At 52.2% G+C, this 53,948-nt stretch overlaps 2 protein-coding genes across 3 annotated transcripts; one reads left to right on the forward strand and one right to left on the reverse strand.

Annotated features, from left to right (window-relative positions):
• Nucleotides 1–11,576: 11,576 nt before the first annotated feature.
• On the reverse strand, nucleotides 11,577–41,744 carry CLSTN3 (calsyntenin 3). The gene is made up of 18 exons (XM_068970535.1): nucleotides 41,537–41,744; nucleotides 39,029–39,151; nucleotides 38,383–38,578; nucleotides 36,736–36,944; nucleotides 36,330–36,479; nucleotides 35,676–35,861; nucleotides 34,257–34,538; nucleotides 33,348–33,460; nucleotides 30,115–30,277; nucleotides 28,831–28,887; nucleotides 27,987–28,144; nucleotides 27,713–27,861; nucleotides 20,659–20,885; nucleotides 20,204–20,374; nucleotides 19,043–19,188; nucleotides 18,612–18,747; nucleotides 12,333–12,535; nucleotides 11,577–12,239 (listed from the first exon to the last, which is right to left on the reverse strand). The coding sequence occupies exons 1-18, from the start codon at nucleotides 41,598–41,600 to the stop codon at nucleotides 12,099–12,101; spliced, it is 2,874 nt and encodes a 957-aa protein (XP_068826636.1). The 5' UTR covers nucleotides 41,601–41,744; the 3' UTR covers nucleotides 11,577–12,098.
• A 1,166-nt stretch (nucleotides 41,745–42,910) lies between these two features.
• On the forward strand, nucleotides 42,911–48,515 carry RBP5 (retinol binding protein 5). 2 transcript variants are annotated; one of them, XM_068970459.1, is made up of 5 exons: nucleotides 42,911–43,113; nucleotides 43,621–43,701; nucleotides 44,006–44,184; nucleotides 47,292–47,393; nucleotides 47,845–48,509. In XM_068970459.1, exons 2-5 carry the CDS (start codon nucleotides 43,629–43,631, stop codon nucleotides 47,896–47,898), a joined length of 408 nt encoding a protein of 135 aa, XP_068826560.1. In that variant the 5' UTR covers nucleotides 42,911–43,113; nucleotides 43,621–43,628; the 3' UTR covers nucleotides 47,899–48,509. The 2 variants fall into 2 exon arrangements, with proteins under 2 accessions (XP_068826560.1, XP_068826561.1); XM_068970460.1 differs by lacking the exon at nucleotides 42,911–43,113 and having other exon boundaries at nucleotides 43,501–43,701; nucleotides 44,006–44,130; nucleotides 47,845–48,515.
• The last annotated feature ends 5,433 nt before the right edge of the window (nucleotides 48,516–53,948 follow it).

Consider the following 53,948-nt stretch of genomic DNA (forward strand, 5'->3'; position numbering starts at 1 on the left):
TGCTCTTTCCAGCTTGGTACAGCCAACCATACATGGTGACCTTGGAAATCCTGTGTTGGAAACGGCTGAGGCACAGATGGATACAGCCTGGGTATCTAATTCAAAATGACTGGACCAAGCAAAGCAGTGTTCCCAGAATCTGGAACAACACATAATACAATCCAGATATGTATATTTGCTCAGGTCCACATTCCTTCATCTTAAACTCTTGGGACCAGTTATGTTTCGGCACGGCTTCCCTGGTGGCTCAGAGGTTAAAGCGTCTGACTCTAATGCGGGAGACCCGGGTTCGATCCCTAGGTCGGGAAGATCCCCTGGAGAAGGAAACAGCAACCCACTCCAGTATTCATCTCATGGACAGAGGAGCCTGCTAGGCTACAGTCCATGGGGTCACAAAGAGTCGGACATGACTGAGCGACTTCACTTTCACTTTCCCTTTCCCTGGTGGCTCAGATGGTAAAGAATCTGCCTGCAATTCGGGAGACCTCGGTTCAGTTCCTGGGTTGCGAAGATCCCCTGGAGGAGGGAATGGCAACCCACTCCAATATCCTTGCCTGGAGAATCCCATGGACAGAGGAGCCTGGCGGGCTACAGTCCATGGGGTCGCAGAGTCAGCCATGACTAAGCACAGTACAGCACGTGTTTCAGTATCCCGATCTCCGGGGATTTTATTGAGGTAAACATAGGCTATGTATTATACACCAGTGTATGTGAATTCCATACCTTCCCCGGCCAGCTCTGGGGCAGCCCCTCAGAATCAAGCACATTAATATTTCCTCTGGGGACTTCCCTGGTGGTCCAGGGGCTAAGACTTCTCGCTCTCAATGCAGGGGGCCCAGGTTTGATCCCTTCAGGGAACTAGATCCCACATGCGGCAACTAAGAGTTTCTATGCCTCAACTGAAAAAAAAAAAAAGATCCCACATGCCAAAACTAAAGATCACATTTGCCACAACTAAGACCTGGCACAGTCAAATTAATTCAGCTCAGTTCAGCTGCTCAGCCATGTCCTCTTTGCGACTCCATGGACTGCAGCACGCCAGGCCTCCCTGTCCTTCACCGTCTCCCAGAGTTTGCTCAAACTCATGTCCATCGAGTTGGTGATGCCATCCAACCATCTCATCCTCTGTCATCCCCTGCTCCTCCTGGCTTCAATCTTTCTCAACATCAGGGTCTTTTTCCAATGAGTCAGTTCTTTGCATCAGGTGGCCCAAGTATTGGAGTTTCAGCTTCAGTATCAGTCCTTTCAATAAATACCCAGGACTGATCTCCTTTAGTATGGACTGGTTGGATCTCCTTACAGTCCAAGGGACTCTCAAGAGTCTTCTCCAACACCGCAGCTCAAAAGCATCAAATTAATTAATTAATTAAAATACTTCTTTGGAAAAATATGAATATTTACTTTGAAATGAAGTCTATAAATAGTTTCACCTGTTCAGGGCAGGATGAATTTTGGCATTAGACTACCTAAAAACACTTTTGGTTTTCAAAATTTTGTGGATTTCAGGATTGCAAGTGAGAGACTCTGTGGCTATGCAGCCAAATCCCATAGTAAAATAAAGGTTTAGAAGTAACTAGAGAAAATGAATAATGGGGGAAATTTTGGTTTCAGGGTCAGGCTATGCCAGTGACAATGAAATTAAACTTTGTTGAAGGGATTCTCCAATCAGGAGGCTGATGTGATATCAAGCCCACACTCCATTGGCTCAGCCTTTTGGCCACCTTAGTAGCAGAGGAGGCTGGGAAATATAATTTAGCTGAATGACTACAGCGGGCTGGACTAAGGTTTGGTGAGAAGCTGACGATCTCTACAATAGTCCACCCTTCTGGTTACCATTGTGAGGTTGTACCAGAGATGATGAAATTAAACTCCATTGAAAGGATTTTCCAACCAAGAGGTTGGTAGGGCTATTTCGATCATCTAGTTTTCAGTTGTTCCCTTGTGAACTGTACTGCAGATCTGAGGGACCCGCTCCTGGATGGGGAAAATCCCCTGGAGAAGGGCATGGCAACCCTCTCCAGTATTCTTGCCTGGAGAGTGCCATGGACAGAGGAGCCTGGTAGGCTACAGTCCATAAAGTTGCAGAGTCAGACACGACTAAAGCGACTTAGCACAGCACAGCACTCAGTTGTGTCCTGGATGGGAGCCTCTTTCTGGCACACCCTGTCTTGTCTGGGCCATGCCTTCTCCATCTCAGATTTCTTTGGGTTCATCAGTTTCTGACCCAATCACTGCTACCAACTCCACAAATACCCCATCATTGTGAATATTCGTGATGTCTGGTGTGCATAGAAAAATCTATTACCAGTTACCTCGGGTTTAAATTAATGTTTAATTTATTAAAATTGTAAGTATAAAACACAGTTTTGCTCAAACCTTGAAATTCAACTTACAAATCTTGAAATTCTATTTCTAAATGTACTAATTTTTTTTAATTGCTTCCACTTGTTCTTTGATTGATGTTTAAATCAACTTGAACAGATTTACATTTCTTTAGCAATTAGTCTCATCCACAAAGTTAGTAAAATTTCCATAACTGTTTTACACCATATTCATATGCTTGATATATCTGATTTTTTTCCCCTTGTGCACTTCAATTGCCTGACAAGGTAGACTGAAAAATACTCACAAAATCGTTCTTATAACATATGCAGCTCTTGTAAATCTAATTACTTAATTCACTATGTTCTGCTGTCTGATTTCTCTTAAATGTTCTAATACTTTGTTTATTTTTTTGTTTGTTTAAATTTGTTTATTCATTTATTTGTTTATAAACTTGAGCAGTGTCTTACACCTTTCAACTAAAACTCATAATTCTGAAATTAATAGATATTTCAAGTTGGAAACACAAAGCTTACCTTAACATCAAAATATTACGATTACTTCACCGTCTCTATACTAAATTCTACACCTCCTCAGGAGACCAGTTTGACCTTGTTGGAAAGGCTGAGGTTAGTAGGTCAAAAAATTAGTGCCGTAAACAGTTGGCTGTCAGATTGAAGAGCAGAGCAGGAGAGCTCGGGGGCTACAGGCAGTCACAGTAACCCCCTACCTCCACCACCGTGAACTTACTGAGACTTCTCCAGGTGGAGTTACCTCCGCTGACGGGCGAGCTTTCAGCTGGACTAGCTCACAGTTCACAGCAGCAGGGCATCTTTATCCCACCTTGGGCAGATGGACGGCTACCACGCTCCCATCTAGAGGTCAGCGAATTTCCTTCACTTAATAAGTCTGCTGTATTTTTCTTTGGGGGGCTTTCCCAGTCACTCAGCGATAAAGAATCTGCCTGCAATGCAGGAGACATGGGTTCAGTCTCTGGGTGGGGAAGATTCTTGCCTGGAAAATTCCATAGAAAGAGGAGCCTGGAAGGCTGAGGTCCATGAAGTTGCAAAGTCAGATGCAACTGAGCAGCCTTTTTTTTTAACCTGATCCTGTCAATGGCCTCTTTTCGAAGCCTCTAATTAAGGGTCATCAGACCCACCCGCATAAGCCTCCTATTCCTTTTCAAACCTGCCTGACCTCTAAGACCTCACACTCCTCCCATATGTGCCTAGCTTGTCTTTAAAGACCACAGACCTTTCTTCCAAAGAAATCGACATCTTCCTCCAGCTCAATCAGCCTTGCACTGCATTGGCCAAAGAGTTTCGTTCGAATTTTTTCTGTCACATCATACAAAAACTCTGAATGAACTTTTTGGCCAACCCAATATTTTTCCTTCAAAAGTTTCACCTTTCTTATTCCAGGAGAAAGGTCAAATCCTATTTTGCTGTTGTTGTTGTTGTTTTTAAGCAGTTCTTTTTTGACTCCTTGAGCAAGCATGCTTCTTAGAATATTCCAGACACTGCCCTCTTGAATTGCCTTCACAAGCCCTTGTATATAAGGGTAATAAGTTCAATTATCGTTCTATCTTCACATGAAAATGGCATATCCTCTATTAAATAAGCAATCTTCACTCTTTTGATATCTTCACTGGAAAAAAATATACCACCCTTGGTAGCTAAAATCACAGTCCAAAATTCAAATGCTTGGCCAAGGACTATATACTTGACCAAAGGATGATAAAGGTTACAATTCCAGAGCTACCTGGAGATAGTTGTGGGTATCTCTTGAGAGCTTGTGGATAAGCCTAATGACCTGAGATATTGAACTCTCCACATTTCATTCCCTTGTCCCTGACTGACACAGTTCACAAGGACAGGTATGGCCTACCTGGGCCTGCACAGGCTCACGGACACACAGTCAGGAGTGAAACATGAAACTCAGCTCCTTTTGCGGTCTGAGCTCAACCTAAAACTCTGACTGAAAACCACTACAGAAGAAAAAGCTATTCCATACCGGAGTCTTACCTGGAAAGCATTTATAGCTAAGATCCTGCCCATTTTGAGGAAAGACCATCTATTGGTGAACTAACCTCTATTTTTGCCTTATCTATAGTACCAGGTCACCTCTGACCATGAAGTCAGCACCTGAAAGCCAGTGAGCTCTTGCTTATAGAGACCTTAGCCACTCCTGTGGCCAAGATCCCCCACCTATTAAAAAAAAACAACCCTGTGCTTATTTAAATCAGCCTGAAAACTATGAAAATAGCCCCTCTCCTATGGGCATTGGCCACAGTAATCTTCTGTAAGCTGCCAAGTGAAGAAAAACCCAGGCATGTCTAGCTCCAAAGCATGTGTTCAAAACCACAAGCCCGGGGACTTCTCTGGCAGTCCAGTGGTTAGGACTCTGTGCTTCGAATGCAGGGGTTGTGAGTTCCATCCATACTCAGGGGAACTAAGATTCACATGCTGCATAGCACAGTCAAAATAAATAAATACATACACATTAGAAATAAATGCAATCACCGTTTTTGTTTTTTTTTTTTCTACAAGCCATACTGTCGGAGTCTGGGGTCGGTGGCGGAGGGGCAAGGAACTTCAGCGATCCTGCCATCCCCTAGAGGCCATGTTTTAAAGACCCCTTAATCACCTGCCCATCTCCCAATAATTAATGATAACGATAGCTCACGTATATTATGCCAATTTTGAGTTGTGTCAGAAAAAGTGATTTTTTTTAAACTAAATATTACAATTTATTCCATTTTCATGATTACAGGCATTACAGGGCAGGGTGAATAAACAAGGCAAATTAAGCAACCTCTTTTCCATCCCACCCCACCCCCATTTAATCATAGGCAGCATTTTGGCATTTTTACGATATACAGGTTGACTTAATTCATTGACTTAGGTTGGTAGCTGGCAGCAGCAAATCTTTGTAATTTAGGATCTTTCTCCATAGCCACTTCAAGAATTTTAATTCCTGAACTACACCATGAACTCTGAAATGCAGCATTCATGAAGCTTTTACATCTTAATATGAGCTCTGACACCTCTTATTAAGATAGGGAACTGTCTTAACAGGAAGACTGAAATCCATCTTCCTCTTGGCTAACCCAGTCTACTGGCAACCTTAACAGTTAAATTACTATATAAAAATAAAACTGTGCTCCCAAGCATTGACTGCAACTATTGTTCTGGGAACCCTTTCTGGAGCACTAGTTCCCTCAGAGAAAAGAGATCTTAACCAGTTACTTCCAAGAAAAAATAACCCCGGTAGAGTGTCTGTAAAGTTCTTCAAAGAATGACTCAAGGTCAGGCAATCTTAGACATCTTGACAAGGTTACAAGTGTTTTCATACAAGACATATTTAAAACTGACCCCAGACCAAGTATTACAACCATAATCCCCCAAAATCCCATTATTTAGAACACCGATAATCCTGCAGAGATGCCAAAGCCGGAAATCTCAAAGCAGAGTGACGGTTCACCATCTTTTACAAGTGAGAGGAAAATATCAAGGAAAAAGGAAACTCCTCCCTCCTGAATTAATCAGATCAATGCTATCTTCAGTTCTAACTGACAAGAACCAGAGTCCTCAATTTCCTGATTTGAGACATCCATTTTCAAGGTTGACTGTCAAGGTCAAGAAGAGCTTTCAGGCTTTTCTTTGCCATGACCCATGAACTCCAGTCCTTCACCAGGAATCTCCTTCTCCTTTGTTGCTTTCTGATCTGAACACACTGATGGTAGTGCTTGAAAAGGTCAATGCGTGGGACCCTGGAGCAGTGCCCCCTGAGGAATTTCTTGGCAAACCAGTGACTGAAGTACTCTGAAGCGCTGGTGGGTGCACGCGCTTCATGTCGGTGCAAGCCTCCCCTAGGCTGTTCATGGCGTGGGCCAGAAAAAGTGATCGTATTGAAGCCTCACTGAACCCTTGGAGTAAGCAGTTCTTTTGACAGCCAGTGAGCCATCGCTTAGAGAAGCTGAAGACCAAGGCTGAACACTAAGTTGCTGAGATGCGAACATAGGGGTGGGGGGTGGGGTCGGGGCTCCTCAGTCCCTCCTCCCTCCTCCTTTACGCCGCCTCCCCATACCATCCCTGGCAGGAGGTGCCCCCTGTGCTTTGAAATTTCCTCAAAACAGCAAGATGATGCAGGAAGAGCGGGGCCCCGAGGTGGAGGGTCATTGGCTGGGTGGTCTGTGGGGGGCTGCCGAACTTCCAGGGGGACTAGGCAGCTGAGTCGCCTGGGCCTGGTGCCCTGGGTCTTTGCCCTGCTGCCATCCGCAAGTGACATCACCGTCTCTCCACAGCTCCTGTGCCTTTTGGACTTCTCCCTGTCCGTGGCGCCCTGAGCCCAGGAAGACTCCTCTCCCTTCATTAGGCCGGGCTGAAACTCGGGGGTTTTCTCAACTTCTGCTTTTGCCCTTTAACAACCTCTCCCCAAAGAACCAGCCACGCAGAAGCCCGTGGAGAAATGGCAGCATAACCCCAACTCAGCTGTTTAAGGGAAAAGATCACTTCTGGTGAGGAGGTGGGCGGGACTGCAGACGTGGGGAGAGAACTTCGGATATTTAGGGCAGGTCTTCGAGACTGGACATTACATTCGGGCTGGACGTTCCCTTATCCTGTGGGTGAGAATCCTCAGGCAGGCATCACGGGCTTCCAATTCCTTCAATGACAAAGCCAGCCCCACCACCTCCCAGAGTCTGCATTCCCCCACCCCCTCACACCCACCGTTGCTAAATTTAAACCTCATCTGTCCTTTTCCTGTAGAACGAGGTTATTTTAGGGAGCGACAGCAGCGTGGTGCCGCGGAAGACGCAGCGACACCAGCGCGATGAAAATAAGCGTGCCAGTTCCTCCGTCTCTCAGATGCGCCTGCCTGCCGGCCTGGACTCACCCATCTCCCTCCGCACCGGCTCCCTTCCTGCCGCTCCTCGTCTTTCCAGGAGGGGGCGCCCCGGAGCGGGAGACCTCAGCAGGTCGCTGGGTGAGAAGAGGGCTTCCCGGGAGGCAGAGTGCAGGACGCCCAGAGCCCACAGTGCACCAAGGAGCACTGAGGATGCAAGCTCAGCTCATGCTACAGGCACCCTGGGAACGTCCTAGGGTCTGGGTGTGTGTGTGTTGGTCGTTCAGTCGTCTCCAACTCTTTGGAACCCCATGGACTGTAGCCCACCAGGCTCCTCTGTTCATGGGATTCTCCAAACAAGAATACTGGAGTGGGTTGCCATTCCCTCCTCCAGGGGGTCTTCCCAAGCCAGATATCCAACCCAGGTCTCCTGCATTGCAGGCAGATTCTTTACCATCTGAGCCACCAGGAAAGGCCAGGATCTAGGTGACTGGTCCAGAGGAACCCCAAGGGGAACCAGAGGACATATTTTGGGGGGACAACATGGAGATTAAAATGTGAAGGTAATATGAGCTCTTCCACGGGTGCTAGGAGACTGGGAGCAGACATGTCATGCCTGACCTGTCCCAGCAAAGCCCCCAAGGCAGGGGCTGGCAGCTGCTGAAATGCAGGTTTTAGGATCGTGGAAAGGTTGCAGAGTGGTGGAATCCTGACATGGTCAGAGCCCTGGTGTGTGTGCGTGCGTGCGTGTCCACTTCCCAGAAGACACAAAGGTGAGCGTTCAGGTCTCTGGTCTAGTAATAGGATGGAGACACTTGATTCTTGATCACTTGGTTACCCTCTCTGCCACTACAGCTTCTCTCAAGGATCTGGCTCTCCATCACGCACTTTCCAGGAAGCTCATCAATTTTCACTGCAGAGAATGGACTTAACAGGAAAACAGGCTTTCAGTGTGAAAGAGAAGATCTGAATGAGGCCAAAGGAGATGTTTACTGTATCAAATTACATGACGAGAGAAATGGGAAGCCCTGCCCAAATCCTGGTGTCCTGAGGCTTTGAGAGGTTCTGTGAGGGAGGTTGGGGAACTTTCCAGGAGATCTTGAGAAACAAAATAGAAACCCATTTGGACTCCTGCCTGCCGCCCCTTCTCTGCACAATGGGAGTCAGCATCTTGCCTCACTCCTGATTCCCATTTCCAGTGTGCATGTGTGAGAGAGAGAGAAAGACTGACTGAGAGAGGAGAATGAGTCCACAAGCAAGAGTGGTCACTTGGGGCAATGTGGGGGCACATGGGGTTCAAAGTCTTCTCCAGGCACCCACCCACCCCATGGTGACATGACCACCTGCCCCGCTGTCATGTCAGGAGGTTCTGGCAGCCATGGGCTGGCATCTGGGGTGTCAGCACTAGGGATGAACAGGAGGGACAGGAAAGGATGTACCTGTAAGACACAGTCAGTGGTCCATGACCCTGGAGAGTCCCCAGGAAACGAATGCAGAAAGGGTGCATTTCAGAAGAAACCTCAGTTGGTCCCAGAGATGGATGATCCACAGAGGCCGGGACTGGGCAGACGCTAAGAGATGGACTCTGTGCTGCCGATGTGTGTACTTGCCCCACCTGCTCCCAAGAGCTGGGGCTTGAATTTGAGTGAAGACCCCAGGTCCTGAGTCTTGGCCACACTGTGGGGGCTCCAGGGGCAAATGGGCTTCCCATTTGGTGGCGCTAATGGTAAAGAATCCACCTGCCAGTGCAGAAAACCTGGAGATGTGGGTTTGATCCCTGGGTCGGGAAGACCCCCTGGAGGAGGAAATGGCAACCCACTCCAGTATTCTTGCCTGGAGAATTCCATGCACAGAGGAGCCTGGCAGGCTACAGTCCATGGAGTCGCAGAGTCAGAAATGACTGAGTGACTGAGCAGGAGGGCAAACACTTGACTTCACTGCTCTGTGTAGGAAGCTGTGGACCCTGAGGCCAGGGATGTGTGAGGACTAGGAGGGACAGTAAGAGGAGAGGGGGTGAGCTCTCTGAAGTTTAAGACCAATGACTAAAATCTCACTCTCACACCTTGTTAGCACTGAGGCTTCGATATCTGAAGGCTCTGCCCATTGAGCCATTGCTCTGAGCAGCTCCAGGGAGAACGGGTAGGCTGCCTCCCACGTGTTATTGCCACAGACATGGAAACATTACCTTGGCATCCACAAGGGCCCCTCCAGGAGAGGGTTCTGCAGGCACTTGCTGGGTCACATCTGTCCTCTGTGCACTGACACCCCCAGGCCAGAGCAGGTCCCCCTCCCCTCCTATCAATTCATCTTTTCTCATAGAATCAATCTGAGAGCCACATGCATCTCATTCATCCTTCAGAGCCCCTACTGCGCACCAGACCCTGTGTGAGTTCTGAGGACACAGAGAGTCTGGTGGTGGACACAGATGTGAACCACCATGTAGCGAAGAGGGCTGTGATAGAGGTGTGATCAAGAGGTGCCAGAGCACAGAAGACTCCCTGGAAGAGGCAACGCTATGTCTTGAGTGATAAGGACAAGATGGCTAGGCACACAAAGGGGAAAGGGCACACTAGACAGAGTGAATGGTACATGCTGCAAGAAGCAGCAGGGCAGGTTTGGGGAAAGACCGGTGGTTTGTGTGATTGGTACTTAGATGTGCAGGGGTGGTGGCAGGGAGGGCCAGGGAGATGGGGGGTGGTGGGTTGAGGGGCCTCTCAAGGTGTCCAAACTTGACCCAGACAGTGATTTGGAAGTAGGGAAGGTTCCAGGAGGAGAACCCGCACTTTAGAAAAGTCACTCCGACCCAGAGGCAGGTGGAGTGGAGCAAAACACTGGAGGCAAGAAGAGGTAGGAGGCAGGTAGGTGACATGTAAGAGGCTCTTGCAACAGACCAGACATGTGCTAAAGACGAAATAAACCAAGGCAGCACCAGCAATGGGGTGCCAGGGAGAAAAAAGACACTGGAGAGATTTTAAGGGGTAAAAAGTAAAAACAAGAGGGTTAGTCACCATGTGGACATGAGGTTAAGAGAGAGGGAGAAATCCCAACCCACTCCCAGGTCTCTGGCTCAGGTAACTGGGAGAAAGGCAAAACGGACAGAGCAGAATCTGGGCCACGGTAGCATCTGGAGTACAGGATGCCCTAGTGGAGATGCCACTAGGTAGCTGGGCGGGAGGTCTGGGTGGACATCAACACATGGCCAGTAGCTGAAGCCAGGGGCCAGGATGGGTGCCTGGCAGAGGGAATACCAGGCATGGGTGGCAGAGCAGAGGGCCCGTAAGCTCCACCCCAACCCCCGTGAGTCCAAGAGGACCACAGAGAAGTAGGGATAACGTGTGTGTGTGTGCAAACACGTGTGTGCTCAGTCATGTCCAACTCTTTGTGACTCCACGGACTATAGCCTGTCAGGTTCCTCTGTCCATGAGATTTCCCAGGCAAGAATACTGGAGTAGGTTGCCATTTCCTTCTCCAAGGGATCTTCCCAACCCAGGGATCAAACCCGAGAGCATTGGCAGGCGGATTCCTTACCAACTGTGCCACCTGGGGTAACATGACTGATACTCTAAGCCCCTCATCTCACACACAGTAATTAAGACCTGGGTCCCTGGTCTTCCCTGGGGCCAGGACACCGTAGGAAGGATGCTCCGTCTACAGTGTACTCTTCTGAAATAACCCCATCTGGTTCCTGCCCCTTCTACCTGAGGGACACCTCTCAGAGCCCGTTCTCTCTTACAAACAGCAGCACTGGGACTTCTCTGCTGGTCCCACGGTGAAGACTCTGTGCTTCCGCTGCAGGAGGCAAAGGTTCAATCCCTGGTGGGGGAACTAAGAGCCCACAGTCCGCAAGGTGTGGCTGATAATTAATCAATTAATTAATTTTTAAAAGGGAAACCCCTTTTTAAAAAACAAATAGCAGGGTTGCCTGCCCTCTCCCCCTCGACTCCCCTGGGGCTGGGCACACAGGCACCCCAGGTGAAAATTTTCAAGAGATGGGGGTGGTGACAATGTCCTCCACAAAGCCCTGGCGTGTGCAGCATCCCCTCAACTGCTTGTACTCTTCCCGGGGTGCAGTGGGAGCCATCCGATCCTGGCCACAGCACCCAGAAAACCAGCCCTGCCCCGCACTTCAGCTCAGAGACCCCAGAGCGGCCACCCACAGAGCGCCCACCAGGCATCAAGCAGGCCAGAGGCAGCTGACCAGGCTTTTCTCCAGTTGTTTTATTTGAAAACCCTAGGGTGTGTCCCCTCCCTCACACACCCACCACCCAACCCCCATCCCACCCCAGGACGTGACGATGCCACACGCACACAAGGTTGTGAGCTGCACACGGAACACAGGGGCTGCGCTCACGACAACATGAAAAAATATACATTATATATAATCCAGCTGGGGCCCCCACCGTACTCCCACCCCTACAACCCGGCCAGAGCCAGGCCTCAGAAAGGGGGGGACAGGAGAGGAAGAGGAGGGAAGGGGGCCAGGAGAGGAGGGGATCCCCAGAGTGAAGTGGAAAGGGGGGGCTCATTAAGAGAAGCAGAGAATGCCCGGCCAGGGGGCCCCATGGACAGGAGAGAAGGTAAGGGCAGGGGACAAGGTTTCCTTCAGTCCCTCCCCCCATATAGCACATGGCCGGTGGGGGAAGAGACAGACGTGGATCAGCAAAGGGGGTGGCTGCCTGGCGACAGAGAAGGCAGCCAGAATCTCCCCCACCCGGGAGTAGGAGCCCAGAGGCACGGAGCGGGGGTGGGCTGGGAGCTGAGGGGGAGGGGGCGGGCTCTGGTGGGCCCCTGGATTCTGAGATTAGGAGAGGACTCCTAAGAGCTCTCTCCTCCACCCCACCTGGTCTCTCTCCTCTAAGAAGCTCCTCCTGTCTCTTGGGTGTGTCTGTCTCACCGGGACAGAATTCTCTGTCTGGGGAGGGGCAGAGTCCTCAGTAGCGGTGAGGGGGGGTCTCAATGATGCGTCTCTCATCGCTGCTGGGAGAGTCGGCTGCCTCCGAGTCGCTGCTGTCCTCGTCATCCGGCTGGCCACCCGCAGCGCCCGCCACGCAGACCTGCCGGCTCTGGTAGGACTGGGGAAGGGTGGAGGGGGGGTGCTCATTGGGAGTCTTCCTGCTGGGAGTGCGCCCCAGCTGCACCCTGACTCTGCCAGGCCCCCCACTCACCTCCATGGGGTTCACGATAATGGTGAGAGCTGAGTCATCCCAGAAGAGATCGGGGTCCTTGGGGTCGCTGGAGGCCCCGGGAGGCCCGCTGGCCCCCGAGACGCGGCGGTGCAGTGAGTGGATGCGCACGAGACCCAGGACGACCATGAGCACCAGGAAGCCCACGCACACCACGATGATGAGGGTCGCCGCACTGGGGACCACTGCAGAGAGAGCCAGGCACACCTGAGCCAACTCCGCTGGCGGGGGAGGGGGAGGGGATGGCAGGAGGGCGTCAGGGGCCTGGGGAGAGGGCATCTCTGAGCAAAAGAGAGGGTCCATGATGGCCCAGAAGAGAGGTCTCCACTGTAGAAGCTGGAAGAGAAGCAGAGTCCCACGGGTAGAGAATCTGCCTTCAATGCAGGAGACCAGGGTTCAGTCCCTGGGTCGGGAATATCCCCTGGAGGAGGAACTGGTAACCCACTCCAGTATTCTTACCTGGGAAATCCCATGGACAGAGGAGCCTGGCGGGCTACAGTCCAAGGGGTCGCAGAGAGTCAGACTCGACTAAGCGACCAGGGAAGGGCAGAGACGGGGAGGGAAGAGGGCGGCTAGAGGGACTGAGAGCCTGAGGGAGGGAGGAGGTTTGCACAGGAGGAAGGGCAAAGGGAGAAGGGCCCTCAGCCCAATGTTGCCCTGAGTGGTTCTGGGCTCGGCAGACAGGGCAAGGCCTGGACCCTGCCCAGGTCCTCTGCCTGCGCCTTCCCTGGGGACCATGCAGTCCAGGAAGGAGGTCCCAGGAGCCCAGAGGGGAAAGGAGAGAGGTGGCCACACAGAATTGATGATACAAGAGGAGAGAATGTTCTCCTTCATTTGAAGAGGAGAAGTGGGCTCCAAGCGTGGCCTGACACCCAAGGCTGGGGACAGGACCAAGAGGTAGAAAGCAGCCCGTTCAAGTACCCACCTGGACAGAGCTCACCCCTGCTCCGTGATGCCTCCCGTCTCCTTGTGGTCTCGAGCCTCCTGGACACCAGAGGCGTCCTGGACACTGGGGGCGTCCTGGACACCAGAGGCGTCCCAGACACTGGGGGTGTCCTGGACACTGGGGTCGTCCTGGACACCAGGGGGCTCTGCTCCCCTCGGGATGCACCCCCCGTCCCCTGGGCCCTGTCGTGCCTCTGGGCCTGCAGCCTCACTCTGAAGGCCAGGCTCAGGGGGGCATGGACCCTAAAGGGCAGGGAGACCCAGAGGGGGGCATGCACCCTCACTCGGACCTTGGAGCTGATGGCGGCAAAGCACACGTGCAGACACAGGTACACGCCCAGGAAGAGCGTGTGGGTGCACACCTGGACCAGGGTCGCCACGCCCCGCACCCGCGCCAGGCCTCTGCCGGCCAGCACGCCTGCCCGCACCAGCCACCTGACAGCCTGCTCACGTGGCAGGATGGAAAGGACGTGCCTGAGGGTCTCCATCAAGGCACAGCAGAGCCACACGTGCAGCGCCACCCAGCTCCCCACCAGCTGAGCAGTCCAGGCGAGCCCCTGCAGGACAATGTACCCTCCACAGACCTGGATCCAGACGGCCACAGAAGCAGCAGCCGTGAGCACAGCCTTGCCCAGCTCCTGCACACACATGGACAGCACGCGGAAAAGCAGGAGGAGGCAAAACAGAGGAGCCCACAGCCCCACGGACAGCAGGTGGAGGTAGAGACCCCACAGGCGTGCCCCCAGGCCCAGTGCCCTCACGGGCAGCTGGGTGACTAGACCCCACATGCGTGCCCACTCCTGCCAGCCACGTAGGAGCAGCGCCTCACTGACCAGAGAGGCTGTGTAGGACCCACACCCTGGGTGATCCGGTTGCTGAGGGGCTGTTAGTATATGCGTCTCACTCACACGCACACACACACACGAGTTTACCCACAGCCTCCGAGACTCACGTGGCCAGAGACGGAGCAGAGCACGGGGAAGCACACAGCGTGGGGCACACCCTGGTGCACACCTGTCCTCCAGCAGAGAGTGCACGCACACGTTGCCACATGCTCCAGAGCCAGCCCGGTGTGGAAACACAAGCAGGTGTGGGAGCAGTCGCACTGGCCTCACGCCTCCCTGAGGCCGCCCTGATGGGGCTCTGCCAAGTCGGTCCCCACTCTGACCCGACCCATAGCCCATTTGGGGCCGATGACAACTGACTCTGCAGAGCAAGGGAGGCAGGCTCCCTGGGCGCCGGCTCTGAGGAGAGATGAGCCTGGCTGAATGAGTGTTTCTCAACTGCCTGGGGGTGGAGGAGGAGGAGAGGGGAGGCCAAGCTGGCCTGTCAGCTCCTCTGCAGGAAAAAGCCCCTCTCGGGTGTCCAGGTCGGTGGGGCAGGATCCCAGAACAGTGACCCCCACCAGCAGAATGCCCCCGTAGCCAAGCCCAGGCTGTAGAAGTAGAAACGCCTCCTCGGGGTGGAGGCCACAGCGGGTGAACTGGCTCCACAGCCACAGTGACGAAGAGCCAGAGCTTCTGCTCTGTGCCCTAATCAAACGCATCTGTCCCTCCAAGCCCCTGGCCTGGTAAGGGAAGTGACAAGCTGACTGCCGGCCATCAGAAAGGACCACAGGAAAGACCAAGTGCAGACACTGCATGTGCAGGCAAACAAGCACAGTTAATTAGTTTAAACTGAGCCAGGAGGCCAGGGAGATGGGAGGATTTTTAAGTTAGCTACGGATGGAAACCAAGAGTCCAAGAAACATCATCAACCTTTCTTACTGCATTAGCTCCAAGTAGTTGACTCTGGCCTCGAGTGACCTCCAAGGCCAACAGGAAGGAGTGTTTGAGTTCTAGCCAGTAGCCCATGTGAAACCCCTGGCTCTGTGTGAGTGTAAGGCACCGTGGATGCCCTGTCCACAGCCCTGCGTGGAGCCCCCTTTCTGCAGAGCCTGGGGAGAAACCTCCAACCAGAAACACTGGTGGGTCCCATCATATGACGTTCCTATCTGCTCAGATTTTCTCCTGTTTCAGCTCCAAGGAAGCTCAGGTCCAAATTCTGGCCACTCCAGCAATTGTGCAGTATCTCACAGCATATGTTTTATGAACTGACTTATTCCCTGGCTTCATCTTCTTCCATCATTGTCCTTTCTGCCTCACGTCCAACTTCATTTTCTATTCTCATCCTAGTGCACTGTGGGTCTCTCCACAAAGTCTCAAATACTTGTAGGTAACAAAGCAAGGAAATAATTCCTAACTTGACTGCACATTGGAATCACCTGAGGATCTTTAAAAACCCACTGAAGCCTGGCTCCCCACCCTAGACCTTCTGATTGAACTGGTATGGGATGTGGCCGAGGCACTAAGTGTTTTTACTGCTCCCAGGCGATTCTGATGTGCATCAAAATATGGCAGGACTGGATAAATCTTGTCTTCATCGCTCATCTTACCCTTCTCAGGCAGCATCGTTCTCTCCAAACACAACCCCCCAAGCCACCTCCTCCCCCCCCCCGCCCCCAGTTCTCACACTCTTGTTCTCTCTCATGTCCATCCAGACTCCCTTCTACCCTCCAGGTTCAAGGTCAAGCTCTGAATGTGCCAGCAGACCTTCCTTGGCTGACTGTGCCAGTTCACACTGAGCTCTTTCCTGGTGCACTTAGGCGCTTCAGAGAAATGAACCACCCTTCCCATTGGAGAGAATTCTATCTCTTCCTCTTTTGCATGGTCAGAGTAGTTTGAAATCGCTAAACCACAATTCTGTAACTCCACTCTCAGGGCTGGAGGGAAGGGAGAGAAAGGGGACACTTTGAAGAGTCAGGAAAGGTACATGGACAAAATGGATCTCCTGATAAGTTCAGGAGCTGTCAATCACCAAGGCCCTCGGGTAAACTATGAACTCTGAACCCTACTCAGGCCAAAATCAGGAGAAAGGAAAAGCAGGCTGCCGCTCTCAAGTGGGATCTCAGAGCAAGCAGCGTAAACAAGGATGAGAGTTACTGAGCCCAACAGCAATGCCAACCAGGACCCACTTTGAACCTAATCTGAGTGGTAGACCCAGTATCCAACCCCAACAAGGCTGAGTGGGATGACTGCCAAGGAAAGAACTGGAAGAAGAGCTAGGGAGTCATGGCCCCAAAAGCCCATATAACAAAAGCAGGTCGAGTTCACTCACATGTCTCTCAAGATTGTGTGAAGCTTCCTAGAACCTTGCAGCTTGCTTATGCCTTACACTCCCTCCTCACCCCTACTTCCATCTGCTTTGCTGTAGGCATCACAGGAAAACAATTAAAAGGCGTCTGCAGTTGTTTTCAGGGAGAGCAAGGGTGAGGGGAGCCAGTCCCAGGGAGAAGCAAACACAAGAGACAGCACAGTGGGGGCCGCTGCCCAAGGAGAGGAAACCAGACTGAATTCTGAGGGGTGCCCAGGAGCCAGCCTCAGTCAGAGACATCCTGGGAAGCCCTCAAAGGCTCCCCCAAATTAGGTGCAACTATAAAGTGATGAGACTTTTTTTTTTAAGCATCTAACATGGAGAGGATATGAAGCGTGATGGCTAGGGCACAGGTTCTGGAATTCTGCTGGCTGGACTCGAATCCTGGCTCCACTATACTTTTGCTGTGTGATCTTGGATAAGGTACTTAACCTCTCTGGTCTCTGTTTCCTTGCCTTTAGGGGGGATCATTCTAGTGCCTATTTCATCTGTTGTCTGTAATGACTCATTGGGTTAATAGGTATAAAATTCACAGGCAAAGTGCTTGGCACACCAATGTGCTCACTATTCTTAATAATTACATGGTTGACAAGAGAGCTGTCCTTTCAGGGTAGGGCTCAGTGAGTGACCATGACCTTGTTCCAAAAAAGTGTGTTTGGAACTCCTCAGGGAATTGCCTTCAGAACCTGCAACTCGCCTTTTGACTTTTTGTTAATCTTTTTTATTTTGGCTATGCCTCTTAGTTCCCCGACCAGGGATCAAAACTGTGCCCCTTGCAGTGGAAGCACAGAGTCTTAACCACTGGACCGCCAGGGAAGTCCCTGACTTTTCCTAATATGTGACACATCTCTGCCTTTCCGGAGTGGGTTTTACATGTACAAATGCAAAATGCTATCCAGAGCCAACTCTGACAAAAGTGGATTCTGATGTTGGGTAACACTGAACTAGGCCAAAGGCAAGGTATGCCCAGAAAGTAACAAAAATAAATGCATCTCATGAACTGACTTTGAAAGCAATGCTAAAAAAGCGATTCCAAAAATCACTTCCAGCAACATCAGAATCATTGCAGTTTTTAACAATGTGAAGGCTCAATTTATAATATTAGGTATAAACATTAGGTTACAAAATAGTTTGATCTCATGTTTGTTAAAAGAAGAAAAGAAAACAGTCACATAGGCAAAAACTGGGTTGAGACCCTATTAACAATGAGTCAACTGTGGTGGAATTATGGATAACTTTTCTTCTTTACACTTATAGTTTCCAATTTTTCTATAATTAAGCATTTCAAATCATGAATTAAAAATTGCATCACTAGTAAGCAACCCTGGCCAAGGAACAAGATGGCTCTGAAGGGCATCAGTCCATTTGGATGTAACACTTCACATGTTTGCATATTTTGTTTCAGAAGTAGCCTTATGACTTTATGCTGCTGCTAATGCTGCTAAGTCACTTCAGTCATGTCTGACTCTGTGCAACCCCATAGATGGCAGCCCATCAGGCTCCGCCATCCCTGGGATTCTCCAGGCAAGACCACTGGAGTGGGGTGCCATTTCCTTCTCCAATGCATGAAAGTGAAAAGTGAAAGTGAAGTCGCTCAGTCGTGCCTGACTCTTAGCGACCCCATAGACTGCAGCCTACCAGGCTCCTTCGTCCATGGGATTTTCCAGGCAAGAGTACTGGAGTGGGTTGCCATGTAGCACATAATTTGACAAGCAATAGCACCAACCTTATTTAGAATAGAAACTGTATCTACCTTATAATTGTATTCTTAATGGTATTGTCGACAGCATTAGTATACAGTAGGTGCTTAATACGTGATAGCGTTACTACTGAAGATCCCGAATTCCGGGGCTGACTTGATATTGTTGGCAGCACCAACAACAAAGACTACACCCGCACTGACCATCGGCCCGGATATGAGTGACCCTGTGATGACCCAGGGCTCGCGCTCTCCACTAGGGAAAGTGAATGAGCCAGGGGTGAAGGGATTGGATCGGAACCATCAACCACGCCAGGTTTCACAGAATCCATGGCTCCATCCCTTCCTCCTCACCCACCACCCCCAGAGGTTGGGGGAGGATGCTTGTGCCCACCTGCCCCCTGACCCCACCCAGCCTTACGTACTGGAGTTGCGATGGGAGCTGGCCAGGCTGTGTCCAGCCATCTCAGGCGGTGGCTGGTGACCGCGGTGCAGAAACTGCTGGGAGCTGAGCATGTGGCTGGGGTGGGCCACCCGGTTCACGCTGTGCAGGACGCTGACCTGGGGCGAGCACGGGCTCAGTGGGTACGCTTCCTTCTCCTCAGTCTTCCTCTAGCCCTCGGAGGCCCATCTCTTCACCCCTGCCGCGCCCACGCACCCCCACCCCCACCCCCCGCTCCACCCTCACCCCCGCCTCAGCTTCCCCTCCTTCTCTACCCACAGCCCGGGTCCAGGAGTCCCCTGCCCGAGCTGCAGTTTTCATCCCCAACCACCAGGGGGCTCAGTCCGCACCCCCATCCCGGCAACTCGCCCGGGGACGGGGAGGAGGGGTTGGAAGGGAGGGGGCTCGGGTTACCTCCACGATGAATTCATTGCTGGAGTAACGCCCATTCATTTCTGAGCAGGAGAGCCGGAACTTCCGGGCGTAGAGGGCTGCTCCGTGTCGCAGGCGATAACGCGCCTGCCTCAGGATCTCTTCGTACACGGTGATGCTCTCCACCCCTGGGAACCGGAGGCGGCTCAGAGCAGGAGCCAGCCCAGGCCCGGGGTCTCTCTCCCAGACTCCCACCTGTTGACGCCCCTCAACTCAACAGGAGTCCTCAGAGGGAGAGAGGCTCCCCAGCACCCCGCCAGCTCTGCCTGACTGGGACAGAGAAACCGAGGCTCCATTTGCCCTCCTTTGCAAGCTGGAAGGAGGGATGGAGAGAAGGAAAACAGGGATGCATGCAGGACAGAGGGAGGAGGCAGCAGCGGGGAGACGGTGAGGAGCAAACACAGAAGCCCTCCATGAGGCTCTGGAAGGCAATGGAAACAGGAAGGGACCTGCCACCCCATCTTCTATTCTCCCCAACAGAGGGTCCTTTGGAGAGGAGCAGGCTTCCCTGGAAAGCTGCCAAGTCATTACCACCAAACATTAAGAGATGAGCACTTAGGAACTTCCTTGGGGGTCCAGTGGCTAAGGCTCCATGCTCCCAATGAAGGGGACCGGGTTCCATCCCTGGTCAGGGAACTAGGTCCCACATGCTGCAACTAAGAGTTCGCAGGCTGCAGCTAAAGAGTCTGCATGCCACAGCTAAAGACCCCGCATGCCGCAACTAAAAAAGACCCAGCGTGCCACTAACTAAGACCCAGCACAGCCACATAAATAAATATTAGAAGAAAAGAAAAGCTATGCTGAATCCAAGAGATCAGTGAGATGGAAGACAGAGAAGATGGTGAGGAGCAAATGGCCAGAGAATAAGACAGCTCAGGCAGAGCCTGAGCCAGAGAAGAGTGGAGCCCAGAGCAGAGGTGAGCCGGGCTGGACAGAGACGCTGGGAAAAAACCATCAGGATTCCTAACCCCGGCCCCACCTCTAGAGAGTCTGGAAGCCAGAGGACCTCCAGGTGGGGAAGGTGCAAGGAGACACTTGGTCACATTCCTGGGCCTGGAAGGAGGACCCTCTGGGCTCTCCAGAGACTCGGTCATGGACGGGGGTGTCCCAAGAAAAGAGGACCGCCTCTCGGGCCCCACTGACCGGCAATGGTGAGGTAGGCGGATGTGTTGGTGAGCTCCAGGCCTCGCTGCTGCAAGGATGCCATGTCCAGGAGCAGACTTTCCCGCTCGGGATCCAGGTCATCCCCCACGAGGGAGATCTCACAGCCATCCAGGTTGTGCACAATCTCGTCTGACATGCGAGTGTCTGTCACTGGACGGGAGGGAGTCAGGGTCGGGTCAGAGCTGAAGGGCCCACCTCCTGGCCGCTCTTCCTCCCCTTCCCAGGTCATCCCCTGAGAGCTGCCAGCATCACTGTCAAGAAGGTCACTACCTGACAACCTCCTTATACCTGGGGGCCTCCCACCAGCCCTCCTTCCCAGTAGCCAGGTGTTCTCGAAAAGCGAATGTGGGGCGACACTGTTCTCATGTCCAGCTCCAGATTTTCTCCTTCACGTTGGTTCCAGACACCGACCCCTCCCTGGGAGGCATGCTTACCTGTGCCTTGCCAACTCTCGTCCTTTTTGGCCTCCACCTGGTGTGAAATGGAGCAAGTGATCTGGAGGTCAGGGAACAAAGGAACCCCCTCCAGTCCCTCAAAGTCCACAGCTGGGCGGGCAAAGTGAGCAGTGCCGCTCAGCAGGATCTGGGGGGCATCCGGCTGTAGCACCACCACGTAGCCCTCCACTTCAGGGATGGAGACACAGGACTCCTCACTGAAGCACCTGCATCAGGAGAGGGGAGGGAGGCAGCCTGTGAGCCCAGCACCCGCTCCCTGATAATCTGTAATCTGGCCATCAGTCGGGATCCCCACCTCTGCAGAGAGCACCCCAAGTCAGAGAGGAAAAGGGGAGGAAAGGGGGACAGTGTCTCTGCAGACCACCCACACACACACACAGCAAAGCTGGAGGGGGAGATTCCCTTTCCCAGGAGGAGGCCGCTGCAGAGAAGGGGCAGCGGCAAAGGTCAGGCAACCCTGACCTATGACATCACCAATGCCCAATCCCAAGACCACAGAACTGTATTTTACAAACTGAACTTATGGAAATGTAAATACATACACAGCTCTTCATCTAAGAGCTTTTTTGTTGCTTTGATTTTTAAAAAGCATATTCAGTACAATTCCCTTCCTGGGTACCTATCTAAAGAAAATGAAATCACTGTCTCACGGAGAAGGAAACAGCAACCCACTTCAATAGTCTTGCCTGGACAATCCCATGGACAGAGGATCCTGGTGGGCTGTCGACCATGGGGTCACAAAGAGTCGGACGCGACGGAGTGATTGAGCACACATTCAGTGCAGTTCCCTTCCTGGGTGTGTGAGGGCTTCCCTCATAGCTCAGTTGGTAAAAAATCCTCCCGCCTCCCACAATGCAAGAGACCCCGGTTTGATTCCCAGGTCGGGAAGATCCACTGGAGAAAGGATAGGTTACCCACTCCAGTATTCTTGGGCTTCCCTTGTGACTCAGTTGGTAAAGAATCTGCCTGCAATGCAGGAGACCTGGGTTCAATCACTGGGTTGGGAAGATCCCCTGGAGAAGAGAAAGGCTACCCACTTTAGTATTCTGACCTGGAGAATTCCATGGACTGTATAGTCCATGGGGTCACAAAGAGTCAGTTATATATCTAAAGAAAACAAGTATGAGTATATATGGGTATATATCTAAAGATGAAATCACTATCTCAGAGCACTAGCTCCACCCTCATGTTCACCACAGCATTACTCACAGTTGCCAAGACACAGAGACCACCAGAGGGTCCGTCCATAAGTGAATGGACCAAGAAGATGTGACATGTAAACAGTGGAATACTATTCAGTCTGCCTTTTGTGATGATATGGAAGGGCCTTGAAGGTGTTATGCTAAGTGAAACAAACAAGATAAAGACAAATACCATACATATCACTTATATGGGGAATCTATCAGCTTCTTTTTTATATTTTTGGCCACACCAAGTCATGCAGGGATCCTGCTTCCTCAATATCCACGACCCCTGCAGTGGAAGCTCGGAGTCTTAACTACTGGACTGGTAGATATGTGTCAAAAAATATTCAACAACAAAGGTGGGGTGGGAGTGGGAAGTGTGTCAAAGGATGTCCACAAAACTGTAATTCAAAAGATACACACACCCCTGTGTTATAGCAGCACTATTCACAATAGCCAAGATGTGGAAACAATCTGAATGTCCACTGACAGACGAATGCATAAATCAGACGTGGTACGTTATACAACGGAGTACTACTCAGTCACCAAAATCCAAAACGATGCCATTTGCAGCAACACAGATGCAGCTAGAGAGTACCACACTAAGTGAAGTAAGTCAGAAAGGGAAAGACAAATACCATATGATATCACTTATATGTACAGGCTTCCCAGGTGGCACTAGTGGTAAAGAACCTGCCTGCCAATGCAGGAGAGCTAAGAGACCTGGGTTTGACTCCTGGGTCGGGAAGATCCCCTGGAGAAGGGAGTGGGAACCCACTCCAGTATTTTTGCCTGGAGAATCCCATGGACAGAGGAGCCTGGAGGCCTATAGGCCATAGGGTCATGCAGAGTTGGACACAACTGAAGCAACTGAGCATGCACGCATGCACATCACTTATAGGTGGAGTCTGAAATATGACCCAAATGAACCTATCTGTCAAACAGAAGCAGAATCATGGACACAGAGAACAGACTGATGGTTGCCAAGGGAGAGGGGGTTGGGGCAGGGATGGAGTGGGAGGCTGGGATTAGCAGATGTAAGCTTTTATATATACAATGGATAAAAAACAAGGGCCTACTGTATAGCACAGAGAACTAGGTTCAATATCCTATGATAAAGCATAATGGAAAGGAATATTAAAAAGGTATGTATATATACGTATAAATGAATTACATTGCTGTACAGCAGAAACTAACACAACACTGTAAATCAACTACAATTAAAAAAAAAAAGGACATCCTCCTCCCAGGTGTATCTTCCACTCATTTGGTCCAGCACCAGAGAAACACTCTTTGGTAGGCAAGCTAATCTGACCATCTCAGACCGCATCCACCATCCCATGAAGCCTCTCTGGCCTTGGTGCCAGACAAAGCCTCCCAAGAGCACTAAGTCCTGAGCAACCAACATCACAGCCACTCCAGAACACACTCCCAGGATCTCCTCCAGCCAATCTGAGGGTTATCCCCAGAGCACTTGCTGCACTGTGAAGCATTTTGCCCATATGTTTTCACTTAACCTTCTTTCACTGCTGTTGGAAGAAGGAGCAGAAGCCAAAGCTCCTGGGTCAAGCATCTTGGCCACATAAGAAATATGCATCCCAGTCCAGGCTTGAACCCATTCTTCTCATTCCAAGTACACACCTTTCCACTAACCCACAGCCACCATGTGAAACCTGGGTTTGCACAAATCGAATTTATTTATAAAGAAGTGTCTCCTTGGAATTCCCAGGCGATCCAGTGGTTAGGACTTGGCACTTTCACTGCCGTGGACCTGGGTTCAATCCCTGGTTGAGGAACTAAGATCCCACAAGCTGCATGGTGCAGAAAAAAAAAAAAAAAGTGCCCCCTTGAACATGCAGCTTTCACAGGGGAGGTGGCAATTCCAGAGCAGGGCTTGCGGTCCACCTGCCTCAGCTAAGGGAAATTATTTTTCTAAAAAGATTGTCATTTTTGTTACTGAGTGAATCCAGCTTGACTACTGGAGCCAAAAGGGAGAAGGCGTAACCTCAGCGGATACAATGAATGCAGAGCCCCTGAAGGAACCAAACCCACAACCTGCTGAGTTCCTAAGGAGCAGGGCCTGAGACAGTCCACACAGTCCCAGAGAGACCCCATCAACGCCTCCTGGGAAATAAGCCCAGCTGACTCCGGAAGCACAGCCTCCAGCAGATATTCCCACTGTGATGGGTGATCCAAAAGGGGGCCAAAGGGGACCAAGGGGCTGGCCTCCAGCAGACCTTCCCACTGGGATGGGTGTTCCAAAGGAGACCCAAAGGAGACCAGGGGGCTGGCCCTGGCACTGATGATCTGGTCGAGAAATTAGAATTTCTACACAAACCTTCAAACAAGAGCCAATGTGGTCACCATCACATAAATAGAGCACATGCATAACCCAGAGCGTTCAAAGTGGGAGAGGTTATTCTGGCTGAGATGGGAGTGGGGTATTTGGTCAGGGAGCATAAGAATACTGGGAAAAAGCAGCAAGCGACCCAGCCTTTGAAGGAAGTAGAAAGTTGACCCTCGAGTGGATGGTGCGGAGCACATGGAGGGGAGTAGAGGAACACGAAGCAGGAAAGGCTGGGACAGATGGTTCAGGGCTCCGAGCGCAATCTTGTGAGCGGCAGGAGGGAACCACAGATGTCTTCTTCAGCAGGGAAGTGTGAGGATGGACATTTGGATTTCGGATCACTAACCTAGCCTTTGGGTGGAGGTGGAACTGAAGTTAGAATACTAGACAGTCACCAGTTTGGAGGCTATCTCAAGAGGCCAGAGGAGTGGGCATGACAGCCTGCTGGAGCCATAACACAGACATGGGGAAAGAGGAAGCAGATACCAGACACGGGTGCAGAGGGGTCTGGGTGACCAGATGACTGACGGGGGTGGCGCATAAACATAGGGAGGCTCCATGGCAGGTCAGAGGCTGCAAGCCAGGGTGACTGCAAGGACAGAGACACCGCCACTGAGGCAGAGAATTCAGGGGCAGGGCTGGTTCAGGCACTGAAGTTCATTATTAAGCTTTAGCTCGTTTGTTTGAGGTGTGGACAGAACTTCCCAGACAGAGATTATAGCAAGCACATAGAAATTCAAGAGCTAGGGAGAGCGAACAGAGCTAGAAAAAAAGATGTGGTAGCCATCTGTTCAGTGGTCAATGCCATGAGGAGATGGGCTTTCCAAGAATTCCAGGAAGATAAAAAAAAAAAAAAACTTAGGGAAAACCTACATTGACTGAACAGTTGCATGTGAAAGTGCTCAGTCGTGTCTGACTCTGTGGACCCGTGGACTGTAGCCCACCAGGCTCCTCTGTCCATGGGATTCTCCAGGCAAGAATACTGGAGTGGGTTGCCATGTCCTCTTCCAGGGAATCTTCCCGACCCAGGGATCGAACCCAGGTCTCCCACATTGCAGGCAGAGTCTTTACCATCTGAGCCAAAAGGGAAGCCCAAGAATACTGGAGTGGGTAGCCTATCCCTTCTCCAGGGAATCTTCCCCACCCAGGATGGAGCCAGGGTTTCTTGCATTGCAAGAGGATTCTTTACCAGCTGAGCAACCAGGGAAGCCCCTCAGTGAGGTGTTAGTGTAGCACTAACCGCATGGAAACCCTGAAATGGAAAAATGAGACCTCCCTCCCTCTTAACCTCACAAAGGAAGAAGGCCCCACCCCTCTACTAAAGGAAGAGCTCAGGTTCCCAACCCTCAGATAAGCCTCTTCCCTGGTAATAGGTCAGAGTAATCCAGATTACCTGCCAAGGTAATGAGTGAGTGAAGTCGCTCAGTCGTGTCCAACTCTTTGCGACCGCATGGACTGTAGCTTACCAGGCTTCTCTGTCCATGGGATTCTCCAGGCAAGAATACTGGAGTGGGTTACCATTTCCTTCTCCAGGGGATCTTCCCGACCCAGGGATCGAACCTGGGTCTCCCACATTGGAGGCAGACACTTTAACCTCTGAGCCACCAGGGAAGCCCAATAGGTCAGAATAATCCAGATGAGCCAGTCAACAGACAGGGCATCAACTCCCGCCTTGTGGGGCTGCCCCTTGCAAAGCTCCATCCTAAGCCAGAAGACAGAGCCCTCCCTCTGACATGGCCCCTAAGCCTGTGAAAGAGATGAGATCAATTCTTCGTCTCTGAGGGATGAAGACCTTGGCACCTTCAGAGCTGGGTGAGAGCCCTTTAACAGTTAGAGTTCTCACTGGAACCTGGCGGGGCCCATCCTGAGCACTGATCGTTGTCCACGAGAACTCATCTGCCCATAGCCTTCAGCTCCACACCAGGACTATACCCTATTCCCCAAACCCGGCCCCGTCTTCCACAGCTTCAACTGGGAGGCTTGACAACCATGCCCATCACTCTCCGGGGCTCACAGCCTTCTCTCCAAACCTGTTCCTGCCAGGATAAGGGCAAGTCAGAGATGCTTCTCTTCAGACAGCTTTTGGACAAACTGAGGCAGAGCAGGGGAGAAGGGAACCCAGAAACCCTGACCCCTCCATTGTGTGATGCTCCCACTAGAGGGCAGTAGCTCTTAAAACTTCCCTACAAGCATAAAGGGTGAAAATGCCTTCAGGTAACACGTGTATACCCGTGGCGGATTCATGTTGATGTATGGCAAAACCAATACAATATTGTAAAGTAATTAGCCTCCAATTAAAATAAATAAATTTATATTAAAAAAATAAGTGGTGAAAATGCCTTCAGGTAATAATCTTCCCTGGTAGCTCAGACCGTAAAGCATCTGCCTACAATGTGGGAGACCCGGGTTCAATCCCTGGGTCGGGCAGATCTCCTGGAGAAGGAAATGGCAACCCACTCCAGTATTCTTGCCTGGAAAATCCCATGGACAGAGGAACTTGGTAGGCTACAGTCCATGGGGTCACAAAGAGTCAGACGTGACTGAGCAATTTCACTTTCACTTTCATTAAGTGTGCAGAACAGGCACTCTGCTGGCATTTGATCTGAACTCAGTATTGTTTACTCTCACAACAATTCCATGAGTTAGATTCTATTGTATCTCTGTTTGATGGCACTTTCTCAGTACTAAAAAAGCTAGTAAGTAAAAACTCTGTATCTATAACTCTTGTGTTTTCATGACCCCTCAATCAATCTGTATTCTTAAATAACTAATATACTTAAGGGCTTCCTGGGTGGGTCAGCGGTAAAGAATTGCCTGCCAATGCAGGAGACATGGGTTCAATCCTTGGGTCGGGAAGATCCCTAGAGAAGGAAATGCAACCCACTCCAGTATTCTTGCCTGGAAAATCCCATGGACAGAGGAGCCTGGCGGTTGAGTCCATGGTGTTGCAAAGGAGTCAGACACAACTGAGCAATCAAACCACCACTCCTGGCGCCCAGTCCAGGACCCTCCTCTGTCCCCTTTCACATGTCAGCACAGAGATACAGAGATTAAAACTCCTAAATGCTGGAAGTGTGCTTTGGTGGGAAGAGTATGTGTTAGCTGCTCAGTCATGTATGACTCTTTGTGACCCCATAGACTGTAGCCCGCCAGGATCCTCTGTCCATGGGATTTTCCAGGCAAGAATCCTGGAGTGAGTTGCCATTTTCTACTCCAGGTGATTTTCCCGACCCAGGGGTTGAATCCAAGTCTCCTGCATTGCAGGTGGATTCTTCACCATCTGAGCTAACAAGTGGAAAGAGTAATGAACTCATAGCTGAAAAATCTGAGTCTAGTCCAGACTCTTCTTGCTGCATTGCTGTGGCAACTGGACAGGTCAGTTTTCCATCCCTAAAACCAGAGGGGAGGGGATGCATTATGTGCCTAGCTGTCAATGGCATCTAAGGCCAAAGAGTTCTGACACTGTCTGGCTCTGTGACTTGCCCACCCACCAGACACTCACTTGACGGCAGTGGTGAGGCGCAGGGGCCTGACGCCAGGCGTGGCAAAGCGCAGAGTGTTCATGTAAGCCACATGCTGCAGGGCATGGTTGAAGGTCTCCACATCATCCCCCTCCAGGGTGAGCAGGGACTGCGAGGGGTTCACGTGGACCTGGGCCCCAGACACAGACAGGGCTGAGAGCAGGACGGAGAGGAAGGGAGCCGAGGGGGTGGGGTGGGGCGGGGTGGGGACAGGGAGCATGCCCAGAGGGAGGGGGCCAGAGGAAGGGCCGATACCTTCATGCCTTTGCCCAGGCTCTCGAAATCCCTATAGTCCAGCCCCTCCCGACATGCATAGAGGCACTCGATGACCTCACGGCTCTCCAGGCGGCCTGAGCGCACGCTGAAACCAGCCAGGTAGCCGTGGAAGTAGTGGTGGGTCGGCAAGGGGTCTCCTAGGGCAGGAACACAGGGGTGGACGGGAGGTGAGAGGTGACAGGGCAGGGCGGAGGAGGCCCCAGGTAGAGGAGGCTGAGGACAAGACAGAGAAAGAGCAGCAAGCTGGAGAAAGAAGACAGAAAGGAGCCAGGTAGGGCTAAAAGAAGGATGGATGAGAGGCAAGGGAGGCTAAGGGGGGACTGGGAGAGGGAGAAGACAAAATAAAAACCCGGGCAGAGGGGGACGGAAGGCGAAAAATAGAAGCCACAGAATGAGAAAGGCTTCCAGGATAAAGAGAAGGAGGAAAGCAGGACCAAAGGGAGGAAAGAGACCCAAGGAGAAAGAGGAGAGTAAGCGAAGGAGTCTCCGCGGTGCATGCGGGGGGCGCCGGCAGGGATGCGTGGGAGCTTCAGGGATGCCCAGCTCTCCCGGCTGCGTGGCCATCTCCTGCCCCCTGTGCTCTGCCACGCGGAAAGCCAGCGCGGGAACCCTGGATGTCATTCTGTGGACACAAGAGGACACCGGCTCCCAGCCGGCTCCATCCGGCTGCACTCTCTCCGCCTGGCCACGCTGCTCGGAGGCTGTAACCCCGGTGGCGCGCGAGGCGGTGAAGCGCAAGGCCGGGTTGGACCGTGCGGATGCGGAGCCCAGAGCGCCAGGCTGAGATGCGAGCTCTGCAGGCCTCCAGGTCTCACACAAGTACCTGCTGTGGCATCCGTACTGTTGTCAGCTCCCTTTGCCTTCTCTTTGTTCTTCTCCTCTGGGGGAGAAAGAGCACCAGTGAGCTCAGGGATGCCGGGGCCAGACCGACAGAGAGGTGGGGGAGGTCTTCCGGGGGCTGCCCCCGGCCATGTGGACTTGAACCTCTAACTGAGTCCCAACCCTTCTTTTGTCTTGTCTGAGGTTATCTCAGGCCTCTGTTGTAGACAAAACCCAGATATGCTGCTGAGGAAACACAAGGACTCTGGTACCCCCCCCAACACACACACACCATACAAACCACATGCATTACTTACATACATACACCACATATACAAATACACCACACACACACATACTAGATACATACACACTACATACACAAACATATGACAGACTATGCACAGATACACCACACACACAATATACACACAAACCACATGCACTACACACATACACACACCACCTGTACACATATACCACACACACAAGCATACCACATACACACAGTACATACACACCACTTAGACACACCACACACACAAACATACCACATACACACATACCACATACACACAGTACATACACACCACTTAGACACACCACACACACAAACATACCATATACACACATACCACATACACACAGTGCATACACACCTCTTAGACACATCACATACATGAACGTACCACATACTACATACAGACACACCCCACATACACTATACACACAAACCACATGCACTACACACATAAACATACCACGTGTACACATACACCACACACACAAACACACCACATACACACATACCACATACACACCACTTAGACATACCACATACACAAACATATGACATACGACACACACACACCACATTCACGTGCGCATACACACACACACACACACACACACACACCCCATCCCAGAAGGAAAAAATGAAAGGAACAGCTTAAAAGTTGGAAGGTTGCTGACTCTCTGCAGGGTTACTGTCCTCCAGCAGAGGAAAAGGCTGTGAAATCTTGATGGGGACAGATCAAAGTATGAAGCGGCTGCAGGCACAGAAAGTGAGATGCTGGTGATGGCCGAGTCAGAGGGGGTGACTAGTCCTGCCGGCAGGAGACCAGGGGGCGGTGGTCTCCTCCAGCGGAGAGCTTTCCCAGCCTCCCTGCCCAACTTCAGGGAGACGAGGTCATAAGGTCAAGCTGCCCTTGCTCCTTCACCAACCACTCGGCACCTCTACCATGAGCGCCTCCGTGGAGAAGCTCAGTGTTGAGGCGGGGGTACTTACCAGCCCAGCAAGCCCCAATCATCAGCGCGGGCTCCCTTCGAGGCGGGTGGATGAGACCATTGTCGTGGATGAGGGCAGGGTCGAAGGAGATGCCATCTGCATAGAGTGTGACCGTGGGGAACTCGAGATTCAAAGCATAGTGGTGCCACTCGTCATCACAGACCTGGGAACAGGGAAAGGAAGGAAGCCCTTGGGTACTGCATCCCCAGGAAGGAGCCCCAGGCACTGCCCCACCCCCTGGGGGGCAGGAGACAGCCCTTCATGTTCCCTGGTCTATCAACAGGGCTTGCTAGTGAATTGCTGCCAACCCAGCTCAAGGAATCCTTGCCCAGAATGGATCAGGCTCAACCTCATACGTAAACTACCTAAAATTCCACTCTTTCCATAAACCTTTAACTCCACCAACATTCCTAAGAGGAGCACCACTGTGTCCTTTGGCAGGTGCTGCACATCCCGAGTCCAGACAGAACTAACAGCTATAGGTTTCCGTGCAGTCTTCCTCCGTCTCCATTTCCACACATCATACCCATCCTCAGTCTTTCTTTTTTTTCCTTTTTAGACTGTTTTTTATGTAGATCATTTTTTAACTCTTTATTGAATTTTACAGCATTGTTTCTGTTTTATGTTTTGGTGTTTTGGCCCCAAGGCATGCGGGATCTTAGCTTCTCCACCAGGGATGGAACTTGCACCCTCTGTGCTGGAAGGCAAAGTCTTAACTACTCCACCACCAGGGGAGTCCTCCCAACCTTTTCCATGTGTACTGTTGCAACACCCTCATCTGAGCACTTGCACTCAGTTCTCTCTTATATCCTCCTCCCGTAGTTCCTAAAGGGATTGCCTTCCTTTTTCCAGTGTTTAAATCACTACCAAATTTAATGTTGTCAAACAGTATTCACTAACAAGTCATTATTCTTGAGAAGATTGGATTCTCCTCACTTCACAAACGTTCCCAGATATAAATGACAATTATTGAAAAATCATAGATTGCAAATTAAATACATTACTTGTAACCAATCTTTTCAGATGCATAATTAGAAAAATTATTAATATTTTTGCAACAGAAATTTATCTTTAATTGAGAAATACATCCTAAATTTGTGGAGCAACGCCTTCAAAATTTAGAACTCTTTTTTTTAATATGGAGAATAGTTGGTTTACAATGTTGCATTAGTTTCAGGTGGTGATGTTATTTAGTCCCTAAGTCGTGTCCAACTCTTTTGCAGACCCATGGACTGCAAAACTTCTCTGTCCATGGATTTTCCAGGCAATACTGGAGAGGGTTGCCATTTCCTCCTCCAGGGGTTCTTCCCTACCCAGGGATTGTACCCACGTCTCCTACACTGGCAGGCAGGTTCCTTATCACTGAACCACCAGGGAAGCCCCAGTTTCAGGTGTACAGCAAAATAAAGTAATTATACATATTCAAAAGGATCTTCTTAACATGTGAGTCTGATCAGGCCACATCCCAGCTATAAACCTTTCAAAAGACTTCCCATCTCTCATAGCACAAAATCCAAATGACTTTAGCTAACCAAGTCCACCTTACACCTGATCACTGCCCAACTCGCCAGCCTCAAATCCAGTGTCTGCCCTTTTCACTGTGCCCTAACTTCCTGGCCCTCTTTCCATGCTTGGACCATGCTGGACACTTTTCTGCCTCAGGACCTTTCCATCTGCTCTTCCGTCTGCCTGGATTCTTCAGGATGAGCTTACATTTCGCTTCCATCAGGCCTTCCCTGAACATCCAGTCTGAGATGACTTCCCCTCTCCTTGCCTCCTATTCTCTACCTTGGTTCCTTGCTTCTTCTTTCAGAGCATTAGCACAACTTATCTTTTTTATTATGTCTGAAAAGTAAAAGCGTTAGTTGCTCAGTCATGTCTGACTCTTTACGACCCCATGGACTGTAGCCCACCAGGCTTCCCTGTCCATAGAGTTTTCCAGGCCAGAATACTGGAGTGGGTAGCCATTCCCTTCTCCAAGGGGTCTTCCCAACCTAGGGATCGAACCTGGGTCTCCTGCATTGCAGGTGGATTCTTAACTGTCTAAGCCACCAGGGAAGCTCTTACTACATGTCTTCTTACTTTTAAAAATCTATCTCCCCAACTAAAATGTATACTCAATGAAGGCAGAGATTTCGTTCCATCTTAGATTGCGTTGTATCCCCATAACCTAGCAGAACGGCAGGGTACTTGTATTTACTAAATCTCTGTTGAATAAATAAGGATAAATAAAGCAAAAATAGGAAGAGGAATGTTACCAATATTAGCAATGCGGGGGAAAGATCAAGAAGCAGACAGCAGACTATCTCTTTAAAAGAGTGCCTCAGAAAACAGAAACTTTTGCAGGTAGCCCTCAGTTATTGAGTTTGTGGGTTTTCATTCCCCCTTCTCTCTCTTCCACATCCTGCCTTTTTTCAGCCATTTGCTTACTCAGCCAGTCCACCAGGGCTTACAAGAAAAACAGAAGGAGATGGAAACTCAATTAGTCCCTATGGTCCCTGTGGTCAGCTTGGAGATGAATAAAGAAGAGGCTGCAACTGTTAGCTCAAGAGATTTTTCTTTTTTCTTTTTTTGCTCATTTTATTTATCCTTTCATGAATAATAGTGAGGATTTATATACATATATGTGTTCAGTCGCTCAATTGTGTCTGACTCTTTGCAGTCCCATGGACTGTAGCCTGCCAGGCTCCTCTGCCCATGGAATTTTCCAGGCAAGAATATTGGAATGGGTAGCTGTTCCCTTCTCCAGGGGATCTTCCCAAACCAGGGATCAAACCCAGGTATCCTGCATTGCAGGCAGATTCTTTACTATCTGAGCCATCAGGGAAGCCAAAACCAATCTGTGTACCCTAGGTTACTTATTTCCTTGATTACAACATGCTAACTGCTTGAGAGTTCAGAATCCACACTGCTAAGTTTCCAGATAAGAAAGAGATGAAATAAAACAAGAGGAGATGGATGGTTGGTTGGTTTGGGGCTAGTAGTAATTTGTTCCCTACTTGCTCTTAACCCAGGAGTGCTTTCTGCAGGAGACAAGCCTTCAGAAAAGAGAACCAGAGAATGGAGCTGGGGTGGAAGGCAGGGGGATGTAAGAATAGTCAGGAACTGAAAGTGGAGATTGAAAAAAGGGACACAGGGCAACCCAGAAAATGCCCAGCCCTGCCCTAGGACCTCCTCCCCTGAAAGCAAGTTACACCCACCCAGCTTTCCCATGAGCCTGGCTCCAGCCTCACCTGCTCCAGCTTCCAGAGGAATTTGACTGGCCGGGCACTCTCAAGTAGAGGCCAGTAGAGGAAGGCAATTCTGCAGCCGTGGACAGTCAGTGAGTAGTGAGAGAAGCCATCCTCTGGGGGCAGAGGATGGGGACAGGAGTCAAACACAGCACTGGAGGCAAGAACAGATTCAAAGCGCCAGAAAGGAGGGCTCCCTGGATTCTCTTTATTCCTTTATTCCTTCAGGTTCTCTCTGTCTCTCTAATTCTTCAGGATCTGTCACTCTCTCTCCAGCTCTCTCTGAGACTCACACACATACACAGAGTTCAGTGTTGGGGTTTTCTCAGGCACTCTGATTGGCTGAGGGGAGACAGCGACCAGCCTGCTCCTACCCAGATCTTTACTGCTCCTTTGGTTAATACAAACTTCATGGGTAGTGATCCTTTTCAGATCAAGAGAAATGAGCTCCAAGAAGAGGCAGAAATGAAAGAGTAGGTCAAAGCTGAGCCCCCTGGAGAGGGACACCCTCCTGCCATAGAGGGAAGGGGGTCCTCGAGGCTGGAGTTCACAAGCCCTTATAGGAGGAGGCCAGGGTGGTGGTGGAAGGGAAAGAACGGGGCACAGCATTACTCAGCCTCTTCCATTCTGATAGGGGGCTTTACAGGGAGCAGACTGGGGAGGTAGTCTACTACACAGGGGATGCAAGGCGATCGGGCAGCTACAAATGAGAAGGGCGGTGAGCAGTCCCATCACGCAGAGAGCAGTAGGATCTCAGCTCGTCCTGCTTGGACTGTGAAACCCAGCACTGCTATCTTACATACGAAGGGAGAGAGAAATGACCCACCCATGGCCACCGACTGGACAGTGACAGAGGCCGGACACGAAGCCAGTCCTCTCCACACTTAGACAGGTGCCCCGAGCAAGGCTCACCGTTCTGGACGGTGTTACACACGATGGTTTCCTCTTCCTTCTTGCCCTTGTTGGGAGTGACACCATGCTTCATCCAGAAGGACAGGGTAAAGTGGTCACTGAGGCTGTCCGGGGGCCCGGAGCCCAGCCCTGCAGCGCCCCCCAGGGGCACCTGCACCGCCTGGGTGCCGTTGAACCAGTAGATGAGGCTGCTGTCCTGGCTGTAGTGCACCGAGAGGCCCGCCGTCCAGTTGGCATTGGGGCCGGGCATGGGCAGCAGATCCACCTCCCCGGGGGCCGCGCCTGCAGGAGCCCCAGAGGCACAGGTGTTGGAGCCGAGAGGCGGCAGATGGGGGACGGGATGCAGGCAGGAAAAGACCCCCTAGAGCTACTGTCACCACCTCCTCTGGCCTCTCAGAGATGAGAAAGGAAGGGCTAGGAACAGCTCTCCAGTGACCTCAGCTCCTCCAGCTCTTCATAGCTCCCTGCCATTGTTCTGTATTTTATCTGGTGATTTTCTTGGGCCATAATCATGCATCTTTGCCAACCACATGTTTATGTGCTCTTTGGGCCACAAGAGACAACCACATGCCACAACCCCCATAGATACAGTGTGTGGTATGCTAAGTCGCTTCAGTCGTATCCAACTCTTTGCAACCCCATGGACTGCAGCCCACCAGGCTCCTCTGTGCATGGGATTCTCCAGGCAAGAATACTAGAGTGGGTTGCCATGCCCTCCTCCAGGGGATCTTCCCCACCCAGGGATCGAACCTGAGTCTGTTTTATGTCTCCTGCTTCGGCAGGTGGGCTCTTTACCACTAGTGCTCCCTGGGAAGCTCTGATATATATACATCTATGGATGGGCTTCCCTAATAGCTCAGTTGGTAAAGAATCCGCCTGCAGTGCAGGAGACCCCAGTTTGATTTCTGGGTCAGGAAGATCTACTGGAGAAGGGATAGGCTACCCACTTCCAGTATTCGTGGGCCTCCCTTGCGGCTCAGCTGGTAAAGAATCCGCCTGCCATGCAGGAGACCTGGGTTCAATCCCTGGGTTGGGAAGATCCCTGGAGAAGGGAAAGGTTACCCACTCCAGTATTCTGGCCTGGAGAATTCCATGGACTGTAAAGTCCATGGGGTCGCACAGAGCTGGACACAACTGAGCAACTTTCACTCCACTTATGGATGGGCAAAAGAAGATGTAAAACAGATTCTTTTTGTTTTTGGTGGCACGGCATGGCTTGCAAGATCTTAGTTCCCCAACCAGGGATTGAACCTGCGCCCTCTGCAACGAAAAGCATGTAGTCGTAACCACGGCACTGCTAGGGAAATCCCAAGACAGATTCCTAAGAGAGGTAGAGGAGGGTCAGGAAAAGGCTGGGGGAATGGGCGATGGGCACAGGCAGGGAGGATGGGGGGAGGGCCACAAAGGGATCACACCCACCGCAGAGTTTCCGCAGTGCACGCTCTGAGTAGTTGTCACGGTCACAGCCCTTGGCCACATGGCTGGTCTGCAGTTCTATGGTGGCCTGAATGTTCCAGAGAGGTTCATCACAGGTCTCCAGGCGGATACCAGGGAACAGAGCCAAGCTCCCGGCGCCTGGTGCATATTCAATCCTTTTGTTCCAGCCTGCAGGGGTGAGAGGGAGCAGGCAGTGGAGCAGAGCCGGTTAAGGCAGCCCCTCCTACCCATTCTGCTGATGGCCTTGGGTTCCTAAGAAAATGGCCAGCCAGGGGAGACAGCTACAAGTCCACCCCCCCAAATGCTGTCGTTCAGTTGCTTAGTCATGTCCACCCCCATGGACTGTATAGCACACCAAGCTTCCCTGTCCCTCACCGTCCCCCGGAGTTTGCCCAAGTTCATATCCATTGAATGAATGATGCCATCCAACTGTCTCATCCTCTGTCGTCCCCTCCTCCTCCTGCCCTCAATCTTTCCCAGCATCAGGGTCTTTTCCAATAAGTCAACTCTTCACATCAGGTGGCCCCCCAAATATCCCTCCCCAGCTCCTAGCCTGGCCCCTGTGGTTGTCAGAAGGGAGGAAGAAGGAGACCAAGGTGAAGGATGGATCATGGGCCCCAAAGCATAGCTCCTCACCTTGCCAGCTGGGTTTACAGGTGGGCTTCACCTGGATCTCCACCTCAGCATCGTCCACCGCCCGCTTCTTCCCGCAGTCATAAGCCGTCACCGTGAACTTGTAGAGTTTCTCACCACTGTACTGTAGCTTCTCTGTGTTCTCAATGTTCCCTGGGGTGGGGGACAGAGAGGGTCAAGGGCACTAGCGGAAGTCCGGGGGAGGACTCAGGAGCTAACTTTAGGGCACGTGAATTAGGCAGCCTGAAGCAGGCAGGAAGGAATCTGGGGAAAGGAGTTCCATACCTGGGAAGCAGGGTGAGGAATAAGGAGGTGAGGGGCAGAACAAGTGGAGGGCACAGCCCCGGGGCATCACGAGGGATGTGGGCACCCAGGGTTGAGCAGCTGGGGCGGCAGGGGCTGGACTCACCGTCATTGTCAATGAGGAAGGGGGTGTTGGGCGTGAGGATCTCGTAATAGCAGATCTGGCTGTACTGAGGGGAGCAGTCGCCGTCGATGGCCTCCACCCGAAGGATGCGGTCATACAGCTTCCCCTCGGTCACTGCCGCCCGGTACAGCCGCTCCACAAACACCGGGGCAAACTCGTTCACGTCATTGACCCGCACATGTACAGTGGCCCTGCAGGCACCAGAGCAGGAAGAGAAGAAGGAAGAGTCAGCCCCCGATGGGAATCCACACCGGAAGCCAAGGAGATGGAACCAGGGTGACCCAGAGCCTGGTCACGTTCATCCGTCCCCCATTCAGGGGTACGAGGTACCACAAAGGGAGAGGAACCTCAGGAGAAAGGGTGACTGATGTACAGGGTAAGAATGACCCTGGGGGCCATCAGTGGCTGGTTTTGATGACTTCTGTACAGAATATTAAAGGATAGGATGGCAAGATGCATGAGACAGGATTCTGAATCTGGCAGGTTGTTTTTTCACAAAGTCAGGTCCAATCAAGGCAGATACAGAGTAAATGCCAAAATAAAACCAACCATATTCAGGGAAGTGGCTTCCCCAGTGGCTAAGCGGTAAAGAATCTGCCTGCAATGCAGGAGAAGCAGGAGACACAGATTCAGTCCCTAGGTCTGGAAGATCCCCTGGAGAAGGGCATGGCAACCCACTCCAGTATTCTTGCCTGGAGAACCCCACGGACAGAGGAGCCTGGGGGGCTACAGTCCATGAGGCTGCAGAGTCGGACACAACTGAGCAACTAAACACACATACATATTCAGGGAAGTGGTTTTGTACCAGAGTCTCAAGTCATCTGATGTGTGCAGTGAGCTGTGGCCACTCCCCACTCCGGCCCCCATCGGGCAAGCAGAGAAGGTGGGGATGGGGCTAAACCCTTCATGCTGAGCCTTGCCCCCAGCCCAGATCCAAGCACCCAAAGCCCAGAGGCAAAGGTCCTATCTCCAAATGGGAAATTGAGTCATCAAGCAAAGCAGTTTATATCCAGCGCCTCACAGTGGCCCCGGTGTCCTGACCACCCACCTTCCCACCATTCTCAAGTGAGATGTGAGCTGGGGGCAGACAGAGGTAGGAGTCCCGGGTCCCAGCCTCCTTCCTGCCCACTCTCACCCACTGCTGTGCACGTGCACAGTGCACGTTCTGTGTGTGAGTGTGGTGCACACAGCGCTGGGCAGTGGGAAGGAATCTGGGGCTGTACTGAGGTGCCATCCTCCTCCTCACTCTCTTAGCATCCTATCTCTGTGCACTGAATCCTTTCCCAACTGGCAGGCACCACGGTGCCTGCTTTTGACACAAACCATCTCCTTTCATCTTCACAGTGACCTGAAGAAGCAGGCATCATCATTGCTCCATTTTACAGACAAGGAAAAGCAAATCCAGAAAGTCTGAGAAGTTGTCCACGGTCAAAAGAGACGGAGCCCAGACTGGTCCCACTGAGCTTCACCACATGCTCCTGTCCCCCTTGGCTGAAGGCTCCTAAACCCCATGAACAGAGAGGGGAGGGGATAGATCGTCAAGATGGTGAGGACAGAGGGAAGTGAGGGGCCTGGTCGTGGTGGGGGGACCTGCAGCAGAGGGCAAGGGCAGGGGCAGGGTGTCCTCACTTGTGGGACTTCTTGGTGTTGGCCCCGTCCGGGCCTTCTCCACAGTCGTAGGCCTGGATGGTGAAGGTGTGCTCCTTCTGGGCCTCGCAGTCCACCGGCTCCTTGGCCCGAATCAGCCCTTCGCCGGTCGCCTTGTCCAGGATCACGGCCTCAAAGGGCACCCCGGACCCATGGAGCCGGAAGCCACAGATCTCACCTGGCCGGGGGGCAGGGGGGTGTGGGGGGGCAAGGATGAGGTTCCTGCTCCACTTCCAGGGTCTCCTTCCATCACTCGCTGACCTCCCCTCAGGCCCCCACTTCACCTCTCCTCCCAGACCCAGTCCTTTTCTTGCACGTGGAAAAGCATTAATTATCGAACATTCACTCCAACCCCAGGTTCCCTGAGCAACAACCTCTGAGCCACCAGCTCTGAGAGCTGGCAAAATCTGGATGTGTTAACCCCTGCCTGCCCACATCCTCCTCTGACTCCCTTCACTGTGCCACTGCTCTTCACCATCACCCGGTTCCCTCCTGGAGCCTCCTTCTTCCACTTTGCCCAAGTCCTCACTGCTCTCCCTCCCAGGACCTACCCCTTCCTCCCTTGCCCCTGCCCTCCCGCCCACTTCTCTCTGTCCCACCCACCCTGCCCTGCCCCAGCCCCACTGACCTGCATAGCGCAAGGGAGCATCCTTGTCCAAGGCAAAGAGCGGTGGGTTCAGCAGAACCGTGTTGTCATTCTCCATGACGATGCCTTGGTATTCTGCCTCAATCCATGGCTTGTGCTTGTTGGCTGACCCCACCCCCAGGAAGAGCAGAGGAAGCACCTGTGAGCTGGCCCTCCACAACCTCACAACCCTTGTTGACCTAGACAGCACACTCCAGGCTCGCCACCCTGTTCAGCCCCTGCAGAAGCGCCCGCAGGGGGAAGGGCTGAGGGCAAGAAATCAGCCATGAAAGGAGTCAGAGGTCACTGGATAGACAGTTTCCATGGCAACAGCCTGCCCTGTGGGGAGGAAGAGGTCCTGCCATCTCCCCTGGGAAACCTGGTCAGAGGATGGAGACTTTTCTTGGGCATTTCAAGTGCTGGAGTGTGGACGCTGGGCCTCCAGGGAGCAGCAATGGGCCATTAGAGGGCCCTGGGAAAGGGAAGGGATAGATTAAGGGCAGAGTGGAGATTAGGAAAAGAAGACTAGACGTTTCCTGAGGTCCTGGTTGTTGATCCTCTCCACCACGACCACCACCCCACTTTGGTCCTGTTCCCTTCTCTTCCTGGCTAAGCCCCATCCTAAGGTCATTCTTCCAGAGGAGAGGAAAGAGGAGAGAAGGGAGAAGGGAGATATATAGGCCAGAGGGAGGGGGACAGAGAGGGGCAGGGATGGAGCAGAGGAATCAATGCCAAACGACGGGGCCCAGCAGAGCTGGCATCCTCAGGGATTATCGAACTGGCCTAGAAACTCGACAAATCCCCTCCCTGCTTCTCGCCCTCACACCCAAAAGAACACACTCATAATCATAACCAGCTGACTCCTATGTCCCCCAGAAGGCCACCAAACCCCACACGCCCTGAACCCCCTTCTTATAGAGTCATGGCTGAGTCCTAATTCTCGCCTATCCCACCCCTGTTCCCTTCAACCACCGGCTAATCCACGACAGGAGTGCAACCCACTCAGCCTCCATGTCTCCTCAACCACTACCAGACTCAACTCAGTCCCGTCTCCTCCCAGGACCAAGTGCCCACTCGCCCCTGCAGGGCTCTGGGGAAGGCTCAGTGGGCTCCATCCCCCTCTACATCACCCCCAACCCCAACTTCCACTGCCTGCTCTATCGAATCCCATCAAGCCAAAGCGCCAGGCTCCCAAAGCACACCCACAAGGGCCCATCATTGAGACCTGCAGACTTATCATCAGAGAGAAACTGAATCACCCAAAGGACACTCATCCCCAGCTTGTCATGGTGAGCGAGAAATCCCGAGTTCCATTCTTTCCTCCAGTGACACCCCCAAAGCCTTCTGGTATCTGGTATGCCTGCCCCTTCCTCTCTGAGGACCACCACAACCCCCTTCCCTAGGGGCAGAGGAGAAAGCCGCAGATGGTGCCTAGAAGGCAGCACAGGATGTGTCGAGAGGCTAAGAAGCCCACTGAGGTCAGAGACTGAGCTGAAGGTGGAGAGGCTGCACACAGCTCACCACTGCCCCTCGCCCTGCCCTCTCTCCCTGGGTCTCCCCACTTCCTTCCTCTTGGCCCGACTCTCTCCTTGTGTCCATCTCCTCTCACTGACTCCTGGACTCCCTGCCTCCTCCCTCCTGAGCTCTTCCCCTCACCCTCTCCTCACCTGTTCTTCCTGATTTCTCTCCCTCTCCTTTGCCTCCACCTTGACCCTGGCCCAGCCGCTGCTCATCCCCTCCCACACTTCACCTCCCTTCTCCTTCTCCCCACTCATTAGCACCCCGACACACACACACACACACACACACACACACACACACACACACACACACCTCTGCCCTTTCCTGCTGTCTTCACCTACCTAAACCCTTGGCCCTCATCCGCTCCCTCTCTCCTGGCCCCTCTAACAGCCTCACCCAGCTAAATTTATCAGCCGCCTGCCAGAGAGGGCAGCTCTGGTAACCCCCAGCCCAGCCGTGTATGCAGGCGGAAGGGGATGGATGCAGAGGAACACGCCAACACATACGTGCTCCGAATTGCTGAACTATGGGAACAGTTCCTCCCCGGGATGAGATGGAGAGGGACCAGATGGATGTGGCCACACACCCTCAGCGCCGACACACCCCGTGAAACGGGGACCCGCCCAGAGAGGTCCATCACCCCCCTCAGGGACAGGTCCTTCTGAGACCCGAGATCGCTCCAGCAGGGAGCAATGGTGAGGGGGGTGGGGTGGAGGGGAAGATACAGACCCCAGGATGGGAATGGGGACCAACCTGGGAGCAACAGAAGCACATGGGTAGAGACGGACCAGAGAGGAGGGACCAGAGAGAGGTTCTGGGGATGCCAGCGAGAAGAGAAGGGGACAGGTCTGAGAAAATGGATGGAAAGGGGGATGGTGCGAAGAACCACCTGTCGTGTTCCAGGGAGCCTTAAAGGGCGCCTGCCCGCCTGGACCCCCACATCGCGGGGCCTGAGACCCCCTCCCTCTGTGCCCCCACCCCCACACTCACCTTTGTTACAGGAGCTGGAGGGGAGCAGGGAGGCCACCAAGAGGGGAAACAGCAGGGGGGTCATGGCGTGGTGTAGGCAGGGCAGGGCCCCGATTGCTCGCCCCCAGAGCCCGGAGCCCTGCTTGTTCCACCTTGGGCAAGGGATGTAGGGGCTCTCCGAAGAGGGGAGGGGAGAGGGCAGAGAGCAGGGCAGAGACGGAAAGGAGCCTGCCGCCCACCCTAGTCCATAGGGCAGACCCGGGCAGACCCCAACCTGGGCGGCTGAGCAGGGGGAACCGGCAGTGGCTGCTGCTCCTTCTGGAGCCGGGCGTCCTCACTCTCTCTCTCTCATTCCCACCCCATCCCCGCTACTGCAGGATGACGTCAGCACGGCCAGGCGCGGATTGATGGGGCCGCTGGCCAATCGGGTGGCTGGGGGGGCCAGGTGCTGCAGGGCGGGAGGGAGCCAATGGGACTGGGGAGCAGGGGCGGGAGGGTGTGTTAGGGCTTTTTCCCCTGACTGCAATTTGGGGGAGCAAGGGAACTGCGGGGGCTGGGGAGGAAGCTGGAAAGCCGTAGAGAAGGTGGGGAAAAAGAGGGACAGGGAGAGGATCGCGCAGCTAGAAGCCCGGGGGTGGGAAGAGGAGACGTCAAACGGAGATGTGAGGGAGGCGAGGAGGCACAAGTATCCACGTCACCCCACCACCACCACCACCCCACCAACAACTCTGCATTAACCTCTTTTCACAGCCCATTCCATCAGCAGGACCCTGCTGGGTGCCTCCCGGGAACCGCCAAGTAAAACCCACAACCTGAGCCCCAGAGATGCTAGCCTTTCAGGTCCCAGCCCCGAGTCTCTGAGAAAGCCAAGGGGTGGTCAGCAAGTCGGTGGACCGAGCTCTGGGACCCGAGGAAAAGCGAGATGTCTGTGCCCCACCTCCCCCACCCACCCCACGCACCTGTCGGGACAGTTCACCACCAGGTGGAATTTTTTCCTGCTGTCTACCCTGCCTGCCTCCCTCTCCCCAAATTTCTCATCTTAAACCATGTTTACCCAAACCAGCCTAGTTGGTTCAGAAGCCAGAAAAGTTGGTAGGTCTGAGAGGCAGAGAAGAGTGCGGTGTAGTGTGGTGGGGAGGGGGGAGGGTAGGGCTAGAGCACACAACCTCCGCCTGCAAGGGAATACATCTGGGAAGCTTGGACTGTGCAAGGCCTGGGGATGAGGGTAGCTGATGGTGCCATCCACGACTCCAGAGGGAGAGGGGAAATCCCTGGGTCCCAAGCCAAAGAGTGTAGAATTCTCCAGAACAGCCAGCCAAACTCCTCCCTCACCTTCTGCTCCAGACTTTGAACTCAGCAACTCAGACAGCCCCCTCTGCAGTTTTTATGCTTCCCTCCTCACGGTCCTGCAGGACAGGGTCCTGAACTCCAGCGTCGTGGCCCCAGCTCAGCAGAGCTGTGTGACGAAGCTGTGGGGGCCAGCGCTGGAGGATTTTCTTCACTGGAACTCCTGGCCAGCTGGCTGTCTTCACTTTTTTCCCCACCCCTTCCTCCCCTTCATACCTTTTGGGATCCCTGAGCCAGCCCCAGGATCTCAGGTGAGATATTGTTAGAACTCATCCTTGGGTGAGTCCGAAAGTTCCCTCCCCGCCATCCAGTAAGGTCGGCTCCCTCCCCGGGGAGTCTGCCCCCGGGGGCCTCGGATAGTTTCCAAGCCTTCCACACTTGGGCTGGAAGCCAGAACTGACCTTCGGAAAGGCTCAAGTGTTGCCTGACTGACAGCCCCCAGTCCTGGTCCAGGTTCCTTCCTCAGGAAAAGCCGAGGTCAGGCACAGCCTTGCCAAGTCCCCTGCCCCTCTCTGGGGCTGCGGACACCAGCCTCATGCTCATCATGGGGGAAGGAGGGAGAAAGTCTGACAGGAACTCTTATTGCAGCAGGGCCCCCAGCGCTATAAAAACCCTGGCAGCTAGGACCTTACACAGGCAGCCTCAGTGTGTGAAGAGCCTGGCTGGGAGACTCCCAGCCCCACCTGTCAGACGACACTCCCTTCATCCTCCCCCAGTGTCTCACATTCTCCTGAAATCTTGACTTCCACCTTCGCCAGCCTGGACCATGCCTCCCAACCTCACCGGCTACTACCGCTTTGTCTCCCAGAAGAACCTGGAGGACTACCTGCAAGCTCTGAGTAATGGCCTCACCCCTCTCAACCCTTTCACTCCCCTCTTCCCCTCTCTCTTCCTGCCTCCAATCCATTGAGGAAGGGGTGATGCTGGGGTCTGGACATCATAGACAGGCTGGGGGTAGGGGGTGCTGGCACCTGACTTGGGCTCCTTTTCTAGCCAGGGGCATTGCTAGGAGAGAGTAAATCCACAGTCCCAGACCCGGACAAGGGGATGATCCCAGTCCTGGGCTGCTGATGCGGGTGGGGAAGCCCCTGGCCCGCTAAAAGGACACTCGCTCAGACCCTTGCTCAGAGATGGTCCCCACAGATGTCAACATGGCTCTGCGGAAGATCGCCCTGCTGCTCAAGCCTGACAAGGAGATTGACCAGCAGGGCAACCACATGACAGTGAAGACCCTCAGCACCTTCCGGAACTACATTCTGAAATTCGAGGTGGGAGTGGAGTTTGAGGAGGACCTGAGGATCGTGGATGGACGCAAATGCCAGGTGTCTTTTCTCAGGCCTGTAGGAAGGGGCTGTGGATGAGCATGGGGGCTCTTAACAACTGGGGGTGAAATAAAATGACCTGTCGCAGCAAGAAGAAACGATGACCACAGCAGCCTGCCCTGGGATAACAGACCGCTAATGTCACCCACCCACGCCCGACTCTCTCCAGCGTCTCCTCTGCCCACTCTGAGCACCAGCCAAAAGGGCAACAGGAACAGGTGACCCTCAGGCCAATGAGCAAGCCTGTGCTCACCCTCTAGCCTGTGGCCCTGTGGACACCACAGTCCCTTCTCTCAACCTCTGTAACTCCGCTCCTGTGCAGTCCTTTCTGCTTCTTTCGTGTTCCTTTTGACCTCCTCTGCAGACCCTAGTTCCCCTAGTATCATTTTTTTTTAATTAGAGGATAATTACTTTACAATATTGTGATGGTTTTTGCCATACATCAACATGAATCGACATTAGGTAAACATATGTCTCCTCCCTCTTGAGCCCCTCTCCCACCTCCCTCACCATCCCACCCCTTTAGATTGTCACAGAGCACTTGCTTTGGGTTCCCTTCAACACATCAAACTCCCACTGGCTGTCTATTTTATTTATGGCAATATATATATTTCAATGCTAGTCTCTCAAATCATCCTACCATCTCCTTCCCCCACTGTGTCCAAAATGTCTGTGTCTCCTTTGCTGCCTTGCAAGCAGGATCATCAGTACTATCCTTCTAGGTTCTCTATATATGCATGAATATGCAATATTGTCTTTCTCTTTCTGACTTACTTGACTCTGTGTAACAAGTTCTAGGTTCATTCACCTCATTAGAACTGACTCAAATGTGTTCCTTTTTATAGTGGAGTAATATCCCACTGTGTATATGTACCACAACTTCCTTATCCATTCATCTGTTGATGGCCATCTAGGTTTCTTCTGTTTTCTAGCTATTGCAAATAGTGCTGCAATCCCCTAGCATCTTGTCTTGACTTTCTCCCTCTTGTCTATGTACTATCCATGGGCTAAAGCATATACACCCGTGTGTTCAATGAAATCTACAAACTGCTCTAGACACAAACTCTCCAGTCAGAGGTGCCACCTGAGCTCCAGGGTCAAGTTTCAACTGCCTGCAAAATGTTTCCATCTGCATGCCCCAAGGTCAAACCCAAAGTCATTATCTTCCTACACAGACCTCTTCCTGCCTTTATATTTACTGTCTCCATCAATGGCAACAACCAGCGGGAACAAAGCCTGGGAGTCACAGTTATTGCCTTATGTTCCCTTACCTCTGTGTTCCCAACACATGCATGCATACACACACATGCATGTATGCACATGTGCACCACATGTAACTAGTCAAGAAGCCTTTATAACTGCTCTGCGCTGTCCAATATGGCAGCTACTAACCGTATATAGATATTTGAAATGTAACTGGTCCAAATTTGACATGTGCTATCGGTATGAAATACACACTGGATTTTTAAGACAATACCAAACAAGAGTGTAAGACACCTCAGAAATTGTATATTGATTACATGCTGAAATATTATAATATTTTAGGTTGAAATATATATAATATAATATTACATATGATAAATTATAATATTTTAGGTTGAATAAAATATAATACTAAAATTAATTTCACCTGTTTCTTTTTGCTTTTCTAATGTGGCTACTAGAAATTTTTAAAATTATATATGTGGCTAGCATTTAGGACTCACTACATTTCTATTGAGCATCAGTTGTTTACACGGCTTTCATCTGTTTCTTCCTAGCTTTTCTAACACCACCTTATTTCAGGCCCTCGTTTCTCATCTGGTGCCCCAAATTGGTTCCCATTCTTGACTCTCCTCTAATCCACTCTGCCTACCATAACCACAGTACTTTTAAAATGTAAAAGTGACCATGTCACTCCCTGACTTAAACCCTTTCAGACAACCTGGTATGTTCCAGGTAAGGTCCACACGTTCCACACAGCATCCAAGGGCCTCCCCACAAAAAAAACGCTAGGTTAGAGCCCCCTCACAACTATCTACTCTTCTTCCTTACCTCTGTTTCTTTTCTTGCTAGAAAGTTCCCATCTCCAATCTAATTAACTCCCTTCCTTGAAGACTCAGCTCTTCCCTCTCTGCTCCCATCACCAACAGTCTTGTTGGTATCACAGATATAATACCTACTGACCTCTCCTCTAACCGATCAAGATCCTGAGCTCCTTGGAAATTCCCTGGCGGTCCAGTGGTTAGGACTCAGAGCTTTCACTGCTGAGGGCCTGGGTTCCATCCATCCCTTGTTGGGGAACTAAGATCCTACAAACCATGTGGTATGGCCAAAAAAGAGAAAAAAAAAAAAAACGCATAGGATTCTGAACTCCTGGTTTGGGTAGGGTCTATCCTATTGGGGTTTCCCAGGTGGCACTAGTGATAAAGAATCCACCTGCCAAAGCAGGAGACACAAGAGACCGGGGTTCGATCCCTGGGTTGGGAAGATCCCCCAGAGTAGGAAATGGCAACCCACTCCAGTAGTCATGCCTGAAAAGTCCCGTGGACAGAGGAGCCTGGCGGGCTACAGCCCATGGGATCATGGAAAGTCAGACACGACTGAGCAACTAAGCACACACATAGACTATTGGGGTCCAAATAACGCTGCTTGGAATGCCTAGCTCTGGTCCACTCAGCTCTGATTTGGGGAGTTGACCCTTCATTCTCAAGGACATTGCAGCTGCCCTTGAGACTGAGAAAGAGGAGAAAAGAGATTCCCTGGTTGTCTCCCAACCAATCTCCCTTCTTTCCCAAAGTCTCCTCTGGGTCAGCCAGAAGTATCACAGGACAAATTCTCCATTCTTCATCACCCAACCTCCAATTTCATCTCCCCCAACCCCGGGATTATCCTGCTTCATCCCCGCTCTACCTAAATGGTCACTGTCACACAGTGTGGGGCCCCTTCCAGTGGCCTTTAGGAGTGGGAGGGGAGGGGAGTTTTGCTGAGTCACTCAGAGGAAGGGGCTGGAGCAAGACAGCATCTGCTGTGATGCAGGGGGTGGGGCAGCCCAGCAGAGTAAGGCGATGCATTTGGGGTGCCCTGCAACACCCCCCAGTCTTCCTTTATTCCTGCTTTCTCCGTAGACCATAGTCACCTGGGAAGAGGAGCAGCTGGTTTGCGTGCAGAAAGGAGAGGTCCCTAACCGGGGCTGGCGACTCTGGCTGGAGGGACAGATGTTACATCAGGTGAGCGGGGTGCAGACTGGGAGAGGAGATGCATGAGGGTGTGTCTGGGAGGGGGGCCTCCAGCTAGGACCCATTCCCTTGCCCATATCAACTAAGTCTACTACTCCAGCCCGACCCCCACCAAAGAAGGCAAGGAAGGAACTTGGGAGCCCTGGGAAGAGTGGAGAGGGGAAGAAGTCAAGTGGCCATGGTGGGCCCTGGCTGCAGGTCAGATGCGTGTCCATAAATCATGACCGGAGACATGGAGACTTAGCCGCTTCAGCTCCCTAACCAGCTGCCTTCCTTCTTCTGGGGTGGAAAGTTGAGGGTTTGGAAAAAGGATACAGTTCCGCATATATCAAACACTCCAGCTGACGTATCCTGAAGGATTCAGTGGAGGTCAAGAAACTTGAGAAAGTGGAGTGAGAAGTAAGAATCTTCCCTGTCCTGATTATTCCTACTCTGCCCCCAGGAAGTGACAGCACGGGAAGCAGTGTGCCAGTGTGTCTTCATGAAGGTCAAATAGCCGGAGAAGAGCTGAGGGCCGCCCTCCCCTCCTGGACCACATGAGTCCCAGATTCCTCTTGCCTGTGTCCCCTTCAAGCCCCAGATGGTCCCAGGTCAGCAGTCCCTGTCCCAGGCCACTTACCCTGCCTCTGTGTCCCCCCTCCCCCACCCCATGTTAATCTATAACTTGCAGCCCCCGGGCCAAAGTCCTTTCCTTCTCACATTCCACTGCCCAATAGTGACCTCATATCCAGCTCAAGGTCTGGCCTCTTGAATGAGAGAAACACACAAAGGGAAAGGGCCTTTGAGAATAACGGACTTCCACTCTCTTTCATTCATTTGGCCTCTTATTTTCCGTCTAAGAAAGCACTCAGCTTCATGCACTGGAGCATTAGTGGAAACTCCATCCTGGTGGAGCTTTTGAGAAAGTGACTGGACTCTCAAGAATCTAAGCAGGAGCTACTGGGGCTCTTGTCCAGTTCCTTGTCCTTCTTCTTGAGAAATTTCCTGGGCTCAATAGAACCAGGCCCAAGGCATGGCCCCAGCCACACAGAGTTCAACAGACATGTTGACTGACACCTAATGAGCCTTGCCAATCGTATGCTTGCATCTTACATGTTGGGGAAGAGGAATGGGTCAGGGTGAGACCTTTATCTGGTGCCAGGGGAGGCGGAAAGTTTCTAAATAGTGAGGTGGTCTCCATGTCTGCTTTGGGAAGGACAGGCAACAAGAGGGTCAAAAAGGACTGAAAAGGGAAACAGATGAAGGTGTCCACTTAAAAACAGTCACAACCTGAAAGTTCAGAGTTATGTTTTATTTGGTGAGAATTCTTAAGACTTCAGACTCAAAAGACAGCATCTCAAGTGACCCTGAGAGAACTGTTGGGGTGTGGGCGTTGTCAGTCAGATTGTGAAGAAGTTTTGCAACAAGGGGCAGGTAATCTGAACATCAAAAGATTATTGTTAATTAAGGAAAACCAAATATCTCAAGCTAAGGAATTTAGCGCTTTTCTATGTATGGAGAGCCAATCAGTCCATCCTAAAGGAGATCATTCTTGGGTGTCCTTTGGAAGGACTGATGCTAAAGCTGAAACTCCAATACTTTGGCCACCTCATGCCAAGAGCTGACTCATTGGAAAAGACTCTGATGCTGGGAGGGATGGGGGGCAGGAGGAGAAGGGGACAACAGAGAATGAGATGGCTGGATGGCATCACCGACTCAGTGGACGTGAGTTTGAGTGAACTCTGGGAGATGGTGATGGACAGGGAGGCCTGGCGTGCTGTGATTCATGGGGTCGCAAAGAATCGGACACGACTGAGCGACTGAACTGAACTGAACTGACTGATGTATGGGAAGATGCAAGAGCCTGGGCTTACTGAAAGCATTCCTTTCATACGCGCCTCAGCTATCTGGGGGCAGCATCCTGCAATTCGATTTGATTTGATTTGATTTTCACATCCTTAGTTCCTCGACTGATGGACGGTAGGGAGTGGCTGCAGCCTGACAGCTGCTGGATTGCAGGCATTGTTCTTCCTGGGTGCCCTCTGGGCTCAGAAATTCACATTTGGAGGGCCGGACACGATGTTGGCCGTGATATCCTTGTTTAATGATATGGCTGGGCTTCCCAAGTGGCACGGTAGTAAAGAATCCACCTGCCAAAGCAGGAGCTGCAGGAGACCCAGGTTCAATCCCTGGGTCAGGAAGACCCCCTGGAGATAAGAATGGCAACCACCTCAGTATTCTTCCTGGAGAAACCCCATGGACAGAGGAGCCTGGTGGGCTGCAGTCCATGGGGTGGCAAAGAGTCGGACACAACTGAGCAGGCATGCACTACGACTCCATTTCTCGGAGGGTTCAAGGCCAAGGACCTGAAAGATGAAGGACATGAGGATGTGAAGGCAATAATAGGTGTGAAGGCAACAGGCCTCAAAGACCCTCTGCCTACAGTCCAGCAAGGCTGGGGACAGAAGGTAAGAAGGACAACTGAAGGCAGCATGGCTCCTCCCAAAGGGGCCCAGAATCGCTGCCCTGGAAAACAGCCCAGAAGGGTAGGGCCTGTCCAGAGGCCAGGCCAGCTGCAGCCTCTGGTCACCTCCCTACCTACAGAGGCCTTGGCTCTTTCAGAATAAAAGTCCCATGGGGCAAGAGCACAGAGAGAGGGCTCAGGTGGGGTGGGGACAGTGCCTGGCTGGGGGAGGGGAGGGGATTGCTGGAAAGTCCCTGGCCGGTGCTCACTGGATGCACACCCCTGCCTCCTCTTCCTGCAATGACTGGGCCCCGGAACATTTGAGATGGTCTCTGGGGCTCCGGCCACAAACTAGGATTGCAGCACTCAACCCCCGCACCAGCCTGGAACAAATTTGGAAAAGACAAGGACAAACTCAGAGCGGACCTGAGCCGTTACTTCCCTGCACAGCCTCTTTGCAGGGCCCCAGCAGAGGGGGGAGGGGAGAGCCCTCCGAGAACTGGGGACCCTACCTGTTCCTTCTGGGTGCAGGGAAGCCATGGGAAAAATGCTCTGGGTGTGTGTATTCACCAGGTCCTGGCCACTCGGAGCTCACAGCGCATGTCCAGGCCTCTATGCACAGGACTGCCCGCTGTGCTCTGCATGTCGGTCCCTGGCTGGGGTCTCTCCAGAGGGCCTGACCCGGGAGCACGTTGGCCTCCCCTGTGACCACTGGAGCCCAGCAGAAGCAGCCTCATCCCCCAGGACTCCTATGATGCAAGCACCCACACCCTCCCCACCGCGGATCGGCAGCCTCCCCTGGACCCTTTCCCTCCAGGAGCCAGAATCCAACAAGAGGCCTCCAGACCCCAAAGGAACACAGAGTCGAACACAACAGAGTCCGACTGAGTATGGACTGAGCTGCCTGCCTGGGTTCCCTCCAAGTAGAAGTGGACCCACCCAGATTAGGGCTGCTATTTCCCCTGTGGGCAGCAGGGGGCGCTGCTTGCTGCAGTGGGAGCCAGTTACCCACCAAATTCAATCCCTCCTCCAACACCCTGTTGGATAGACACTCCATCCCTACTCTGGCCAGACACACACACACACACACACACACACACACAGTCCAGTTCTCAGCCCACATGGGCTCACTATGCCAAGCCCCTACCCCTCATTCAAATCAGGCTGAACCACTCACTCAGATGGAGGAGTTAGTCACCAGGGGCGCTGATGGGTGAGTGATGAAAAGGCAAGGGTTGGGGTGCGGGCAAAACAGCTATGGACAAGTTGACCCACCCCAGCCTTTCCAGGATCACAAAGTTGTGGCTCCCAGGATCAGCTTTAATTTTGTTGACCAGAGTCAGCCCCTAGGGAGATGATCAGGAATCAAGGATGTTTATCTCCATGTGACATAGAGTGACTGCACCCTTCCAACCCAGCCCCATGCCAGGCCCCTGACCCCTCCGCATCCACCAGGCCTGAACACAAGCAACCTTCCAGGCCTGAACCCCAAATGATTCTCTGTGCTGTGCTTAGTCATTCAGTTGTGTCTGACTCTTTGCAACCCCATGGACTATAGCCTGCCAGGCTCCTCTGTCCGTGGGAATTCTCCCGGCAAGAATACTGGAGTGGGTTGCCTTGCCATCTTCCAAGGGATCTTCCTAACCCAGGGATCGAACCCAGGAAGTGGGTAGCCTATCCCTTCTCCAGGGGATCTTCCTGACCCAGGAATCGAACCAGGGTCTCCTGCATTGCAAGTAGATTCTTCACCAGCTGAGTTACCCTAGGTCAGTCCAGATCCCTCCACTCAGAAGAAACTAACCAACTTGGACAAGAGGTCAGGAGTGGGCATGTGCCCTGAAGCAGACAATGCCATGTTGCCCAAGAAATCAGACTCTACCTTCTGGTTGGGGCTCCACAGGGGGCAGGAATGACAAAGTCTAAGCTGTGTATCCCTCAAGCTGCCCCCTCACCTTAGCCACCATCTCCATGCAGCTACCCCATGCGCCCAGACTTGCAGGTTGAAAGAGCAGCAGGAAAGTCCTCACCTGCAGAACACAAAGGCATCCCAACCAGGAGCTGATCCTGTAACTCAGCGGGACCCTACTTCTTCAGGGGACTCTTAGAGGCCACTGCAAACCCTGGAGTCCCAAAAGAGAGAGCAGAGTGCTAGCCCGATTCCTTCCCCTCAAATGTTATCCTCTGAAGGAAGGAGGCTCCAGCCATCCCTCCATTTGTGCTGGGCCTACCCAGTCCTTCCAGCCTGGCAGATAAGCCACGAATATGTGTATTCCATCACGGGGGCAGGGGCGGGGGTGGGGGGATGGCTGTGAGGCTCTTCATTGTGGCAGGGGCTTTTCTGTATCTTCGGCATGTTTCCCTGAGGCGTGTAGGATCTTAGTTCCATGACCAGGGATCAAAACCACATCTCCTGCATTGGAAGACAGATTCTCAACAGCTGGATCACCAGGGAACTCCCATCTGTGCAGCCTGTCATCCACATTCTAGAGGATTGCTGGAAGCCAGCCCTTCTCTCTTCCATGTTCTGGGCAAGACAAACCTAAAAACACAGCTTTCCAAGGTGCTATCACTGCCTCACTGTGTGACCTTGGGCAAACTATTTCACTGCTGAGCCTTGGTCTCTTCACAGGACCTGTCCACTCAGCCTCCATGCTGGGTAACATCTACCATCCTGCCTTCCACACCCACCTCTCCCCTTAGCCTCCTCTCTCCTCCCAGCGGTTTGCAAACAGACCTTGCCCACTGCTGTCTTTGACCCACCTGTGAGGAACCTGTTGTCATTCTTAATGTGTGAGGTCCCAGATGGAGAGAGAACCCCGACAAGGGGAGGGCAGCTAGGTCACAGAGCACTCCCCCACTCCTCTGCGGAGGGCTCCCCTGCCTCTGCTGCCACTCCTTTCCTTTCTTTGTGAGCAGCATAGATGTGACAAGGGGCACTGTTTCAAATAAGGGTTTGTTAAAGTCTTGGAGATAACAAAAGGAGCTAGAACAGAGAGTATGACGGAAGTGGATCATCTGAGGTCCAAGTGCAGCCTTGCCCACAAACTCCTTATTGTCAAAGGAAGGGATGGTGCTGGCTGCAGCAGAACCGCCTGCCCATTAGCAACCCAGGCACATACACACTATGTTTAAAGAGTCCTTCACTAAAGGACTTTATTTCAGGCTTGAGAGTCAGCACAAAGCCCCCGAGGGGGTAAGAGCTTTGGAACTGAAACCTCCAGCGTCTGAACTCGTCTCTTTGGATGGTCTGCTGGCGGGGAACCGCAGTCCTAGATTCTCACTATGTTTACCCTCCCAAGGTTGGAAAGGGCGTCCTGTCTGGGGCTCCTCTTTCCTTACCCATCCCTCTCCTTTCCTTGGTGCTTTTTAACCCTTGGCTGTCTTCCCAAATCCCCACCTCTTCTCATGTTTGGCCCCCTGTAGGTCGTACTTTGATCTCTGCAATCCTTGATGGGGTAGACGAAGGAGTGTTTTGGTTGTTAGGGGTGAGGAGGAGAGGGTCAGAGCCTGAAAGGCACTCAGACTTCAGGTTGTTGCTGCTGCTGCTGCTGCTGCTAAGTCGCTTTAGTCGCGTCCAACTCTGTGTGACCCCACAGACAGCAGCCCACCAGGCTCCCCCGTCCCTGGGATTCTCCAGGCAAGAACACTGGAGTGGGTTGCCATGTCCTTCTCCAATGCATGAAAGTGAAAAATGAAGGTGAAGTCGCTGAGTCGTGTCTGACGTCAGGTTACTGCATCTAAAATACAACCATGTCTAGCAAAAATGACATTCTGCTAGGTGATCCTCTGTATTTATTGTACTAAAATAAGCTGTCTACTTCTGGACTTCCCTGGTGGTCCAGTGGTTAAGAATCTGCCTGCCAATGCAGGGGACACAGGTTCAATCCCTGGGCGGGGAGTATTCCACTTGCTGCAGGGCAACTAAGCCCATGCTCCCCAACTACTAACACCCACACGTCGTAGAGCCCGTTCTCTGCAACAAGAGAAGCCACTGCAAGCAGAAGCCCAAACATTGCAAAGAAGGGTAGACCTCTGGCACCCTAACTAGAGAAAGCCCCCATGCAGTGATGAGACCCAGCACAGCCAAAATTAATTAATTAATT

This window comes from Capricornis sumatraensis, chromosome 4 (genome assembly GCF_032405125.1).
Source record: "Capricornis sumatraensis isolate serow.1 chromosome 4, serow.2, whole genome shotgun sequence".
In the NCBI taxonomy this organism is placed as follows: domain Eukaryota; kingdom Metazoa; phylum Chordata; class Mammalia; order Artiodactyla; family Bovidae; genus Capricornis; species Capricornis sumatraensis.

Bases quoted from the DNA above. Each gene is read 5' to 3' on its own strand.
- CLSTN3 (XM_068970535.1), bottom strand. From the start codon at position 41,600: ATGACCCCCCTGCTGTTTCCCCTCTTGGTGGCCTCCCTGCTCCCCTCC. The intron at 38,579-39,028 runs GTCAGTGGGGCT...CCCCCCGGCCAG, and splicing joins TGCTCCCTTGCGCTATGCAG to GTGAGATCTGTGGCTTCCGG. The intron at 20,886-27,712 runs GTGAGTGTCTGG...CTCCTGATGCAG, and splicing joins CGCCTCACCACTGCCGTCAA to GTGCTTCAGTGAGGAGTCCT.
- RBP5 (XM_068970459.1), top strand. From the start codon at position 43,629: ATGCCTCCCAACCTCACCGGCTACTACCGCTTTGTCTCCCAGAAGAAC. The intron at 43,702-44,005 runs GTAATGGCCTCA...TGGTCCCCACAG, and splicing joins GGACTACCTGCAAGCTCTGA to ATGTCAACATGGCTCTGCGG. The intron at 47,394-47,844 runs GTGAGCGGGGTG...CTCTGCCCCCAG, and splicing joins AGGGACAGATGTTACATCAG to GAAGTGACAGCACGGGAAGC.